Source organism: Hypanus sabinus, chromosome 2 (genome assembly GCF_030144855.1).
Source record: "Hypanus sabinus isolate sHypSab1 chromosome 2, sHypSab1.hap1, whole genome shotgun sequence".
NCBI classification, from domain to species: domain Eukaryota; kingdom Metazoa; phylum Chordata; class Chondrichthyes; order Myliobatiformes; family Dasyatidae; genus Hypanus; species Hypanus sabinus.
This window is the reverse complement of record NC_082707.1, coordinates 169967623-170039711: the sequence shown is the minus strand read 5'-3', so window position 1 is coordinate 170039711 and position 72089 is coordinate 169967623. Positions and strand designations below refer to the sequence as shown.

General features: G+C 41.3%; 2 protein-coding genes across 2 annotated transcripts; both read right to left on the bottom strand.

The window, feature by feature from the left end:
• Positions 1–14504: 14504 nt before the first annotated feature.
• On the bottom strand, positions 14505–25751 carry dnaaf2 (dynein axonemal assembly factor 2). The gene is made up of 3 exons (XM_059959419.1): positions 23799–25751; positions 18638–18784; positions 14505–15218 (listed from the first exon to the last, which is right to left on the bottom strand). Exons 1-3 carry the CDS (start codon positions 25695–25697, stop codon positions 14562–14564), a joined length of 2703 nt encoding a protein of 900 aa, XP_059815402.1. The 5' UTR covers positions 25698–25751; the 3' UTR covers positions 14505–14561.
• A 1935-nt stretch (positions 25752–27686) lies between these two features.
• pole2 (polymerase (DNA directed), epsilon 2) lies at positions 27687–70466 on the bottom strand. The gene is made up of 19 exons (XM_059959408.1): positions 70305–70466; positions 62429–62529; positions 61664–61739; positions 60228–60305; positions 55462–55555; positions 54952–55026; positions 52413–52496; positions 50653–50709; positions 48963–49011; positions 45896–45968; positions 43800–43972; positions 43287–43376; positions 43152–43206; positions 35523–35582; positions 34995–35072; positions 34770–34878; positions 30656–30832; positions 29984–30051; positions 27687–27837 (listed from the first exon to the last, which is right to left on the bottom strand). Exons 1-19 carry the CDS (start codon positions 70367–70369, stop codon positions 27819–27821), a joined length of 1581 nt encoding a protein of 526 aa, XP_059815391.1. The 5' UTR covers positions 70370–70466; the 3' UTR covers positions 27687–27818.
• Between the last annotated feature and the right edge of the window lie 1623 nt (positions 70467–72089).

The window sequence follows — 72089 nt, the reverse complement described above, 5'->3', positions numbered from 1 at the left end:
ATAAATTCTGCTCTTCTGAGGTAAATTGAATTTGTGAACTCCAAAAGACAACAGTGCACCCTAAGCTACAAAATGTTGTAAATGTTCCCTGGAAAGAGACAGAAACACTAAAGTTGGCATTATGATTCTGGTCCTGCGCAATAGTAGTGGCTGTAGCATGTGGTGTGTTTCTGTTGTGATTTTCTGAATAAATTGAAACCTTATTGTTGTAATGTGAGCATTATAAAGTAAGTAAATACTAATTAGGATAATAGTAATAAAGCAAAACTCCCGCTAGGGGAAGCTGTTTGTAAAGAGGCTGGTTCCAGGGTGGGTGTGGTTTTACTTCCGTTTTCTGTCCGGTGTGCATGTGTGTAGCTTTGCCATGCAGTACGGTTCAGTGGAAGCCTCTGCATTTTGCCGTCCCAGATAAATAGACAATAGGTGCAGGCGTAGGCCATTCGGCCCTTGGATCAGCACCGCCATTCACTGTGATCATGGCTGATCATTCACAATCCTGCCTTCTCCCTGTATCCCTTGACTCCACTATCTTTAAGAGCTCTTAAAGTTCACTGTTAAAGTTGTTCCTTTGGGCGTGAAGTTGTCGAATGGTCCTTTTTCAAAGTAGAAGTTACCACATTTTATTTGGACGTGTCGTCCCGTTTCGTTTTTGTTGTTAGCTTTAGCTCGGCTACAGTGTGCGAGCCAGTTAGGCGGCTGTGTATGAACAGCGGGGACGAGAGGCGAAGGGGGTCGGTGTCCGGACGGGAGCTGAGCGGGGACGAGAGGCGAAGGGGGTCGGTGTCCGGACGGGAGCTGAGCGGGGGCGAGAGGCGAAGGGGGTCGGTGTCCGGACGGGAGCTGAGCGGGGGCGAGAGGCGAAGGGGGTCGGTGTCCGGACGGGAGCTGAGCGGGGACGAGAGGCGAAGGGGGTCGGTGTCCGGACGGGAGCTGAGCGGGGGCGAGAGGCGAAGGGGGTCGGTGTCCGGACGGGAGCTGAGCGGGGGCGAGAGGCGAAGGGGGGTCGGTGTCCGGACGGGAGCTGAGCGGGGACGAGAGGCGAAGGGGGTCGGTGTCCGGACGGGAGCTGAGCGGGGACGAGAGGCGAAGGGGGTCGGTGTCCGGACGGGAGCTGAGCGGGGACGAGAGGCGAAGGGGGTCGGTGTCCGGACGGGAGCTGAGCGGGGACGAGAGGCGAAGGGGGTCGGTGTCCGGACGGGAGCTGAGCGGGGGCGAGAGGCGAAGGGGGTCGGTGTCCGGACGGGAGCTGAGCGGGGGCGAGAGGCGAAGGGGGTCGGTGTCCGGACGGGAGCTGAGCGGGGGCGAGAGGCGAAGGGGGGTCGGTGTCCGGACGGGAGCTGAGCGGGGACGAGAGGCGAAGGGGGGTCGGTGTCCGGACGGGAGCTGAGCGGGGGCGAGAGGCGAAGGGGGTCGGTGTCCGGACGGGAGCTGAGCGGGGGCGAGAGGCGAAGGGGGTCGGTGTCCGGACGGGAGCTGAGCGGGGACGAGAGGCGAAGGGGGTCGGTGTCCGGACGGGAGCTGAGCGGGGGCGAGAGGCGAAGGGGGTCGGTGTCCGGACGGGAGCTGCGCGGGGGCGAGAGGCGAAGGGGGGTCGGTGTCCGGACGGGAGCTGAGCGGGGACGAGAGGCCCCGATTCAGATGGATATGTTGGGGACTATCGGTGAATTTGTGGAGGGGAATGAGGAAAGGTTGGGACACTTTTTCTGTGCTAATGGAATTACTGAGGAGGCTAAGAAGCAATCTATTCTCCTGAGTGTGTGTGTGGGGCAAAGACTTACGAGCTGATAAGGAACTTAGCCACACCGCGGAAACCGGGTGAAATTCCACATGACGGACTGGTCAAGCTCGTGGGAAACCACCGCAAGCCGAAACCCTCTGAAATAGTCCAGCGGTTTAAGTTTCACAGCCATTTCAGGAAGCCAGGTCAGTTTGTGGCCGAGCTCCGGTGGCTGTCGGAGCCGGGAGGGACGGCGTGCTCCGTGATAGATTAGTATGCGGCATTAATAACACCGCTTGCTGGGGGAGCCCCCCTCCCCCCGTTGACTTTCGAGAAAGCCCTGGCCTAGAGATTGCCCAAGGCATGGAGATGGCTGAAGAGGCTCTCAAACGCACGGCTGCGATTAAAACGCGGCAAATGTGTGTTCCTGGCACCAAGTATGACTTATCTGGAACACCTGATCACAGTTGAGGGGCTCTGCCCTGTGGAGGACAAAGTGAGAGGCCCCAAGGGCGTCACTGAATTCAGATCGTTTTTGGGCATGGTGAATTATTATGGCAAGTTTCTTCCGGACCTCGCAAAGGTTTTGGCCCCACTGTATAAACTGCTTCACAATGACACTAAGTGGCGGTGGGGTGAAGAGCAGGAGGAAGCTTTCAAGGAAGTGAAAGAACTCCTGCACTCAGCGAAGCTGCTCGTTCACTATGACCCAGACAAGGAGATCGCCCTCTCATGTGACACTTTGCCCTGTGGAGTCGGGGCAGTTCTCTCACACGTAATGGAGGACCGTTCAGAGAAGCCAATTGGTTTTGCTTCACGTACCCTGACAGCTGCTGAGAAGGGATATTCACAGCTAGACAAAGAAGGCCTGGCCATTGTTTTTGCGGTCAAATGCTTTCATCAGTACCTCCATGGATGTGTATTTACAATTTGTACGGACCATAAACCACTGATGAGCCTTTTTAGGGAGACCAGATGCATCCCACCGCTAGCCTCAGCCAGGATGCAGTGTTGGGCTCTCACATTGTCAGCCTACCAGTATACTATAGTGTACAGAGCGGGTGGGGATAATGCAAACGCCGATGCGCTGAGTCGACTCCCTTTACCTGAGACGCCTGTTACTACATGGGTGCCTCCAGAGACTGTGTTTTCATTGGAGAGGCTGTCCGAGACACCTGTAAAGGTGACCCAGATCAAGCAATGACAGAGAGGGACCCAGTCCTGTCTCAAGTCAAGACTTTTCCTTTACAAGATTGGCCCAGAGTTGTGGGAGGAGAGGAACTGAGGCCTTATGCCAAATGCAAGACTAAACTGAGTCTGCAGGATGGCTGCATTTTCTGGGGGGGCGAGGGTCATCGTGCCTCCCCCTGGCCATTCACAGACTGTGGAGGAAATTCATGAGACTCACCCAGGGGTGTCTCGAATGAAAAACCTTTCAAGATCATACATCTGGTGGCCAAGAATGGATCAGGATCCGGAGAACAAGGTAAAATCATGCACACAATGTCAGACCAATCAGAACATGCCACCGCCAGCTCCATTGCGCCCATGGGAGTGGCCGGACCACCCCTGGTCTAGGCTACATTTGGACTTTGCTGGCCCCTTTATGGGGCAGATGTTTCTGGTAATGGTAGATGTGCATTCCAAATGGATCAAAGCTCACATCATGAGCAACATCACAGCCCCCTCAACCACAGACAAACTCAGGCTAGTGTTTGCAGTCCACGGGTTGCCTGACACTCTGGTCACTGACAATGGTCGGACGTTCACCAGTGAGCTGTTCGGTGAGTTCATGCGGCAGAATGGCGTTCGTCACATTCGGACGGCCCCTTTCCACCCAGCCTCAAATGGTTTGGCTGAGCGGGCTGTTCAGACAGTGAAGGAAGGCCTGAAGCGGATGACAGGGGACTCTCTTAGTACCCGGCTTTCACGTTTCCTGTTTAAATACTGCCTCATTCCACAGACTACAACTGCACGCACTCTAGCAGAGATGCTGATGGGGCGTAGGCCCAAGTCAAGATTGGACCTGCTGTGCCCGGACATGAAGGCAAAAGTGGAGAGAAAGCAGAAAAAGCAGGAGGGGCATGATCAACATGCGTGAGAGAGACAGAACAGAATGACAATGTCTATGTGAGAAACAATCAGCAGTAACTACGAGGAAATCTGCAGATGCTGGAAATTCAAACAGCAACACACACAAAATGTTGGTGGAACACAGCAGGCCAGGCAGCATCTATAGGGAGAAGCACTGTCGATGTTTCGGGCCAAGACCCTTCATCAGGACTAACCGAAAGGAAAGATAGTAAGAGATTTGAAAGTAGTGGGGGGGGAGGGGGAAATGCGAAATGTTAGGAGAAGACCGGAGGGGGTGGGATGAAGCTAAGAGCTGGAAAGGTGATTGGCGAAAGTGATACAGAGCTGGAGAAGGGAAAGGATCATAGGATGGGAGGCCTTGGGAGAAAGAAAGGGGGGAGGGAGCACCAGAGGGAGATGGAGAACAGGCAAACAACTAAATATGTCAGGGATGAAAGTAACTACCTGGTGTTATTCTTAAGCAGAGTGGTCCAGTCTCTTATGTTGTTAAGCTGACTGATGGGCACGTTTTCCGCAGACGTCAGGACCACGTGCACCTGCGTCATGATTCCGGCTCAGAGGTAGACAGTTCCATGGAGTTTTCAATGGTGAGATGGACTACTGGGGAAGCACGTCCACCAGTGACTTTGCCAGAGGGAGAGACGCTGGCAGAGGGGCAGAGTCCCCTGAAGAGGATGGGCATTCTCACGCGGATACACAGACCCCTCTCATGTCCCCAACACCAGATCCACCCAAAGCATCCTCACCAGCGGTGCCTGCTGGGTCACTGGCGGTAGTGCGTAGATCACAGAGACCTCACAAACCTCCTGACAGACTGAATCTTTGACTGGACATTTTTTTTGTGTTAGACTGAATGTTGAATCTGCCACGTTTTTCAGGTGTTTTGTATTGGTAAACTCACTGAGACACTAGTACAAGTTTCAGGGGTACGCAAGCTAATGACACCACTGGTATTGTTTCCTAGTTCTTTTACATTTGGGGAATGTTGGAATTTTAAGGGGGAGAAGTGTTGTAAGGTGAGCATTATAAAAATAAATAAATACTAATTAGGATAATGGTAATATAGCAATACTCCTGCTAGAGGAAGCTGTTTGTAAGGAGTCTGGTTCCAGGTTGGGGGGTGGGGGGGTTTAACTTCTGTTTTCTGTCCGGTGTGCATGTGTATCGCTTCTCTGCCATGCAGTACGGTTCACTGAAAGCCTCTGCATGTAAACATTGGTTTTGCCGTCCCAGATAAAGTTGTTCCTTTGAGCATGAAGTTGTCGAGTGGTCCTTTTTCAAAGTAGAAGTTACCACACTTAAGATTTCCCTTTGCTGTGGTGCATGAAAGATAACTGATTCATGAAGACCTGTTGTAAATAGGGCCTGAGGGTTCTTCTCAATATTTCCCTGATTCTGCTCAATAGGCCTTGGTCAACTGGGCTGTCATTCTGAATGCCTTTAAAAACGGTCACCAGAGGTTTAGACTGGATACACAATACTTACTTTTACGTCACTACATGTAAATACCACAAAATCAGGAAGTATTGTAATTTAATATTCTAGAAGTCGAAGAACAACAAACAAGCAATACATTGATGGTCTTTTTTAGTAGTGCAAGGAAAGAATTTTATTGTTGCTATTAATTGATCCTCTGCATGTCTTGTACATGTGCGCCTGCAGTTTTTTGGGGAAATTCTTCTCCAACACAATTATGTTTTCTTTCTGCAGTGCAGTAATCAGAATTCCAGTGGCCAAACATTTTAATTTTGATTCCCATTCCTGCCTGACGTGTCAATCCATGGCCTCCTGGTGTGCCAAGATGAGGCCTCAGCATGGAGGAACAGCTTATATTCTGTCTGAGTACCCTCCAACCTGATGGTACGAAGATTGATTTCCCCTTCCGATGAACAAGATCCTCCCCCCCCCCCCCCCAGTCCCTACTGTGACTTTTTACTTCTTCTCACCTGCCCCGGGTACCCCCTCCTTTCTCCTACAGTTTGCCCTCCTCTCCTATCAGCTTCTTACTCCTCCACCCGTTGACCTTTCTCACCCACCCATCAGTTTCCAGCTCACCTCTATCCCCACACCCACCTTTTTATTCCAGTGCTTCTCAGTCCTGAAGAAGGGTCTTGGCCTGAAACGTCGACTGTTGTTCATTTCCGTAGATGCTGCCTGACCTGCTGAGTTCCTGCAGCATTGTATGTGTGTGTGTGTTGCTTCAGAACACAACATGTTACCTTTAGTGTGCAGCTTTCCAGCTCTTGCATTCTATGATTTTTTTAAAAAAAGGAAAGCATTTTTAAACTTATTGATTTGTACTGCTACTGTTTAATGATTTATGTATGGATATATATTCAGAGGTTCTCCACCCCACACAGTATCTTACTATGTACATTGTATTCCCTCACCTTGTTGCAGTTTCTGAAATGCATTACTTAATACTTGTCTGGATTGGATTTCATTTGCCATTTTTCTGTCCACCTCACCAAACTACTTATGCCGTCCTGAAGTATTTAATGCTTTCATCGCCAGTACTACACAGCTAAAAGTTATAAAATGTGCAGACTTTTTTTAATCATGCCCCATATGTTTTAAGTCAATATCATAAATACAAGTAAGTTTGGCCCAGCTATTTGTCACTCTCCCTCTTTAAAAAATAGAATTAATACTGCATGGAAACATGTTTCTTTGGCCCAAGAGAGATGCCCATCTGAGCTTGACCTCTTTGCCAGCACTTGGCCCTTGTGCTTCGAAACCTTTCCTATTCATGTACTTTTCCAAGTATCTTTTAAATGTTGTTATTGTACCTGCCTCAATCACTTTTTCAAGCAGCTCATTCAGAGTAGAAGACATAGGAACAGAATTAGGCCACTCAGCCCATCGAGTCTGCTCCGCATTCCATCGTGACTGATCCCAGATCCTACTCAACCCCATACACCTGCCTTCTCGCTATATCTTCTGATGCCCCGACCGATCAGGGAATGATCAACTTCCGCCTTTAGTATATGCTCAGACTTGGCCTCCACCACAGTTTGTGGCAGAGCATTCCACAGATTTACTACTCTCTGCCAAAAAAAAGTTCCTCTTTACCTCTATTCTAAATAGTTTGCCCCTCAATTTTGAGGCTGTGCCCTCTAGTTTTGGTATCTTCACTACAGGAAACATCCACTCCACATTCACCCTATCTGGTCCTTTCAACATTCAGTAGGTTTCAATGAGATCCCCCTGCATTCTCCTAAATTTGGAGTACAGGCCCAAAGCTGCCAAACGGTCCTAATATATTAACCCCTTCATTCCCAGAATCATCCTTGTGAACCTCCTGTGGACCCCCTCCAATGACAACACATCCTTTCTGAAGAAGTTGCCCTTCGGGTCTCTTAAATCCTTGCCCTGTCACCTTAAACCTATGGCCTCTAATTAGAATTATGCCCTCCAATTAAAAATTGTCCTCTCGTGAAGACAAAGGAGCCTCACCCACTTCTCATAGCAAGCATTTCCTTTTTGACCTCTGATAGCACCATCTGTAATTGTCCACTTGCTTTTTACATAACTATAAACAACTTTGATTTTACTCACTAGTATTTTTGGACTTCTGTAAATAAAATCTCAAATTAAATAACCTAATATTTTAATTAGTTATTTACATGGCTTGAGATTGTGATTTTTAAAAGTCCAAATCTGTACAGGTCATTCAGTTGTCTATTGTTTATCAAGAACAACTGATCTCATATAGTTCTAGGAACGTGTCATAAACTTGGTTATTGTTGAATCCCTCATAAATAATTTTAGCTGACAGAAGCACGGCATAAAAAATGGATTTTTTATTGAAATATTTATTTGTGGCTTTTAGATGATACTTTGATTAATTTGTGATCACAATTATTTCATTGAATCACTAATTAAATGTTTTTAAAATAATTGAATGTTTACAAATTGTGACTGAGATGTAGTGATAGCTTGTCCTAATTTCTAAGCTCTGTTAAACTAGAGGTGCTATTAAAGGTGGCATTAGCTATTGTATGTGCAAGCTCTAAGTACAGCTGCCATCGGTAAAATTTACTTGAGCTACACCTTCCAGTCTTTTCCTGCAGGATTCTATGATCAGATGTAAGCACAAGGATAGATACTATGAATTGTATTTAAAGGGAAGGTTAAAGAGGAAGCTCTAAGAGGGATTATACAGCTGAAGCAGCAGGGACCAAAAAGTGTAAGTTCTAATTCTGTGGTGCAGTAGAACTTGATTGGAAAAGTAGTGGATTCAGACAAGAAGATTCCCAAGATAGGTAGGGTCACTATTTAGAGATAATTTCTAATTTTTTCAAAACTTGCGTTAAATAATAGGAAGACATAAAGCTACATAAATTTTGTCTGTGATGGCTTATTGTGGCCAGGGGATTCATAGATAAAGATAAATAGTGCAATCATGATAATGAAAATAAAAGAACTCTATTCAGATAGTGGAAAAGAGTAAACAGTCGACATTTCGAGGTGCGACCCTTCATCAGTCCTGATGAAAGGTCTCGGCCTGAAACGTCGACTGTTTACTCTTTTCCATAGATACTGCCCAGCCTGCTGAGTTCCTCCAGCATTTTGTGTGTTCCTCTAAATTGTTTACTGTTCCTCTTTTCACAGATGTTGTCTAATTGAGTTGTTTCAGCTCTTTGTTTTTATTTCATCTTAATTAATTTGTAACTTATAGTGTTACCAATGATTTTTCATATTAATTCTGAACATCTTTATTCTTTGATTTAGTGAAGAATTTTGAATCTGTAAAACTGCCATTTCCCAGCCTCACCCTTCAATCTTTTTCAGACTTCTATTTTATTTTCCACTTACCTTTGAAAACTATTAGGCCTACATTGGTTGGAAATGTTACATGACCAGATCTCTTTCAAGTCATCCTTGAGTGTAATTTGTTTGTATAATTTTATAAAGCATTTCTAACTTTACATTTATTTGCTTAAAATTTCATTTTTCACTTTTCTCATTTAAATATTTAGTCGTTCCAGAGTTGCCCCTCTAATTTATTCCACATCTTCCTCCAGAATCATTGATTTACAACACAGATATGCTGATTCAAAAATGATTCTAAATTAAGTATGAGCAATAAACTCTGGCCTTAAACATAAAAAATCCTTATTGAATATAAATAATTGATTTAAATAATACAGCATTGAAGATTCTTCTTAGTGTCTTGTTCATCATTCAGGAAGGACATGTCTTTGATTTTCACGGCTTTCCTGACTACTCGTACTTGAGGAAAGTCTTATTAAACTTTTCATCAGGTTGGCAATATTTTCCTATTTCCCCTTTTCCCTCATTGTACATTTAATATGTTCCCGTTTCCAGATTACAAGAATCTGGAAGATACTTCCAGAATCAAGAATCTGGAAGAAGATACTTAAGAAGTTTCTTGATTCATTTTGGGTTATTGAGGAATAAAAGGCTCTACATACATTAGGGCTGCTTTCAGAAAATTCCTCACAGAATCTTATCCAACCAGAACATCGAACATTTAGGGTCATCTTTTCACTTGAGATACTACTTCCAGGTATAAACATACCCTGTAAGCTGAGCATTACTATGAAGCCACAATTGAAAAGTTTCTGAGGAACCCAATACAGTGACAATTTGCTAGATGATTATGATACTAAATGTTTCACTATTTCACACAATAACAATGTTTAGCACAGAGATTAGACTGGGAAAGAGAATAGAAGTGCTGGAATTGGGATGCCTGTAATAATGTTTGGTAAAATGTTGTCTGGCTTGATTCCAAGTCAATTTAATAAGTAAGCAAACACCATTACCATTGTCCGGTCAAGTCCATTACCAAGCCAACAACATGCCTGTCTTCATGGGTGTAATCTTGATTTTGTGTAGCACTGATTATGAATCTAAAAGCTATTTTATGTCTCTTTCATTAAGATGATTGTTTAATCTCCATGACTATGATGAAATTGAAAATAAAGCCAGGAATGAGAACTAGCACCATACTTTAAATTTATTATGGTATTCTATTTCTCCTATTGAAAGTAAATTATTATGCAGTTTTGCCATTTAGTGGTAGTGTGGAGAGTAAAATACAATTATGAGAATGCATTAGGAGAAAACTATTAGACTTCTGCAGCTACAGTGAGCTAGGTAAACTAGATCCAGATTCCAGATCTGACCCGAAATCAAGAATGAGATTATGTATTCTACAACAGATCTCAGCATATCCAGGTTAGTAAATAAATATATAAGGGTTATATCTGGATGAGGACAGGATCAGGTATGTTTCAATCTCCCTCTTATTAACTGCTAAGAATAATTATTGGATCATAAACAGGAAATTTGACCACTAGGACAAGTGGTGTGGGGGCAGGGTTTCATATTTCTGGACTATTGGGATCTCTTCTGGGGAAAGGATGACCGGTACAAAAAGAACAAGTTACACCTGAACTCAAGACAGACTGATATCCTTGTGGGCAGCTTTGCTAGAACTATTGGGCAGGGCTTAAGCTAAGTTGGCCGGGAGGATGGGAACTGGAATGATAGGGCAGTTGGTACAGTTGATACAGTGTGTAGTAAGAGTAAGCAGATGATAGAGCCAAATTGCAGTCAGTGGGATGAGGTGAAGTGTAACAATTTGACAACATTGACAAGTGTAATGAATACAGGACTGCAAGTTATACTTGGATGTATACAGAATAAGACAGAGGATCTTGCAGCGCTGTTCAACATTGGCAGGTATCTTGTGGGCATTACTGAGATGTGGCTGAAAGAAGATCATAGTTGAGAGCTTAGCATCAAAGGATACCCCTTGTATCAGAAGGACAGACAAGTAGGCAGAGAAGGTGGAGTGGCTGTATTCATAAGAAAAATGAAATCAAATCCTTAGAGAGAGGTGACATAGGATCGGAAGCTGCAGAACCCTTGTGAGTATAGTTAACTGCGAGGATAAAAAGATCCTCATGGGAGATAATGTACAGGTCCCTGAAAGATAGCCACAATGTGGGATATAAATTTCAATGGGATATAGCAAAGGCATATAAAAAGGGCAATGTTATGATAGTCATAGGGGAATTTCAAAATGTGGGTAGATAGGGAAAATCAGGTTGGTGCTGGATCCCAAGAGAGGAAATTTGTAGAATGCCTAGGATATGGCTTTTCAGAGTACCTTGTGGTTGAGCTCACCAGGGGAAAGGCAATTCTCAATTGGATATGGTATAATGAACCAGATTTGATTAGGGAGTTTAAGGTAAAAGGTAATGATCATAATATGATAGATTTCATCCCGCAGTTTGAGAGGGACACTTGCAGGGATGACGGCAGGACAGCAATAGCTGAAGTTTCTGAGGGCAACTTAGAAGGATGGATACATCCCAAAGATGAAGTATTCTAAAGGGAGGATGAGACAATCATGGCTGACAAGGGAAGTCAAGACAGCATTAAAGCAAAAAAAAAAGAGGGCATATAATATAACAAAAATCAGAAGGAAGTTAGGGGATTAGGAAGCTTTTAAAAACCCAACAGAAGACAACTTGAAGGCGACATCAGATATACAACAACTCTGGCAGGTTTTGCAAGACATTACTTCCTACAAAGTGAAACCCAATAGCACGAATGGAAGCAATGCTTCACTACCAGATGAACTCAACACTTTCTATGTCCGCTTTGAAAGGGACAATATAACTATATCTGTGAAGATCCCTGCTGCACCTGATGACCCTGTGATCTCTCTCTCAGAGGCAGATGTTAAGCTGTCTTTAAAAAGAGTGAACCTTCGTGAAGTGCAAAGTCCCGATGGTGACCTGTGCCAACCAACTGGCAGGAGTATTCAAGGATATTTTCAACCTTTCACTGCTACTGTCAGAAGTTCCCACTTGCTTCAAAAAGGCAACAATTATACCTAAGAAGAATAATGTGAGCTGCCTTAATGACTCAGTAGCACATGTCGACAGTGATTAAGTGCTTTGAGAGGTTGGTCGTGACTATATGGAACTCCTGCCTCAGTAAGGACATGGACCCATTGCAATTTGCGTATTGCCACAATAGGTGACTGGCAGATGCAATCTGGCACTCAACGTCAGTAAGACGAAAGAGCAGATTGTGGACTTCAGGAAGGGTAAGACGAAGGAGAACAAACCAATTCTCATGGAGGGATCAGAAGAGAAGAGAGTGATCAGTTTCAAGTTCCTGGGTGTCAAGATTTCTGAGGATCTAACCTGGTCCCAACATATCAACGCAGTTATAAAGAAGGCAAGACAGCGACTATCAGAAGTTTGAAGAGATTTGGTATGTCAACAAATACATTCAAAACCAAGGCTGCATCATTGTCTGGTGTGGGGGGGGGGGGGAACTACTGTACAGGACAGAAAGAAGCTGCAGAGGGTTGTAAATTTATTCGGCTCCATCTTGGGTACTAGCCTACAAAGTACCCAGGACACCTTCCAGGAGTGGTGTCTCAGAAAGGCAGCGTCCATTATTAAAGACCCCCAGCACCCAGGGCATGTTCTTTTCTCACTGTTACCATCAGGTAGGAGGTCAGAAGCCTGAAGGCACACACTCAGTGATTCAGAAACAGCTTCTTCTGCTCTGCCATCCCATTCCTAAATGGACATTGAAGCCTTGAACACTACCTCACTTTTTAAAAATATATTATTTCTGTTTTTGTACAATTTTTAATCTATTCAATATACTTATACTGTAATAGATTTACTTCTTTACTTTTCTTCCATATTAAGTGTTGCATTAAACTGCTGCTGCTAACAAATTTTGCGACGCATGACAGTGATAAACCTGATTCTGATTCTAAAACATAAGAGAAAAGATGAAATATGAAGGTGAGCTAGTCAATAATATAAAAGAGGACATCAGAATTTTTTTCAGTTATGTAAAGGAGAGGTGAGTGGAGAAATGGAAGATGAACTTAATGTTTTTTTGCATCAGTCTTCACCGTGGAGGACATTATTAGTAAGCCAGAAATTCAAGAGTGTCGGGGGAGAAGTGAGTGTAGTTGTTATTACTAAGGAGAAGGTGCTTGGGAAGCTGAAAAGTCTGAAGGTAGATAAATCACCAGGACCAGATGGACAACACCCCAGGGTTCTGAAAGAAGTAGCTGAAGAGACTGCAGAGGCATTAGTAATAATATTTCAAGAATCTCTAGATTCTGGAATGGTTCCAAAGGACTGGAAAATTGCAATTTTTACTCTACTCCTTAAGGGAGGACTGCAGAAGAAAGGAAATTTTAGGCCAGTTAACTTGACTTCAGTGGTCGGGAAGATGTTGGACAACATTATTAAGGTTGGGGTTGCAGGCAACTTGGAGGCACGTGATAAAATCGGCCAAAGTCAGCATGGTTTTCGTAATGGGAAACCATGCTGAGGGTGGCACAGTAGCGTAGTGGTTAGCACAATGCTTTATAGTGCAGGTGACTCGGGTTCAATTCCTGCTGATGCCTGTAAGGAGATTCTGCATTGTCCCTTTGACCGCATGGATTTCCTCTGCATGCTCCAGGTTCTTCCCACAGTCCAAAGGTGTACCGGTAGGTAGGTTAGTTGGTCATTATAATCTTGTGATTAGGCAAGGATTAAATCAGGGGATTGCTGGGTGGCATGGCTCTTACAGCTCTATCCCGCACTGCATCTCAATACAGCAAATAAAAAAAATAAATTATAAATAATAAGGGTAAATCTTGCCTGGACAAATCTGTTGGAATTCTTTGAAGATATGACAGGCAGGAAAGACAAAAGAGAGACAGTTTACTTGGGGTTTCAAAAGCCCTTTGACAAGGTGCCACATGAGGCTGCTTAACAAAGTAAGTCTAGGGTATTACAGGAAAGATACTAACACGGATAGAAGATTGGCTGATTGGTAGGAGGCAAAGAGTTGGAATAAAGGGGCTTATTCTGTTCAGCTGCTGGTGACAAGTGGTGTTCCACAGGTCTGGGACTGCTTTTCACTTATATGTCAATGATTTGGATGATGGAATTGATGGCTTTATGGCCAAGAATGCAGATAATACAAAAATAGGTGGAGAGGCAGGTAGTGTTGAGGAAGTAGGGGATCTGCAGAAGTACCTGGACAAAGGCTGAGGAAATATTCCATTATGAGTTAAAAGGAAAGAACTATTCTCCTCAGTAAAGGCATTGTCCTACACCTAGTAAAGCCGGTTCAATCCTGATCTCTGGTTCTGTGTGTAGAGTTTGCACATTTTCCCTGTGATCACTTGGGTTTCACTCTGGTTTCCTTCTACATGGAAAGATATGTGTGTTGATAGGTTAGTTGCTTGTTATAAACCTTGGTTCTGCCTGTGTAGATGATAGAATCTGGGGTCATTGTTAGGAATGTGGGACTCGTGTAAATTGGTGATAAGGTTTAGACTCAGTGGCCCAAAGGACTCATTTTCATGCACCTAACTCTACAAACCAGTGGGCATTTGGAAAAAGATCTTTCACCATTTGTTTTTTGCTTAGACATGGTGGGGGTCTGCTAGAAGGATTTCCACTATATTAAAAAGTACTTGGATGGAGCATTACAAGTTATGACCTACAGAGCCATGGATAAGGCGCTGGAAGATGGGATTAAGCTGGGTAGTTATTTCTTGTCTGACACAGACAAGATGGGCCAAGTGGTCTCCTTTTGCATCATAAATTTTATGTGATTCAAGAAATAAATCTCTAATGCATTCTTCTGAATTTTAAAATAACACACATTACAATTCTAAACAAACTTACATTTTATTGTACAATAACACTGTACATTTATAAATAAAAGTATTTCTTTAATCTAACTGATAAAGTTCAGTATTCTGAAAGATGAATGCAGAATGTGTTGTATGGTCACAAATAACCTTAACACTTTTATCAGCATGATCAATTTCCTCCAGAACTTGGAATGAAGCTGTTTCTTTAACAAACTCTGAATGATTGTCATTCATTTGATCAGCCGGAAGGTCATCTTCATCAAGAAACTCATTATCAACAGCCTCCCTTTTTGCACACACAGAAGTGGCTGAGGACTCATTATTCAGAGATATTGGATCCTCTGCTTGCAGTACATCAAGGTCTAAGGATGATTGACTTTCAATTTCAATTTCCTTAATAAGCTCATTCCCATCAGTGGGAATGCAGCCACTTTCAGATACCTGGTCCACTCCAAGCTTCGAAATTACCCTTGTTCCTTCTGATGAATTGTGTAAATGTACAGAATCATCACAATTCTCTGACAGGATAACCAGTTCATCTTGTTGATTAGACACAAATTCAACACCATCATCTGACAATGATGTATCCTTCTCTGTCTTTTTGTCACTTGCAGTAGATTCAGTCAAGCCAATTTCCTCTCTGTGTTGCTGAAGGTTTGATGGAGCAGTGCCAGCTGTATTGTGATTCAGATCACATGCACGAGAGGTGATTTCATCCTTCTCTTGCTGCTGAAACTACAAAACCACAATATTTATCTAAATTTGTATTTTAAAATAGTAGTTAAACTTGTTTCAAATATCGCCACTGATCCATTTCAAATTTACAAGGAGCTGTTTTACTGTTTTATTGCTGATCAAAGGACAGATGTATTACATTTGAGTGTACATTCAAGATGAGGCAGTAAATTGGATTAGACATTAGCTTTGTGGGAGAAGCCAAAGAGTGGTCATAGATGGTTGCTTCTCTAACCACAAGCCTGTGTCTAGTGGAGTGCAGCAGGGATCGGTGCTGGGTGCATTGCTGTTTGTCATCTGGATGATAATGTGGCTAAATTGAACAGCAAATTGTGAATGGCACCAAGATCAGGGGTGCAGTGGACTGCAAGGAAGACTATCTAAGCTTGCAGTGAGATCTAGGCCAGCTGATAAAATGGGCTGAAAATGACAGATGGAATTTAATGCAGACAAGTATGAGGTGTTGCATTTCCATAGGACCAAGTAAGGTAGGTCTTACACAGTGAACAGTAAGGCACTGATGAGTGCTGCAGAACAAAGGCATCTGGGAATACAGCACCATAATTCAGTAAAGTGGCATCACAGGTTGAAAGGATTGTAAAGAAAGCTTTTGGCACATTGGCCTTCATAACTCAAAGTAGTAATAACAGGAGATGAGATGTTACATTATATCAAAGTTGTATAAGACATTGTCGAGGCTTTATTTGGAGTATTGTGTGTAGTTTTGGTCACCTACCTACATGATGTAAATAAAGTTGAAAGAGAGTGCAGATAAAATTTACAAGGCTGCTGGAGGCCTGAGAATGATTCAATAGGTTAGGGCTTTATTTCCTCGGAACGTAGAAGATTGAGGAGATATTTGATAGAAGTAATACAAAATTATGAGGGGTACAGAAAGGGTAAATATAAGCAGGCTTTTTCCACTGAGGTTGGGTGGGACTACAATTAGAGATCATAGGTTAAGAGTGAAAGATGAAAAGTTTAAGGGGAACATGAGGTGAAATTTCTTAACTCAGAGTTATGAGAGTGTGGAATGAGCTGCTTAAGAGAAGTCTGGATCAGTACAGGGACAGTAGGGGTATGGATGGCGATGGTTCAGATGCAGATCAACAGGACTACACAGTTTAAATGGTTCAGCATGGACTAGGTGGGCCAAAAAGCCGGTTTCTGTGCTGTATTTTTCTATGACTTCATGTGATTTGTTCCTTAGTAGCTGGTGTCATATTGCTTTTTACAACTTGTATCCTTTGGCTTTGAGGACAGTTTTAGAAATAATGCTGTTTAAAACTAACCAATGATTATAAGATGACAATTGTATTGCCAAGAATACAAACTTAATACAAATCTAGACTGCGCTATTAGAAAAGGAGCTAGAAGAAGATTCAGCTGGATCTTTGAAAATGGAACTGATCATGAACTAGAAAAGGTAACATCTGTACATAGTGGATTAAAAGCAGGGAAATGGCACTTATTTCTAAAAGGTCTTCCAACACAGGCCAAAGGTTTCTGAGAACAAGATGACACCAGCAGTACTGGAACATCTGGACAGCAAAGATGTAAACGTCAAGATGCTCTTTATTGACTACAACTCAGCATTCAATACCATCATTTCCCCCCAACAATAAATCAATAGCCTTCTAGACCTTGCACAAAGCATATTATAAGTAGCATTCAAAAGTAAAACATAAATTAAAAGATTAAATAAATCGTACACAATTTTTACAAGAAAACACAATTCCAACAAATGTCCATTTTAGTTCAAAATGGTCAAAGTGTTCATGGTGTTGCTAAATTGTCGTAACTAGGAATTTGCCAGATGGTTCAAGAACTGAATGGTTGAAGGGAAGTATTTGTTCTTTAATCTAGTGTTGTGGGGGTTAAGTTACTGAATCTACTGCTTAATGGCAACTGTAAAAAAATGGCATGGCTCAGGTAGTGGGAATCTTAGATGAAAATGTTGCCTTCTTGAGGCAGCACCTCCTATAGTTATTACCACTGGTGGGGAGGGATGTAGCCATGAGATACTGGGCAGAATACATGATTCCCTACAGCCTCTTACATTCCTGCGCATTCAAGTTGCCATACCAGACCATAATGCGAATACACTTACCCCATATACCCTTGATTACCTTAATATCTCAAAAGATATTATTCCCGGCCGTAAATACACTCAGGGACTGGGCCTCCAACACCCTCTTAGCCAATGAATTCCATAGATTCACCATCCTTTAGTTGAAGAAATTGTTTCTCATTTCTGTTTAAGTGGCCAAGCTCTCTTCTTAGGGCTGAGACATCATTGCCAAGGAGAGAATAGCTCTGTATCTACCCAGCAAAGCCCCTTAAGAATATGTTTCAAAAAATGCATGATATTTTAAGTTAATATTTCCTTTCCTGCTTCATCTGACATGAATACTCTTTTCTTTCAGTTTCCAGCGAAATAGCAGAAAACCTGAAATAAAAATAATTGCTTTTTACTTTCTAGTTTGCTAACAATAAGAACTTATCGATGTGATTGTCTTCTTGGTCTTCCTGAACACATCATTGTTGCTGGGGCCATGGAGTCCATGAACTTATTCCTGACAGTAATTGACATAAAGAAGAATGAATCCACATCACATGGATTACAAATCTTTGTGGGCTCCTGTGGCAGTGCAATCACTTCACTGTTGACCATAAATTCTGGATCATTATGTTCTTAATTAGACCTTTTGCTATTTTACAAAAATAGAAAATACTCAATTGTTAAACAATTTCACATGACCTGTTTTTATACTTTCAGTAACAATTATTTTTTTTCTACAGAAAGTCAAATTACCATGGATGACAAGGCATGAGGTTAATGTGGGTTAAATGCCAAATATTTTGAGAAAGCTTTGGTGTCCAGAAATGGAATTAGTAAGAAAAAAAATTATTAATGCAAAATCGTAAGAGCTGGGAGTTAGGTTACACTGTGCTAAATGCGATCAGCCAAGTGATAGAATACACCTGCAAACATCCTTGGTTCAAAAAAACTGGCTCGTAATCATAATCTTCTTTAAAACAATATCTGCCTGGATGTTGATGAGTTTACATCCAGGTTCAGCTGTAACAAGCTCAGCAATAAAGCTACCTAAAAATGACAGTGCAGTTACACACAAAAATAATGGGCACCTAAATGAGATATAAAGACAACCAGGAATCAACTTTGAACAAAATTGAAACAGTGTGGAAAAAGTTATTTAAGAATAGAGAGTGGAGGTAGAACAACCTCCACTGAACTTTAAAAGGAACAATCTATTTCTGCTCTGTGAAATAATTTCCAAAGGTTTTCTGTAAAGTTTCTCACAATGGATGGATAGCAAGAGTATAAATACTTTCTTGTGCTTGAGAGTATAGTTTAATAAATGCTGGTTTTCTTTCTGTAGTTCTACATAGCTTACCTTTGAGTAAATAACCAGACCAGTTTCATAGACTTCTGACACCCTCAACTCTGCCGAACATTTCTCAGTTGGATCAGCGGGGTCTGCTTCCTTTAAGGATGTACTCAGGAATTGATCAGCATTTTCTGAAGTTACAAACAACTTGTGCTGAACAAAAAGAACAATTCATGTTCACATGATTAACAGAGAACATCTGACAAAGGCAGATACTTGAATGTACATTTAATGTTACAAAATAATTCTCCTGAAACAAACGTTAATGACTTAACGAATGAACTCAGCAGGCCAAGCAGCATCAATGGAAAAGAGTAATTTGTCGATGTTTCGGGCCGAGATCCTTCATCTGCCCTGACAAAGGATCTCAGCCTGAAATGTTGACTGTTTACTCTTTTCCAGAGATTCTGCCCAGCCTGCTGAGTTTCTCCAGCATCTTGTGTGCATTACTTTGATTTCCAGCATTTGCAACCTTTCTCGTTTGTCCTCAATGACTCAAGGCCAACACAATTAGCTTCCTAGAGACTAATGGATTCATAGCACCATTATAAAGTCCACAGTGGGTCCTGTGTAACCAATGACTAAATGAAAATGTTTTTGGTCCCTTATGGCTATAGTTGATTAATACAACCATTAGATATATAATTGTACTCCATACACATAAAGGCAAACTCAATACTCTGAAACTGTTTGCTCAATATAAAGGAACCCCTAAGGAGGGAGTGATCATAATAGGACAGAATTCACCCTGCAGTTTGAGAAGGCAAAGGTAAAGTCAGATGCATCAGTATTACAGCAGAGTAAAGGAAATTATAGAAGCATGACAGGAACTTGTCAAAGTTGACTGAAAAGGGACACTAGTAGGGATGATGGCAGAACAGCAATGGCTAGAGATTCTGGGGCAATTGAGAAGGTGCAGAATAGCTACTTCCCAAAGAAGTATTTTAAAGTGAGTTTGTGAAAACCATGACTGACAAGGGAAGTAACTGACAGCATAAAAGGAAAAGAGAAAGAATATAACAAAAATTAGTGGGAAACTAGAGGATTAGGAAGCTTTTAACAACCAACAGAACACAACTAAAAAAAGCCATAAGGACAGAAAAGATGAAATATGAAGGTAAGCTAGCCAATAGGGATAGGCAAGTTGGCTGAGTTAAGTGGTTAGGAAGATGTTAGAGCCTATTATTAAGGATGAAGTTTCAGGGTACTTGGAGGTACAGGATAAAAATCGATCAAAGTCAGCATGGTTTCCTGAAGGAGAAATCTTACCTGACAAATCTGTTGGAATAACAGGCAGGATAGACAAAGGAGGGTCAGTGGATGTAGCTTACTTGGATTTTCAGAAGGCCTTTGACAAGATGCCGCACATGAAGCTGCTTCATGAACAAGAGCCCATTGTATTACAGGAAAGATACTAGAACAGAGAAATCTACAGCACCATACAGGTCTTTCGGCCCACAATGTTGTGCCAACTATGTAACCTACTCCAGAAACTGCTTAGAATTTCCCTACTGTAGAGCCCTCTATCTTTCTAAGCTCCATGTACACACCTAAGAGTCTCTTAAGAGTCTATTGAATCCACCTCCACAACCGTTGCTGGTAGTGCATTCCACACACTCACAACCGTGTGGGAAAATTTACCTTTGACATCTTCCTTGTAGCTACTTCCAAGCACCTTAAAACTATGCCCTCTCATGTTAGCTATTTTAACCCTGGGAAAAGCCTCTAGCTATCCACACGATCAATACCTCTCATATAGACCTCTACCAGGTCACCACTTATCCTCTGTCGCTCCAAGGAGAAAAGGCCGAGTTCACTCAACCTATTCTCATAAGGCATGCTCCCCAATCCAGGCAACATCCTTGTAAATCTCCTCTGCACTCTCTCTATAGTATCTACTTCCTTTCTGTTGTGAGGTGACCAGAACTGAACACAGTACTCCGTGGGGTCTAACTAAGGTCTTATATAGATTTAACATTACCTCACAGATCTTGAACTCAATCCCACGGTTAATGAAGGTCATCACACCATACGCTTTGTTAACAACATTGTCAACCTGCGCAGCAACTTTGAGCCTCCTATGGACTCGGACTCCAAGATCTCGTTGATCCTCCACACCGCCAAGAGTCTTACCATTAATATTATATCCTGTCTTCAAATTTGACCTATCAAAATGAACCACTTCACACTTAATCTGGGTTGAATTCCATCTGCCACTTCTCAGCCCAGATCTGCATCCTATCGATGTCCCGCTGTAACCTCTGACAACCCTCCAGACAATCCACAACACCTCCAACTTTTGTGTCATCAGCAAACTTATATCCCAACCTTCGGCTTCTTCATTCAGTCGTTTATAAAAATCACAAAGAGGAGGGGGTCTTAGAACAGATCCCTGAGGAACACCACTGGTCACCAACCTCCATGCAGAATACGAACCATCTAAAACCACCCTTTGCCTTCTCTGGGCAAGCCAATTCTGGGTCAACAAAGCGAGGCCTCCTTACTTTCTGAATGAGCCTTGCATAGGGAACCTTATCAAATGCCTTGATGAAATCCATATGCACTGTATCTACTGCTCTACCTTCATCAACGTGTTTTATTACATCCTCAAGGAACTCAATCAGGTTTGTAAGGCATGAACTGTCCTTGACAAAGCCATGCTGACTAATCAGATTATGTCTCCCCAAATGCTCATAAATCCTGTCTCTCAGGATCTTCTCCAACAACTTGCCCACCACTCCCTGGTCTATAAGTTTCTGGGTTATCTCTACTCCCTTTCTTGAACACCTTCCAATCCTCTGGTACTTTTCCGGTCCCTATTGAAGATGCAAAGATCATCAACGGAGGCTCAGCAAATTCTTCCCTCACTTCCCACAGTAGCTTGGGGTGCATCTCAGCCGCAGCCAGTAACTTATCTAATTTAAAAAGCTCTAGCACATCCTCTTTCTTAATGTCTATACACTCAAGCATTTCAGTCTGCTATAAGTCATCCCCACAGTCCTTTTCACTGGTGAATACTGAAGCAAAGTATTCATTAAGTACCTCCGCTACCTCCTCCAAATCGCACCTGATTGGTCCTATTCTCACACGGCTCATCCTCTTGCTCTTCACATTCTTGTAGAATGCCTTGGGGTTTTTCTCAATCCTGCTCACCAAGGCCTTTTCATGCCCCTTTCTAGCTCTCATAATTTCATTCTTGAGCTCCCGACTAGGTAGCCTCCTCCCTGCCGGCATGAACATTGAACTCACAGACCTCCGTTGATACCCCTGCCCCCCCCCCCTTACCCCATCCCTATCTATAATTTTAGTCTGGTTCTCTTTCTCTCTCTTTTCCCCCCTCACTATAATCTCCCCCCCCAGCCCTACCTTTCTTTCTTTTTTATTTCCCATAATTCTCCACCTTCCCCCAGCCCATTTCCCTCCAGCCTATCACTTCCCAGCTCTCTACTTCATCCCTCCCCCCACTTCTTATCCCCCCCTCGACCATCCCATGTTACTTCGCTCCTGATGAAGAGTTTCGGCCCGAAACGTCGTCACTACCTCCTCCCATAGATGCTACTGAGTTCTGCCAGCATTTTGTGTTTTTATACCATCTGGGAACCTCCTCTCTGTCCTCCTAATCAACAAATCCCCTATCACTACTTCCTTTCTGAGCTACAGAGCCAGAATCACTGCCAGTGATCTGACTGCTGTGGCCTTCCTCTGTTAGGTCATCCCCAAAGCAGTATACCTGCAGTTGAGGGAAACAGCCACAGGGATACTCTGTGCTAGATGCTTACCCCTTTCCCCATCCTGATGGTCACCCAGTTACCTGTGACCTGCACCCTGAGTGCATCCGTAGGATAATATAAACACATAATTTACAAAAACTGACATTGAGTTGGGGTTCACTTTAAGAGGTGGGTCTGTCGTGATGACATAGTTACTTAAGAGTTTTAAGCACGCTTTGTGTTCAGTGTTTGGTGTTCAATGAAATGTGTAAGTTTTTTCTGAAACATAAAATGCTTCACTTCATTTTATTTGTATGTCCTATCAATCCGTCAGCCTCCCAAATGATCAGGGGTTCATCCAGTGCCAGCTCCAATGTGGAGTGTTAGGAGCTGCAGCTGGTTGCACTTCACACAGGTGTAGTCATCAGGAACACTGGTTATCTCCCTGCCTTCCCACATCCTGCAAGAGCATTCCACTATCCTCCCTCGCATCCCCACCACTCTAAATGTGCAATAAGAAAGAATTATTAATCAGAAAATCTTATGGTTTACGCCTCTCCTCGCTGAGCCAAAACCTCAACTCTCCACTCTAACACTGGTCCACTCCACTTAAAATTAACCTTTTATTGGATTTTGTCAAGTGCCTAATTATGTGCAGTCCAATGTCTCCTTGGGAGCTGCGGTGTTCAAAACATATCAACTGCCCGCTTGCTTTTTTTTAAATTCTCTCTCCCACTACGCAATCTGTCTCCCCGGGAACTGTGGTGTGCAAAATGTGCCAACCAGCCCCACTCACTTTTTTTAAACTCTCTTTCGCTTGACGCAATCCAATGTCTCCCTCAATGCAATGATTATTTGAAATTGATCCAGTTATTTTAACATCTGACACAACAAATGTTGCATTGTAGCTCAGTTCAAGTTGTTCACTGTTTTGTGATTGCTCCCAAGTGAAATCGTCATAAGTTATATAAGCAACACTATTTTCTCATTCCAATGTTGACTTCTCCGTCTTTGGATTCTTCTACAATACTATGAAAGCAATGCTGAATCCTAGCTATTCGGTCTAGACTCTAAAAGGTAACTTTAATATCCGGGGGATCTATTTTCGTAAATACTAATTATCAATTAGATATGTCATAATAACTGCAAGAATAAAGTTATCAAATAACACGTCCAAAACACATTTCTTTAAAAGTAAATATACTATTCCACTGTGCATTATTTCTACCAAGTCATTCTTTAAATATTTTATGTTTAGGTACTTGAAAGCAAAATTCATCTTTTAATAACCCAACTACTAGCTTGTCCCCAAAAATACCCAACTCAAGCTGAATTATAATGTTTTCAGTAAATATTCTAAGAAAAAAGTCAGATCACTTTAAAGATTAAAGAGGGAAAGCAAACGAATGTAAAGCCATGTTTTCATGACAGATGACATTTTGGGTTGGCAAGGTTACCTGCAATGAGTTGTGTGTACTTCCAGCACAAAAGCTTTGCCACAAACCTCGGCTTTCCGATGACTTCATTAATACCACTGTGGCATTGTCTTTTGATAGGTACAGTCTGCTCTCTCTGGTGTCCAACTGATGTTCAGATGGAAATTGAATAATCAACGAATATAAGGTATCGGAGTGTGTTGTTCCAAAAGTTATGTTATAATTGTGGGTATGAAGAACAGATTTCAAACTATTTTCATTGATGTTTTTCACTTGCAGTATAAATGTAACCGAGTTTTCATTTTGATGGTAATGGAAATCTGGACACACAGCTTCATTTCCCTTTAAAGAGTCTTCTGAGCAGGATTTGGTATTTTCAGATGAATTTACTTGTGGGTGCTCAGTCATTTGCCCATCTATTGTACTTTTGCAATGCTTTTCCACATAACTTTTATCATTATAAGTTACTGCAACTTCCTCAGGGAGGTTCTTCTGTCCTGAATCCACTTCTGAGACATTTTGGGGAGGAACAATCACATCATTTGTCTTCAGAAAATGGTTACTTGTACTAGAAGTAGTTACTTTCACATTTGATGTGATGGATGCTGTAATGTGGCTGAATCCAAGGTGTTCATTAGTTTGAGATTGCTCCCGATTAAAATCCTTACACCCATCTTTGTAATTTATACAAGCTGTATCACTTTCTCCATTTTTCTCTTGGGAAGCTCCTTCACATTTATTCATTTCTGGTATCAGTACTGACTGCTCATTCTCCACGGATTCACTGTCCTTCCCTGCTGGCTCAAAGTCACTATCGTGGGATTTTCCCAGTTCTAGGACTTGCTTTGCAGGAACAACAGGTAAAGTAACTACAAGCTGTCTCTTGGATTTGTTAAATTTAGCTGACCCCTGATTTTCATCTACCGGGTATGGGAGGGTCAAATCAAGTTTGTAAGCTGGTTTCTGCGTCTCCAAGCATAACAATTTTTCGGTCACATCCAAACTAGCATTCTCGACAGAATTAAGCAGAGGAAGGTCAATAGTCACCACAAGCTCTTTAGGTCTGGTACTCGGGACAGCATCGCGGGCATATCGATAATCTTGCAAGTCAAAAGGTGATCGGTAAACAATGGAGTATTTAGGTTGAGTAAATTTGTTGTCCTGCATTTCCTTATTCTGATCCTTCCCAAAGGCGTTTGATCTCTCAGTCGTACTTTTATTCTTGATATCGCTTCGAGTGGCCTTTTCTGATTTTGGAAGCTCGTAGGGATAAGGGAACCGGAAAGGACTGTCTTCTGGAATTTCCTTAGGGCCACCAGGAAATGGTTTGCGGATAACAGCAGAGTGGGGCAACCCCTTATATTTTAGTTTCAAAGTTTTAACATTTCTCAAATCCAGCTTTGCATTTAATTGCTTCTCTATCGCGTCCAGTGAAATCTCATCCACCATTTTTCTAAACTTCTTATTCCTGTCTGCCATATACAGAGTGTCTGGGTGAAACACCACATCATAAATCAGATATTTTTTACCCTCTGCACCCAGATCTTCCCTCCCAGGCGTGAGGCTGTAGGGCAGAGACCACTGCTGCCCCAGTGCCCCGTCATTGCCCTTTGCCGGTTCGCAAGCGGGTTTATTTATCAGATCGTTGCTGCAGACGTTAATGAAACATTTTTTGTCACCGTTAACGCTGGTCTTCAGGACATGGCCCGGGTTGGGGTGCACAAACTTCACATCCACTCCTCTTTCCCTCTCCAGCTGGGTTATTTCCTCCTCGTATTTCTTCTTATTTTCTGGTTTAGAGATTTCCTCCGCATAATCCGAGAGCAGTTTTCTGAACTTTTCATCTTTCAGCGCTTTAGAGAAGCGGTCCACCTCCTCGCGGGTTAACTCCAGCTCCTCCAGTTTGGACGAGGCCGCCATGCTTCAACGCGAGCCCGGCGTCCTCCGCCGGTCACGGCGCACGCCGATGACGTCAAGGACAGGGTGGACCACAAACCTTCAACGAAACCACTTTCTCCAACTTCTCAGTAATTATCAGGTCATCTGAAACATTCCATTAAGCTATTTAAGGCTCACAGAATCGTACTTTAGGCCTTCAATATATATTACGCCTCAGGGATTAATTTGTTACTGCGGAAGACGACAGGAACACGACGCTGTGCTCCATTGTGGTTGCCATGGAGAAAATGCCAAACAAAACCTGACTGGGAACAGGCGGCCTTACAATATGCAATTGGTGCCTGCAATAGGAAACCTCTGTATCCTAGGAGGTTCAGATCAGGTTTAGCTTTGGTATTTATATTATACAGTTAGAAAGTGTATAACTGGCTCTGCACCACAATGATATGGAAACAAGATCACTGATTCTGGCTGGAAATCAAGCTCTAAGCAACAACTTCTCCCTTCAAGTCGTTTACTGCAGGTACTATGGGTTGGTTAGACCCTGGCTCATCTCCTGGGAGGTAAAATCTGACAGAGCCTAGCACAAAGTAACTCAAGTTACGGAAAGGAAAATGATCTACATGCAGATTAGCATATACTAAGCATTCAGCAGTTGGGCTCAATCTATAAAATTATTCAAACATTCATTTATCCCTTAGACTAAAAAAAGATCATGTAACAACCTTACAGCTATTGTGGTCCTTTTTTGGACATCTGTTCAAAGTATCTTTATTATCAAAGTACAAATCTGTCACCATCTAAGTCTCTACTTATTCAGCAGGTTACCATCAGTTTCCTGAAACTTTATCAAATCAACAAGTTTTAAGTTGCTGATATATACTTTGGAATCAAATTCAATATTATAATACTTATTTTCAGTTTAATAGTTACTTTTGGAATTTAATTTAGCACAAAATATTTTTAAATTTTCAGTGCATTTTGACTTATCAAGATTTAGCTTAGAAAATATTGCACCAGGAACAAAATCCACCTTTAGAATTAGCTTCTGTCCAAGTGAACTAATCTTTATACAGTTTCTACAATTTCATTCATTTGTAGATCTTCAGTAAGGCCTCCAAATTAGGATGCATCTTTTGGGTAGAAGTATACATGTTGAAAAGCCATAAATCTTATTATTGTACTGGCACCTAATTATAAAACTGTTTTGTATGTTTAAGGAACTAATTTAAAATCCATCTAACAATATGTTGAACTGCCTGTAATAAATAGCTTCCTAAATAAATAGCACTTACCTATGATTGGTTATGAAATAGTGATGGCCATTTATTGAAATTGTATTGTTTGATTGAATGAAGCTGATATTTGAGACAAGTTAATTTTCATAGAGAAATCTAGCATCTTTAGTGTCAAGAAAAATTCAACTACAAAACTTCTTTTAAAGCAGAAAAGGCTGCAAATATTACTTCTTTAAAAAATCTTTAGTTCAGAATAGAGCACTTTAATTGGTCAAGTGAAACCTATATTATGAACACAGCGTATTTGTGCCATTTACAAGTTTCAGTGTTTTTTTACTCATTAATCAGTATTTTTAACTATTTTAAGTGTAATTATAGGAAATATAGTTTATGGATTACAGACAACACACACAAAATGCTGGAGGAACTCAGCAGGCCAAGCAGCATCTATGGAAAACAGTACAGTCGACACTTCAGGCCAAAGTGTCAAGTGTACTCTCTTCATAGAATCTGCCTGGCCTGCTGAGTTTCTCCAGCATTTTGTGTGTGTTGCTTGGATTTCCAGCATCTGCAGATTTTCTCTTTGTGCATTACAGAGTTTTTAAAAACTAAAACCACAACAAACGGGCAAAATATTTATATAATTTAAATAAGAAAAATGTTCACAATTAAAATAAAATGAAATTTTAAAGGAAAATGATTACACCAAGCTCACAAAAGTAAAGAGAGTTCTCAATAATCCACAAAAAAAACTTAGGCACAAATTCTAATATTTAATTTATTTAAAAAGCATCAATATAAATATATACAAATAAACATGAAATCATCAATATTATCTCCAGATGCTGATGTGCAAACATAGTTCTGCAATGTCCATACTTTTCCAATCTCTTGAAATTCACACTCAAAGATTCTGAAGTTTACTGAAAAGAAAGGAAAATCTAGTCAGTGAAGTGTTTTGAAAAAAAAACCAATAAAATCGTAGACACAAATTTCTGCTATGTTGCAAAATGTTGGAGGAACTCAGATTAGTCAGCATCCATGGAAATTAACGAACAGTCTTCTTCATGAAGATGGGTCTCAGCCTGAAATGTTTGTTCATTTCTATGGAGCTGCCTGAACCTGCTGAATAAAATCACAAGGTATAACAAGAGTATCATGATCTATTCTTTGTTAGATCTAAGGCTGTAGCTAAATTGCAGCAACTGCAAAAATATTGTTGTTGAATTGCGGACAGAGCAAAAATTGCAGAAAATGCATACTTTCTGTTACTTGTGGTAATTTGCAGGTCAATAGGGAGGAAAATCCCCGAGAAGTGTGTGGGGGGGGGGGGGGAACAGAGAAAACAGAAAGACACGGGAAGCAGTTATGAGAAGGGCTAGAGTCTCCTGGAGAGTGACTGCCGGTCATCCTCTAAAGTGTGGGGTCAGAGAGATGGACCGTATACTTTTTGACAGTTGTGGAAACCTGATATTGTATGCTCCAGAATTTCATATACTAATTATAGAATAATCAATAGTCACAAATATAATTACAGTTAGTTACTTCAGATAACCACTTCCAATTACACAGAATTTTTCCCCCCATCCCCATTTCCCCAGTGTGACACAGGTTCCTCCATGTTGTTTCAAAGGTTTGTAGCCAGAGGTCTTTATCACCTGGACATGCGTCTTCCCAGATGATACATGAAACTTGAGCATCAATACTGCATGTAAAGAAGTAATTAGATGTGGAGCTTATATTCCTAGCATAAAATATCATTATCAGATTTTTTTTATATAAAGTTGGCAGGAAAAGTCTGCAACAGAAGAGATTGTAATCCCAGGAGAACAGACAGACAGACAGACATACTTTATTGATCCCGAGGGAAATTGGGTTTCGTTACAGCCGTACCAACCAAGAATAGTGAAGAAATAAAGCAATATAAAAACATAAATAATTAAATAATAAGTAAATAATGCCAAGTGGAAATTAGTCCAGGACCAGCCTATTGGCTCAGGGTGTCTGACACTCCAAGGGAGGAGTTGTAAAGTTCGATGGCCACAGGCAGGAATGACTTCCTATGACGCTCAGTGTTACACCTTGGTGGAATGAGTCTCTGGCTGAATGTACTCCTGTGCCTAACCAGTGGATGGGAGACATTGTCCAAGATGACATGCAACTTGGACAGCATCCTCTTTTCAGACACCACCGTCAGAGAGTCCAGCTCCACCCCCACAACATCACTGGTCTTACAAATGAGTTTGTTGATTCTGTTGGTGTCTGCTACCCTCAGCCTGCTGCCATTTAGGAGTAGTCAGTAGAAGTAAATGGGTCAGCCCTTTAGGAGTAGGTGATAGCTATTTCCTAACTCCAAGTTGGGAATGGTCAATCAATGATATGTTTAAGACTAACAAATGTTTGCACATTATTGCTCATTCTGTGTGGAATGAGCTTCCAGTAGAAGTGGTAGAGGCATGTTCGGTATTGTCATTTAAAGTAAAATTGGATAGGTATATGGACAGGAAAGGAATGGAGGGTTATGGGCTGAGTGCGGGTCAGTGGGACTATGTGAGTGTAAACGTCGGCACGGACTAGAAGGGCCGAACTTACCTGTTTCTGTGCTGTAATTGTTATATGGTTATATGGGAGAGCACTGGATTATGGATACTATGCAGGGCTCAGAAGTTAAGTTACAATGAAGGTCAGGCACAATAATAAAACGATGAAGACGGTTTATGAGGCCACGGACTAGTCCTCTGGTTGATTACGTAATAGTTGTTTTTGACAATAGCACATCACCTATCACAGCTGGGGATTACTGGGATAGGAGACAAGACAATATCTTTCAAGGCAACAGCAGACCTGCCTTTGGAGAGGTACAAGGGCAGGAAGGGATGATGTCAAGTGCACTTTCTCTTAAAATCCAGCAGCTGAATCCAAAGCAGACTTGACTTTCATTTGTATTAAGCAAAATAATTTACAGGTTTACGTTACATATTCACAAATTCTTTTACATTAACTTTAAAAACCTTCTTGCACTATGTCCAATGCCACTAGGAAGAATATATTTAACAGTTTCTCTATTACCTGTCCTCCACAGTTTTACTTGAGGGATAGTACACCTTGAAGCAGAAACCACTGCGTGGAAATGAGCCCTTAAAATAAATAAACTTGCATGAAAGATGTACAGTTATAAGTAAAACAATTGTCATTTAAGTGTGATTTTAAACACACACTTAAAAAGAGGAAAAGATCGAGGAAATGTTTAATTTAAAACATTAAAAACTGTTTACTTGGGTTTTCATTATCCTCCTTTCCAATCCTTTCCTTTGTTTTACGTCTTTCCTCAAATTTACTTCCAGACAACTCAATGTAAACAAAATGGTATGTGAATGACTCAACCTTTCATTTCCCAAAAGTTCTAAGCTCCTAACCCCCACAAGCTAACTGCTCAAATTATGCTGTTGTGATTGAAAATCTCACTGAAAAGAATGTTATCATTATGAACTAAGGATAAGCATAAATAAGGGGGAAGGAAAATTAAGGAAGGAAACATGCATTATAAATGTGGACAAAATAGCTTTCTTTAAAATATTCATGCTCAACAATCATCAAGATATTTTGCCAGTTATATTGAAACAAATTTTCACCTCATTAGAAAGAAATTTTAACATTTTTAAACAATTCTTCTGACCAGTTAGACTTCCAGAATTTAATTCTGTGTAAAACATGGCAAGAATGTTACATAATAGTGCTTACAGGATTGACAGAGATGCAGTCTGTATGGACAATGTTGAATGGATCATATTTGTCAGCAAATACAAGCAGGTCTGGTACTGGGTACACACAAAGAGCATAATCATATGCCCAGTAGACTGGACTAACATACAGTGGCAGTGGTGTCAGATGGCTTTGTGCAACGATGGTCTTCACAAACTATAAAGATAACAATAAAGAGAGGGGTTACTTTTGTACTGTCCCAGAAAACTATTTTTTGTTATACTTTGACACAACTGCAGACCAAATTTTTTACAACTACAGTAGTACCAATTTTGTCCCTACAAACCAGAAATAAAATTGCAAAATGTTGAATGTATTCAGCAGGGGGAAAGCAAAACTAAGGCTAAGGTCTGAGGAAATGAACTGGGGTAGACGTGTACAGTGTGTGTACAGGAAAAGGCTGTTTATATGTCGCAATGTGCCTGTGATGCTGCTGTAAGTTAAGCTTTCCTCTGTACTTGTACATACTCAGACGTGTGCACATGACAATAAACTCGACTGGAGGAATCCTGCAGCAAGCAAATCACCTCTTAACTCCCCAAAGCCTGTCCACCATCTACAAGATTCATCAGGGGTATGATGGAATACACCCTATCCTCGTTATATGCGGGGGATAAGTTCCTTGCAGTCGATGCATAGTATGGGAACCGCATAATGTGAACAATTATTTAAATGGAGAAAATAGGGATGTATTCTGGACGGCTTCCTAAATATGTTTTATCTGTAATTAATTCACATTTTCATAACAATACGACACAAAAGCAGAACCACAAGGCAACATTCATATTATATTTCATCAATTTAAAGTAATATTCAACGTAATAAACCATAAAATGTTAACCTGACGCCGTCTTTTCATCCTTACTTATTTAAGTGTGTTTCGGCATACGCTTCCAAAAAAGCCCGGTCTCATCTGCATTAAACACCTGCTTTGGTGTGATGCCTAACTCAGCTATCATAGCCCACAACTGCAAAGGGTAGCGTTAAGCAGTTTCGTGGTCAGCACTAGCTTACTCACCATGCACACCTAAGTTGTGAAGCCTGTGACAATTAACAAACTTCTCCTACTTGCATTAGAGCTAACGATATCACTTGACACTTCCTCACTCCCCTCTGAACAAAGACAACCATTAAATTTCCAAAGCTTTCACACGAAGATGATCGGAACTGAGTGTTGTTTTTCTTCGTTTCATGCTCAATGTGCAAACTCAACATTTTCTCCGTTTCTGTCATAATCGGGTTACACACTTTGGTAACAATCTTTGAAGACACTTGTGATGAATCAATCACTGCACTTTTTATTTCCTCAGCATTTTTCTTTATGTTTCTGATTGTGGACTCACCCAGGCCGAAGTAGCATCCCAGAGCTGTGTTACCTTCACCTGACGCCGCCCTGTTTATAATTTCCAACTTTTTTTCAAGTGTTAAAGCAGTTCTCTGTCGCTTAGCTGATGGCCCAGGACTTGACATAAGACGCTTTAATGCGCTAGATCGCATATCCACACACTGCCAAAACCAATGCGAGACTGGCGGGAGTGAAACTGTGAGGCGTGTACACATGACTTGTATTGGCGGAACAGCGGTGCTTCTCATCCCAGCAGCCTCGCATAACTGAGAGTTTTGGACGCATATAAGGAGAAGTTGGTAGAAATAGGTTCAACGCATAACTCTGAATCTGCATTGTCTGAAGACACATATAACGAGGATAGGGTGTACTGTCCACTTGGATGTAGGACACGGCAGTCCGTTTGATAGGCATCCATTCTCAAACACTAGCAATTTGTACCATCTTCAGCGTGCACTTCAGCAACTCGTCAAGACAGATTAGCACCTTCCAAATCCATAACTTCTTCCACGAGAAGGACAAGGGCAACAAAAAGCACTGGAACACCACCAGCTAGAAGGTGCCCTCCAAGCCATACAGCTTCATGACTTGGAAATATATTGCTCCTCCTTCACAGTCACAGGGTCAAAATCCTGGAATTCTATCCATTGTCCACCTCAAAGATTGCAGTTCGCCATCACCTTCTCAAGAATAGCCACGGATGGACAATTAGATGCTGGCTTAGCCTGCACAGCCCACATACCTTGAATGACTATTTTTGAAAAACTAATGGCTTTTCAATGGAACTTGACAGAGGTACAATGACTAACCATAAGGATCAAGGGAGAATAGAGGATGCAAGAAAACATCATAAATACAAAAATAGGAAATGTGCTGATGCAAAGATGAAATTAGTTTTCTGCTCCAATGAATAAATTGATTTCATTTAATACTTAAAACACCAGAAATTAAAACAAAAATTACATTGGGTTTCCCCATGTCTCTACTAGAGAAATCTTAACTAAAGAACCAAATACTCATTTCCTGATCTAGTATTCTCGTATATCTTCTTTGGAACTTCTCCATTTTCTTAATTTCCTTTCACAATGCAGTCACCAAGGTTTACATTACACCAAGTTGTCTAAGCAATTTCACTGACAAAGTTCATGTGTTTCAATTGTAGATGAGAGGGCATACAGGAGGAGGCCATGGACCAACATGTTAGAATGGGAATGGGGACTGGAATTAAAATGTTTGGCCACCAGGAAATCCTGCTTGTTTGCAGATGGAGCAAAGGTGCTTGACAAAGCAGTCCCCCAATCTATGTCGGGTCTCATTAATGTAGAGGAGGCCACCTCAGGAGCACCAGACACAGAAGACAACCTCAACAGATTGGTAGTGAAGCACTGTCTCACCTGGAATGACTATTTGGGGCCGCAAATGGAGATGAGGGAGGAGGTGAATGGGCAGGAGTAGCACTTCTTCTGCTTGTGGTCCTAAGTGCCAGGAGGAACAAATTAGACAAGGGAATCACTGAGAGGGCAACCCCCATAAAAAGCGGAAAGTGTGGTGGGGGATAAGGAAGGATGTATTGGATGTGGAGGCTTATGATGGGATGGTGGGCAAGGACAAGAGGAACTCTATCCCTGTTAAGGCGACAGGAAGATGGGGTGAGGGTAATTGTCTGGAAAATGGTGGAGATGTGTGTGAGGGCAGCATCAAAGGTGGGGGAAGGGAAACGCTGTTCTTTGAATAAGGAGGAGAGATGTTCTGGAAAGCCTCATCCTGGTAACAGATGCAGCAGAAGCCAAGGAACTGAGAAAAGGGAATGGCACCAGGTTATTTCCATGAACACTGTCTGCACAGTGGTTTTCAATAATTAAGCATCCTGTCACATATATATTGGAACATCAAAGCGTACAATGAAATGTGTCGTTTACGTCACAACCATAGTCCGACTGTGCTGGAGGCAGCCTGCAAGTGTCAGCGTAGTTGCCTCACTACAGGAAGGATGCGGAAGCCATAGAAAGGGTGCAGAGGAGATTTACAAGGATGTTGCCTGGATTGGGGAGCATGCCTTATGAGAATAGGTTCAGTGAACTCGGCCTTTTCTCCTTGGAGCGATGGGGGATGAGAGGTGACCTGATAGAGGTGTATAAGATGATGAGGGGCATTGATCATGTGGATAGTCAGAGGCTTTTTCCCCCAGGGTTGAAATGGTTGCCTCAAGAGGACACAGGTTTAAGGTGCTGGGCAGTAGGTACAGAGGAGATGTCAGGAGTAAGTTTTTTTTTACTCAGAGAGTGGTGAGTGCGTGGAATGGACTGCCGGCAACTGTGGTGGAGGCGGATATGATATGGTCTTTTAAGAGACTTTTGGATAGGTACATAGAGCTTAGAAAAATAGAGGGCTATGGATAAGCCTAGCAATTTCTACGGTAGAGACATGTTCAGCACAACTTTGTGGGCCGAAAGGCTTGTATTGTGCTGTAGGCTTTCTATGTTTCAATAGCATGCCCAAAACTTATGTCTTTGGAATGTGAAGGAAACTGGAGCACACAGAAGATACCCACTTGGTCACAGCAAGAACATACGAAAATGCTGACAGACAGCAGCATGAATTGAACGCCAATCAGTGGTGCTGTAAAGTGTTAAGCTAACACCTACACCACTGTGCTTTGGATCATGGGATTGAAAGGTCTGATTACAGTCATAACCAAAGATAATAAATACAATAAGCATTAACTCCATTAGAAAAGGATTAACTCACATGGTTTGGAATATCCAAATTACTGTTAGGAAATCGGATGCAATTTCTACACATCTTGTTAACCAGATCCTCACGAAAAATTATAATCTCCTGTGTGCAGTACTGAATCCTAAAAATGATGAACACATAGTAAGTCTGATTTTTCCTGTGAAAAGCTATTGAACAAAAAGGCAAACACACTGTAAAATTCTGATATATATGTATATATATATAGAGAAAGTTTACCTGCAGGGATTTGTAGTAAATACAGAATATGGAACTCTCTTACTGAACTCTTCTGTAATGTAGTTAGCTAGTGGAGGTCTTAAAGAAATGAAGAGAAGCTATTAAAATAATCCTTCATTGAGGGACTGAAGGCAATCATGTTTTACTGTACATTCAATTCAACACCTTCAAGAGCATTTTAGAGATTAAGTGGAAAGGTCAAAATATAAAAAGACTATCTGGGCTATTTCAAGAATGGGAATAAAAAAAGGTAGAATGCCTTTCATGACTCTGCATACAAAACAGAACAAGAAATGAAGGAAAGCCGAGGCAATACTGGAAAGGCAAGAATAAGAATGAATTGTCACAGGAAAGTATACAGATGACTGAAGCAATAATGCTGTTTGAGAACAGACAGCAATGCTGTGAATTCATTCAGTCCCATCATCACTGCTGAGCTAATGGATGGGTATTAAAAGCAGTAGCAAAACTGGGAACACCAAGAACTGTGGTGTCAGACTGAAAAAAATGTGAAAAACCAGTGATTACCTGGGTAAGATAGAACTTGGACCTGGATCTTCCGGACCAGGAACGAAAACAAAGCGGCTGCTGCAAATTGATAGAAGAAAAATACTTAGATTTATTGTTAACTATAATATAAAAAACAATATGAATAATGTTTTTAGAGATCTTCTAAAATATCCTTAATATACAAATTGACGTGAAGTAAAATATTCTACATTTTGAAGAACGATGAAGAGCCCCAAACTAAAAATTTTCATTAAAAATGTCAAGAGTTTCATTATAATAAAAACAGAAAATGCTACAAACAATTAGCAGGCAGTATCTACAGTACAAGATACAGTGTAAGTATAATAGTTCAGGCAGAGGACCTTTTTTCAGAACCACATCTGAAATGTTACCATTTTTTAATGTTTTCACAGCATTGAGGCCTAAAGGAAGACCTGACAGAGGTTTTCGAAATTCTGAGAGGGATAGATAGGGTAAACTCTTATACACCACAACAAATACTTTTGAGGTTAGAGGGGGTAAGTTTAAAGGTCAGAATCAGGTTTAAGTAGTGCAAAAATAGGATACAAAGAAGTAGTGAGATAGTCCTCATGAGTTCAATTACCTTTCAGGAATTGGATAGCAGAAGGAAAGAAGTGGTTCCTACATCACTGAGTGTGTGCCTTCAGGCTTCTGTACCTCCTACCTGACAGCTTGTCCTATGTGGTGAGGTGTCAGCATTTAAAACAAAAACTGTTTACAACTGGTTACTCAGGACAGCAGTGACAGCAGGTAGTTTGTAGAGTTTAACAAGCTTTTGGATTGGCACACAAATATAAACAGAATGGAGGGATATGGATAACACACACGACAAAGGCACTTAGTATAAACCGACAGCAGGATTGGCACAATATTGAGGACAAATGCTCTATTCCAGTGTTGTATTTTTCTATGCTCTATTGAAGAACCAGAAGTCTGACACAACATCTCAATGAGTTTAAATTTATTTTCCTTAATGCTGTCAAGATCCAAATCATGCTATTCCACAAATACTTTACATTTGAACAAATAACTGCCACATTGCAACTATTCATTCAGACTGAAACTCAAAACGTTGCACAAGTTAGCTGCCCTTGACATCAAAACACTTCTCTTTTTAATCCCAATCCTACTGTTGCTGTTACATCAACTTTCTTGTATTGTCAAGTGATTTCAGACCCAAACCCCATCCAAAAAATCTGCAACTTAGAATCCTATCCTATGCATCATCCATTTCATGGTCTTTCACTGGCTTGCCCACATGCCAAATTTAAAATTTTTCTTTTCTCTTTATGAAGACTGGCCTCATTCCGACCTTTGCCCTAGTCCCAGATCAGATCCCATTCATCAATTTGGAAACATTTCGCATCCTTTTCTGTCTCACAATCCAACCCAAGAAATAAACTCAGAAGTTGGCCATTAGACTTTTAGTGTAAGTGCAGTCATTTCATAAGATTGTGGCTGATCTTTTACCTCATTATGACTTTCCTATACTGACTCTTAATCCCTTCAATATCTGAAAAGATCAGTTAATCTCTGTCTGGAATATAGGAGCAATGAGCTTCCAGATCTCAAGAGAATTCCCAAAATTCACTATTCCGAGTGAAGAAATTTCTTCTTTCCCGCAACCTGAATGGTTGGCTCCTTGTTTTGAACCTGTAACCTCTGATTCTAGACACATGTTCCTATTCGGGTGAAGGAGAGACCTTGCACATTTAGGGAACCTTGACTGACGAGAGGTATTGAGGCCCTGGTCACAAAAGAAAAACAAGTATATGTTGGGTTTAGGAGGTCAGGATTGAATGAAAAAGATTAAGAATACTCCTAACAGAGAAATGTAATGGGAAATGGATCTGGCAGGTAAGGTTAAGGAAAATCTCAAGACTTCTATAGCTACATTAAAAAAGATGGCTCAGGAAAGAGTTAGTCCCCCTTAAAGATCAGCAGGGCTGCATTCGTCCTTGTGGAGATGTTTGCTTAATCTTTAGCTACTGGTGATATTCCCGAAGACTGAGAGGTAGATAACGTTGTTCCATCGTTTATTGAAGGTAACGACGACGAGTTAGGGAACAGGCCGGTCAGCCTGACATTAGTAGTGGGGAAGTTACTGGAGGGAATTCTGAAGGACAGGATCTATCAGTATTTAGATAGATAGTCTGATTAGGAGCCAACATGGCTTTGTACATGGAAAGTGCTTTTGATGAACCTTTTGAAGGCTTTTGAAGTGGTGGTTGAAAGTCGTTTCTCAGAATGAAGGCCAGTGAATAGGGGTGTGTTGGAACACTTGTTATTCGTATAAATGATTTGGATGCAAATTCACAAGGCTTGATCAGCAAGTCCACAAAATTAGGTGTTGTTGATAGAGAAGAAGGCTATTGTAGTTTTACAAGGGAATCTTGATCAGTCAGGGAAGTGGGCGAGGAGTGGCATATGGATTTCAATACAGAAAAACACACAAAATGCTAAAGGAACAGCAAGTCAAGCAACATCTATGGAGGGGAATAAACTGTTGACATGTTGGGCCAAGACAGTTCATCAGTACTGAAAAAGAAGGGGGCAGAACCAGAATAAGAAGGTGTGGGGGGGGGGGGGGAAAGGAGTACAAATTGAAGGTGATAGGTGAGACCAGGTGAGGGGGAAGGTAGGTGGGTAGGGAAGGAGGGGGGAATGAAGTAAGAAGCTCAGAGATGATAGGTGGAAGAGGTATGTAAAGGGGTAAAGAAGGAATCTAATAGGAGAAACATGAACCATGGAAGAAAGGGAAGGAAGAGGGGAAGCGGAGGGAGGTGAGGAGAAGGAGTAAGAGAGCTACCAGAATGGAGAATGAACAAAGAGAGAGAAGGGGGAAGGCGGAGTAATTACTGTACCATCAATGTTCATGCCATCAGGTTGCAGGCTACCTAGACAGAATACAAGGTGTTGCTCTTCCAACTTTAGTTTGACCTCATTGTGGAAGTACAGAAGGTCATAGACAGACATGTCAGAATGGGAATGGGAAGTCAAATTAAAGCTGGTTGCCATTGGGAGATCCTACCTTTTACGATGGACAGAAGGTCTCACCAACATGGAAGAGACCACACGAAGAGTACCGTATACAGTAAATAATTCCAACAGACTCGCAAGTGTGTTGCCTCATCCGGATGGACTGTTGATGACCCTGAATGCTGGTGAGGGAGGTGTAATTTGTGTCACAGAAAGCAGAGGGGCAGTGGGCGGGAGGGAAGATGTCCATAGTAATGGGATCACACTGGAGACAGCAGAAGTTATGGAGAATGAAGTGCTGAATTGGGCACCAACAATGGTGGAAGGGAAAACTCACTCTTGGGAAAACAAAGGACATCTCAGATATTGTAGAATGGAAAGCCTCAACCTGGGAACAGATGCAGCGGAGATGGAGGAACTGAGAGAAGGGAAGAGCAATTTCACAAGTGAGAGGATGAGAAGAAATATCCAGATTAAGTGTGGGGTGTTTCATTCTGGAAAGTCAAACCAGCATAGGAGCGCTTGTTTGATAAGGCATGAGGGAGTATAATAGAACAGAGGGGCTCAGCAGTACAAGCGTATAGTTCATTGAAACTCACAGCCGAAGTGGTAATGGCTGTGGCAGAGCTTTGCTGCCACAAGCTCAATCACTTCTATGCTCACTTTGACCATCAAAACATGGAGGAACCTTCATGAACTCCCACAGCCCCCAATAACCATGTGACTTCAGTCTGAGGTCAACATGATAGCATCCTTCAGGTGGGTGAACACACAAAATCGTCTGGTCCAAATAGTGTACCTGGCCGAGTACTAAAGACCTGACTTTTGCTGGTGAACTGGCTAGGGTGTTCACTGATATCTTTAACCCCTTGCTTAGGCAGTATGAGGTCTCCACCTGCTTCAACTTTACCAGTGCCTAAGAACATGATACTCTGCCTCAATGACTATCATCCAGTAGCACTTACATCCAATGTAGTGAAGTGCTTTGAGAGGTTGGTGCTGAAACATATATCAATTCCTGCTTGAGGAGCGACTTGGATCTGCTCCAAATTGTCTTCAGGTCCACAGCAAATGCCATTTCATTGGCTCTTCACTCAACCATAGTACGTCTAGATTGGAAAGGTGCATAGATCTGGATGCTCTTTACTGACTACAGCTCAGCATCCAATACTATCAAGCACTCAAAACTAATCAATAAGCTCCAAGACCTTCACCTCAATACCTTCTTGTGCCAGTAGATCCTCAATCTCCTCACTCACAGACCCCAGTCAGTTCAGATTGGCAACAACATCTCCATCAGTACAGGTGCATCATAATGTCATCCACTCTGCTGACTTTATTCTCATGCCTGTGAGGTTATGCACAATTCCACTGAACTATCTAAGTTTGCCAATGACACCACCGTTATGGACTGAATCAGTACATAGGAAGATGAAAACGCAGCTGAGTGGTTCCACAACAACAACCTCAGCGTTAGCAAGACCGCTGAGCTGATTATTGAATTCAGGAGGAAGGAATTGGAGGTCCGTGAGCCAGTCCTCACCAGGTGAATCAGGTGAAAAGGCTCAGCAACTTTAAATTTCTCAGTGTTATAGGATCAGCACTGGGCCCAGAACATACAGTTACAAGAAAAAGTTTGTGAACCCTTTGCAATTATACCTGGTTTTCTGCAATAATTACTCATAACATGTGGTCTCATCTTCACTCAAGTCACAAAATAGACAAACACAATCTGCCTAAACTAATAACACAAAAACAATTGTACTTCTTCTCATCGATACTGAGTACACCATTTAAACAATCAGTCTAGGTTGAAAATAGTATGTGAACCTCTGGGGTAATGCCTTTTACAAAAGCAATTTGGAATCAGGTGTTCCAACCAGAGATGAGATGGAGGCGTGGGTTGTAGAGGTGCCCTGCTCAATATTAAAAAAGACACACAAAGTCAGGTTACTGACAGAGCCTGCTCTTCTCAAGAGAGTTTGGTTTATGTGCACCATTGCTTGATCAAAACAACTTTCAGAAGATCTTAGAAGAATTGTAGAGATGCATGAAGCTGGAAAAGGCTACAAAAGCATTTCTAGAGACCCAAGTGTTCATCAGTCCAGAGTGAGAGAAATTGCCTACAAATGGAGGAAACTCAGTACTGTTGCTACTCTCCCTAGGAGTGGGCATCCTGCAAAGGTCACATCAAGAGCACAACATGAAAAGCTGAAGGAGGTGAAAAAGAACCCAAGGGTAACAGCAAAATCTCTAGAACTTTCTAGAGTCTCTGTTCATGTGTCCACTATAAGAAAAACAATGAACAAGAATAGTGTTCATGGAAGGACACCACGGAAGAAACCATTGCTCTCTAAAAACATTGCTGCATGTCTCAAGTTTGCAAAAGACAACCTGGGTGTTCTACAATGATTCTAGGACAACATTCTGTCAACAGGTGACACAGAAGTTGAACTTCTTGGCAAAAATGCACACTGATATGTTTGGAGGAAAAAGGGCACTGCACGCCAACACCAAAACCTCATCCCAGCTGTGAAGTATGGTGGAAGGAGCATCGTGGTTTGGGCTGCTTTACTGCCTCAGGGCCAGAACAGCTTGCAATCATTGAAGGAACAATGAATTCAAAATAATATCAATACATCTTTGAGGAGAATGTCAAGGTAGCGGACTGTTACCTGAAGCTTAATGGAAGTTGCATGATGCAACAAAACAATGATCTGAAACACAAAAGTAAATCAACAACAGAAAAGGTTTAAAAAGAAAATTCATGTTTTGGAACGGCCAAGTCGGGGTCCAGACCTTAACCCAATTGAGATGCAGTGGCGTAACCCGAGAGAGCTGTTCACATAAGGTATCACAGAAATATTGATGAACTGAAATGGCTTTGGATGGAGAAATGGTCTAAAATTCCTCCTTGCTGTTGTGCAAGTCTGATCAGCAGCTACAGGAAATATTTGGTGGAGGTTATTACTGCTAAAAGTTATACCAGTTATTAAGTAAAAGGGATTGCATACTTTTTCCAGCCTGGACTGTGAATGATTAAACAACGTGTTCAACAAAGACATGAAAAGTACAATTGTTTATGTGTTATTGGTTCAGGTAGATTGTGTTTTTCTATTATTGTGACTCAGATGAATATCAGACCAAATTTTTTGTGTAATTAATGCAGAAAACCAGATAACCGCAAAGGGTTCACAAACCTGTTCTTGCACTTGTAGTTGCAATCATGAAGAAGGCATGTCAGTGCCTCCCTCTACTTCCTCAGCAGTTTGCGAAGATTCAGCATGACATCTAAAACTTGAACAAACTTCTATATATATGTGGTGGAGAGTACATTGACTGGTTGCCTGGTATAGAAAAACAATGCCCTTGAACAGAAAATCCTACAAAAAGTAGTGGATACGGCCCAGTGTCTGGTGAGTAAAGCCCTCCCCATCACTGAGCAGATCTACACTGAGCGCTGTAGTAGGAAAGCAGCATCCATCATCAAGGACTCCACCACCCCTATCCATGCTCTTCTTACTGCTGTCATCAGGAAGGTGGTACAGGAACTGTTCCACAACTCATGGACTCATTTTCAAGGACTCTTCATCTCATGTTCTCGATATTTGTTTGTTTATCTATTACTATTTCCTTTTTTTTGTCTTCTGCACATTGATTATTAATCTGTCCTGTTGGATGTGGTCTTTTATTGATTCTGTTAAGTTTCTTGGATTTACTGCAAGAAAAAGAATCTCAGATGACATACATATACTTTGGTAATAAATTTACTTTGAACTTTAAAAGCAGCACCACAAATAGACAGGGTGGTGAAAAAGGCATTTACCACGCTGGCCTTCATCAGTCTTGGCTCTGAGTAAAGGAGTTGGGACATGATGTTGTAGTTATACTAGTCACCAGTGATACAATATGTGGAGTACAGTGTTCATTTTGGTCTCCCTGTTATAGGAAAGCTGTGGTAAAATCGGAAAGAGTGCAGAAAAGATTTAAAAGGGTGTTGCCAGGACTCAAGAGCCTGAGTTATATGGAGAGCCCGAATGCTGCAGCCAAAATCATTAAGTAGAACTTTTTAACTTCTCCTTTTGATTATTCCAGTGCTCTGTGCATACTACCCCTTTATTGTTCACCTTATTGAAGACTGGGCTGCATATAACACAATCTGCATGAAGTTATGATCATCTACCTCTGCTGTTTTCACTAAACTACAATGGATCTGGTCTTCCAGTTCTTCAAATTCCTTCATACTTTCAACTCTGCATATAGTCTCCTCCAACCGTTCACCATAAATGGAATGGTTGAGTATAATGGTTTTCATTTGTCAGTAGTTTCCCCAATTCCCCATCTCATTGTAAGTGAGAAGTGTAATATGGAATAGGCAGTCATTAATGGGGAGCATGCTCTCGGGTTACTGAAACTGAATGCTCACGTGCAAATACAATCTGGCAATCACTGTAGTCTGAGTAAGCAGCACTGTCAGTTTATTACATTTATACAAATGCTAAAAAGCAAGTGAAAGTGCATAAGAAGTCGTCTTCACATCAACCTCTTTTGAAGATTAAATTAGTTCCTCTGTCCACTGTGGTATTTTCACTGTCAACAATAATTTTGATGATTAAACAGAAGTCAGGTCAAGCCTGGAGCACTTACTTTTTATGGATATTGGGGTATTCACAGATAATATCTGAAAGGGTTTTCAGTGATTCTGAAAATGTAAGGAAATAAATAATCAAGACAGTGTTCAAAGTAAGAATTCAAGTAATAGATTTACTGATTGTTCTTTACCTGTTAGAGCTTTGATCTGATTTTTTCCGTATGGAGCAGAGGAAAAATTACCACAGAAGATGAAACAAGTGGGTGGCATGGATGAGTAACCTGCAAAGCAGAGTACAAGTGTCTGTTTCATTTATACTACAGCCCAAAGTATAATGCCTTACAAAGCATGTTCTTTTTTATATCATTGTTAACAGTACTAATAACTAAATGGTAGAAATGCCTAAGCTAACTTTTTTTAAATAGTTAATATTTTTTTATTTCTAAGCATCCAATCAATAAATATTCATATTACATTACTATTGGTAAATGTAGGGTTTAGTTTGGAACCTAAAGATTACATCGACAAGCCTGTTTTCTTAAAAGATCTCCGTAAGCCAAATTACAAATGGATTACAGGATTGACATCAACCAAGACGTTTCTACTCAAAAGAAAGTTACATAAACTCAGCACCTATGCCCAACAAATCCATGAATATATACATTATCAGCCCCAGTTAAACAGAGGAGGTTAAATTAAAAAACCTGAAAACATCATGTGAAGTTTTTCAAGAACTTCCGCCTGATCCAGCCACAAATCAGATACAAAAACAAACATGGCATCTTCATTTTCTTCCTCCAATTGCTTTAATTTCGCAGAAGATTTCACTGATGTAGCAGAAGGACCACCAAAAAAATTGATGTTGCCATAATAAGCTCTGTAATTTAGAACATGACAAGTCATCAGTAATATTGCACTGTAACTGCCTGGATAATTGTAATGAAGGCCAGCCATGAATGCTCATTTTCTTAAACTTAGTTTCAAATAGCATGAATTTGCAAATAGGGAGAATGAGGATTATTTTCACCCTAAGCGAATCACTTTTCAACAAAATCAACTTCCATTGTTGCAGAGCTCAAGTACAATTGCCAGGATAGAGGAGAAATAGAGGACAGTCATGACTCTGAGACAAGAAGTTTCACCTCATGTTCCCCTTAAGCATTTCTCTTTTCACCCTTAACCCGTGACCTCAGTAGAAAAAGCAGGCTTGCATTTATTCTATCTATATCCCTCATAATTTTGTATACCTCTATTGAATTGCCCCTCAGTCTTCGACTTTCCAGGGAATAAAGTCCTAACCTATTCAACCTTCCTCTATAAATCAGGTCCTCAAGTCCCAGCAACTTCCTCATAAATTTTCTCTGCACTCTTTCAATCTTATTTACATCTTTCCTATAGGTAAGAAACCAAAACTGTACACATACTTCAAATTAGGCCTCACCGACATCTTATATGACTTCAACATAACATCCCGACTCCTGTAGTCAATACTTTGATTTATGAAGGCCAATGTGCCAAAAGCTTTATGACCCTCTCTACCTGTGATGCTACTTTCAAGGATTATGGATCCGTATTCCCAGATCCCTCTGTTCCATAGCATTCCTCAGAATGCCCGACCGCTCACCATGTAAGATCTACCCTGGTTGGTCCTCCCAAAGTGCAACACCTCAAACTTGTCACATTAAATTCCATCTGCCAATTTTCCAGCTGGTCCAGATCCTACTGCAAGCTTTGATGGTCTTCCTTGATGTCCACTGCACTTTCAATCTGGCCATCAATCGCAAATTTGCTGATCCAGTTAACCATATTATTATCCAGATCGTTGATAGAGATGACAAACAATAACGGGCTCAACACCAGCTCTTGTGGCACACAACTAGTCACAGTCATCTAGTCAGAGTGGCAACCATCTACTACCCCTCTGCCTTCTCCTGCAAAGCCAAAGTCTCACCTAATTTACTATCTTATCATGAATTCCAAGTGACTATCCTTCTTGAACAACCTCTCCTGTGGGACTTTGTCAAAGGACTTGCTAAAAGTCCACGTGGACAACATCCACTGCATTGCCTTCATCAACTTTCCTGGTAACTTCCTCAAAAAACTTTATAAGATTGGTTAGATACAACCTACCATGCACAAAGCCACGTTGACTGTCCTTAATCAGTCCCCGCCAATCCAAATACTTATATATCCAGTTCCTTAGAATACATTCAAATAACTTACCCACTACTGATGACAGGCACACTGGCCTATAATTACCTGGCTTATTCTTAGAACCTTTCTTAAACAATGGAACAATATCAGCTATTCTCCAATCATATGGCACCTCACCTGTGGCTGAGGATGTTTTAAATATCCTTAAATGTTTTAAATATCTGCTAGGGCTCCCGCGATTTCTGTACTAGCCTCCACTAGGTTCGAGGGAACACTTGTCAAGCCCTGGGGATTTATCCACCCTAATTTGCCTCAGGACAGCAAATAACCCCTCCTCTGTAATCTATAGGGTCCATCACCTCACTGCTGATTTGCCTCACCTATAGGTTCCATGTCCATCTCCTGAGTTAATACAGAAGCAAAGCAAATCCATTAAGATCTTTCCCATCTTTCTCAGCATAGATTACCTCTCTGATCTTCCAGAGCACCAATTTTGATGTGCTGCTCTTAATATATGCATTACTGGTATGAGCTCATCAATAGTTAATATCTTAGAAATTATGTTAAGTTTTATTCAATTAAGAGATTGAAATTCAGTAAATACCTTGAAGCAATTACTTTCTGGAAAATATGTGACAAAACTTACCTTGTAACAGCGGAAGGTTCAGTAGGTGGAAATCCAAATCCATTTACATGAAAAACTCCATCTTCATACGACCCTACAAAAATACTTTGAATAATTATCATTTGCAGAGTTCATGCTGATTATGAAATTATAAATTAACTTTTTAAAGTAGTAAGCTATGTATTTGTTAATTGGATTTCATCTTTTTATACATCACATTTGACAAAATGTTCCTTTGATACATTAATATATCCTTTCATTTAGATCAAGTTCTCCCAAAGTTTTACTCAGGATTTTAATAACTAACTATAACATTGGACAAAGATATACAATCTTGCAATATTTAAAAATGAACAACCAAGTGCACTGTAATTCTGCACATACAAGGGGAATTTCTGTGGAAACTAAAGTCACACACTATAACTAGAACTAGATGAATTACAAAGGGCCATCAAGAATACTATGACTCCTCCTAATCATAAACAAGAGAAATCTGCCGATGCTGGGAATCAAGCAACACACACAAAATGCTGCAGAAACTCAGCAGGTCAGGCAGCTTCTATGGAAAAGAGTAAACAGTTGATGTTTCAGGCTAAGACCCTTCAGCAGGACTGGAGAAAAAAAACGATGAGGAGTCTGAGTTAGAAGGTGAGGGAGGGGTGCAGTAAAGAGCTGGGAAGTTGATTGATCAAAGAGACACAGGGCTGGAGAAGGGCAAATATGATAGGAGAGGACAAAAGGACATGGAAGATAAAAACGGGGAGGAGCACCATAGGGAGGCAGTGGGCAGACAAGAAGATAGAGAGGGAAAAAGGGATGAGGAATGGTGAAGGAGGTGGGGGGGACATTGCCCCCTTTTCTTTCTTTCTGTCCTCTCCGATTAGATTTCCTCTTCTTCAGCCCTGTAGCTCTTTCACAAATCAACTTCCCAGCTCTTCTCCCCACCTCCCGGTTTTACCTGTCAGCTGGTGTTTCTCTCCTCCCCACCCCCCAACCCCCCACTTTCCAACTCTGACTCCTCATCTTTCTTTCTCCAGTCCTGTTGAAGGGTCTCGGCCTGAAACATCGACTGTACTCTTCCACAGAAGCTGCCTGGCCTGCTGAGCTCCTCCAGCATTTTGTGTGTGTTGCCACGCGAGAACGTCAGCTTTTGCAAACAGGTCACTAGACTAGCTAGTTGATCCATTGATGAAGAGTGGTGTGATTTTAGATTCACCTCTGAGACAAGTGAATTCAGCACTCTGGACAGAATGGACTCTATCACATCTCACAATTATCAAATCTCTCTCTTGCAAAAATGCAATGACTTCTGTTATGCAGGTAAAAAATGCCATTTTTCACCTGTGATTTCAGAACGCACAATGGTTTGAATCACAATCCTGTTTTAATGATTACATGATTTTTGCAGCAAAATAACATTAATGTGCACAGTCACAAAAGGAGCACGGTATAGGAGGGAACAAACACCTGACCTAATAGGTGGGTATTAAGAAGAGGTGTATGCAAAGTAGTTCAGAATTCCAGAATGTGTGGCCTGTTAGACAATATTATTAGGCTTCCAACATTATCTGTATTACATTATAGACAATATTATCAACCTTTCCAAAGCAAAAGGGAATTCAATCAGAATTGGATGTTTGACAAGCAGTTTAACAGAGGCAATGGAAGGAAACGGGAGAGAATCTGTAATCCCTCAGTTACACTTGGTCCCACATTTCTGCCGGAGAGCTGGGTGTAGGCAAGGAGAGAGCTCAGTCAGAAATAGTACATGACATCCTGGAAGAGCAGTACATTTATGAAGCTACTGCTGCAGACACCCTAGATATGATTGGAATTGAGAATGGAAACAAATTTCAGCAGCTGCCCTGAACTGAACAACAATAGACTAATGCTGTAGAAAGAGAGTAAAATGGACAGTGCCAAAGACTCCAGCTGGGTAAAAGAGAATCAAGGGGACTTAAGAAACTAACACACTATTAGAGAAGGTAGTTAAGCAGTAAGCTTCCAAGTAAACTAACAAATTGATGTCAGCCCCCTCTCAGTTTAAGCCTTTGGTCGAGGTCAACCATGGTGCAGGCCAGGGCAGTACAACATGGAGAGCAAGCTGTGCCCATGCAGCAGGCTTCCCTTCTCCACACAGCTGATGAATCCAAAGGAACGGCAGACACTGATACAGTGTGGCACCAGTGACATCGCAGGAGTTGCCAGTCAGCGTTGAACTCAATGTAGGACTGCCTTAGGGACTCCTGCTCCGGAGTCCTCCTCTGAGTTTACTCCCGAAGCCTGCCCCATGAGTGGGTATAGACGCAAGGCAGCGGAGGTTTGAGATTAGCGTTCCTTCTCCTAGACGAGCTGTCAACCACGGCTGACAAGCCTCTTCTGTCTACAGCAACTGGTTTTAAGGCGCTGGTTACCCGCCCTTGCCCCTGCACCTGTCAGTGGAAAACGGTTCGGCCGGGCTTGGTAGCCGAGCCACACGTGAAAGCCGGAAGCTGGACTTGGTTGTCAGAGACTATTTGAGGCGCGCACCGTTAGGAGCATTTAATAAGTAGTGGGAGCTTTTCTCCACTGCACCGCCACCCCACTCCCTTGGCTATAACAACCTTAAGGAACGCCCGTCTCAGTGTTATCATTCTCACTCTCACCTACATCTGACTGTCCTGCTCTGAGATTAGTGTGTGCAATTGAGGCCGAGTCTCCAGAGGAAAGCTAAGCAGCGCACTGTTGGAAGCCTCTTGGTGTTTTACCCAGTATTTACGCTTTAACCTGCACTGGCCCCACTATCATTCACTTACTGGTTTGTAAAAAACTAGTCATGAATTGAGTCACAATCGTATTTCTCCACACAGCAACAGTGAGTACACTTCAGAAACAATTCGATGTTTGCAATGCACCCGTGGCAGCAAGTTCCCTCTTTATTGTAGTACTTTGTTGAAATATGGTCACAATTAACTTAAAGATTTTGTTAATGCTGTCAGGAGGGAATTGGTAAACAGCTTTTCACAAACTGACCAATTCTTGTGCCACAACTTTTAGATCAAGAATTCAAGATTGTTTCTCACTTGCCAAAGAATAAATTCTCCCTTACCTTCTGCAAGAACAAAGCAGGATTCAGTATATAAACCACTATGAAACTGGTGCTTTGTAGTTAAAGAAAACTATTAAGGGAAAATGGAATTTCAATATCACACTATAAAGTAAAAAAACAAGAATAATGTTTGATATACATCAAATTTGTTGGAAGCTCCTGTCATGATTGACCAAATTGCATACCCTCACACTTTGGTCATTTGAAAAGGCTACAAAACAAAGATTAGACACTTTTTCTTAGCTGAGGGAAAACAAATTTAAATTTTTAAAAAACTTAGCCAGTTGCATCTGTGGAGGCAAAGGTTGTGACTTAGCATCAGGCTCAATGTAAAGGGAAGATAGCTAGATTATACAGGAGGGAGAGTGAGGGCTGACATCGACTCCATCTGCCTGTGAGACAGACACTACCATCACATTCTCTCTCACTTCCATATACTGGCTATCATCCCTTTACATAGCCCCAATGCAGAGTCTCAAACCATCCCTTTGTCTGCACAGATGCTGCTTGACCTGCTGGAGATCTTCCAGCAGTTTGTTCTTCTTTGGCTCCTGATAACCATATCCGTAGTCTCTTACATTTCAAATATAAAGGAAATCTGCACATTGTGAGCTCACAGCTGGCACTGGAACCATGAGGGAACAATTCTCCAAAGGCTGGAATTTAGCTCATTTGCTTCAAAGTCCTTACAATAAAATAGAATGAAGCTTTTCAAATCATTTGAGGAAAGGAAAAATATAACAAAACAGAAATCTATCATTGTTGTGATAGTACAGGATACTTTAAAGATCAAAAATGGCTATTACTTTTGCTACAACACTTTTCCAAACAAGTTACCCTTCCAGTATCACCCCTCTTGGATAAATCGCTTCAGTCATAGAAAAGTACAACACAGAAACAGGCCAATCAGAAAACCAAGTCTGAGCTGAGGCATTTAAACTGGCTATTCCCAAGAACTTGAACTGGGACCAGACCATAGCCCTCCATACCCCCACCATCCATGTACCTATCCACACTTCTCTTAAACGTTGAAATCGAACTCACGTGCACCACTTGTGCTGGCAGCTTGTCCATAATCTCACAACCCTCTGAGTGAAAAATGTTCCCCTCAAACTTTTTAACTTTCACCCTTAACCCACAACCTGCTTGCATTAACCCTATCTATATCCCTAATGATTTTGTATACATTTATCAAATTTCCTCTCATGTAGAACTAAAGATACTAACTGACTTCTCAAAACTGCAACGTATCACTTCCTGACTCAACTGATATCAAAATATGTGTAACTTCCAGTGGGAGCCAATGAACAGCAGTAAGTGACAGAATACTTAGCTTTTCCTTCTTGGCTCAGAGCTTTGAGGTTAAATGCAGCATGTCAATTATTACCTTAGCACATTCTGACTAGCTATGATTGGATGCTACCATATTTAGTGACTTTACCAATTAGCTGTAATTTCTGAAGTTCTATATTTTAAACAAATCAATTCCATTTCTTTCTTTCTTCAGTTAATTGCCTCTGGAATTTTGGAGGAAATCAATATTTTTGAACATAATGGTAACCAATGGAAATCAATATTGTTTGCGTTAAAATGTAAGCTTTCTCTACAACATTTCAAAACTCCTGAAAATATCACACACAATATTTACACAAGTTTTAAACTCTATGATTAAGAGCAGATAAAAGGATATAGCTTTGCTGAGGTCAAGCTGGACTGTTCCAGTTGGATCTTCAAGGAAGAACTTGCCCTGAAATAGTAAATACAATTAATAATATTGTATTTCAACAATAACAACAGCATACTTTGCTGTTTTCAGTTTATAAAAGACACAAGAGTAGCGGCAGTATTATTACATCTTTATGATGATGATGGCTGGTTCTTCACTTGTGAAGATCAGGAAGAAGAAAAGTCCTCAGAGCAACAGCATGACTGTCGGTGACAGTAGAGACTAATTCTGGATCTGCAGACTCTGGAGCAGTGGGGACACAGGAACTGCTAGGATGAGAGCACTTGGGTAGTAGAACCTTTCCTAAGTTTCGTCTTCTCTTCAGGATTCCTCAAACTTCTTGGCTGGTCCATGGATCAGTGTTCTCCAGCGGTCTCTGTCACAAGCCAGCTGCTGTCAATCCTTGACCTTGATATTTCCCTGAGCGAGCTGCTACTTAAGTTTGTCTTTGTACCACTTGCACAGGGCACCACGATCTCCCTTGCCCTGAGAGAGTTCTCTGTAGAACTCGGCTTTTGATAATCTGGAGTTGTCCATGCGAGACAGGTGGCCTGACCAGCTTGAACAGCAAAGTGGCTTCAGTGCTTGGAAGTTGACCCTTCTCCAGGACCTTGGTGTTGGAGACACGATCCTGCAGCTGATACCCATGATGGAGCCAAGGCAGCACTGGTGGAAGTGCTTGAGCAATGAGATTTTCTCGTTGTACAAGACCCGGGCTTCGGAGCCATATAGCAGTGTTGTGACAACAGCAGCTCTGCACACCTGGATTTTTCCTTCCGCACACATTTCTGGAGGCGGCCGAAGGCTCTGGTGAGTCGATTATCAATGTCCCATACTACTGTAGCATTGTTAGAGATGACGTTGCCCAGGTAGGTGAACTGCCCAACCCCGGTGAAAGGGTGGTTGTCAATGGTGATCTGAGGCAGGTTCTAAATGCCACAAGGCAGCTTCTGATTGAGAATCATTGTTTTCTTCAGACTGACCATTAACCCAAAAGCCCCTGCAGCCTACTGTAGTGTGTGAGAAGAGCACGGTCGTCCCCATATAGTAGCTCAAGAATGGGCTCTTGCATGGTTTTTGTTTGGGCAAGAAGGCGTAATAAATTTTACTTAGTCAAATTTCTAACTTCTTCTTATTCCTTTTCTTCTACAAAAGTGTACCGTACCACCAACCATAGTGCCAAGTCCATGTTGCACCCCACCCTCTCTGAACCTACTTTAACTGGATAGTTAAAGCTTTTATGCTTTTATTGTGACAGCATGTGCACTCACACTCACTGAAAGTCACTTCAGACAATTGTGTCATACAATTCCAAGCCAAAGCTACTTCTTAAGCAAAGGACAATTCCGGCAGAGGTTACTAAACTTCAAACACCTGCAGCAACCTTATTCAAGCTTTTCAGGCTGCAGCAGTGTTTCTGCCAACATCAAAGTTCTGACAGATGGCTCAATACTGATCTGGTATTAAAATTGGGACAGTCCAAGGTTGCATGACATGATGGTACATTATGTTGGATATTGAACATCTTCCATCAGCAGAAGCTTAAAATTCAAAGAGTGGGGAAATACATGTCAGCTCGGATATCCAATTATTCCATCTGCTCCATAATGGGTGTAGCTATCGCTATACATCTTCCAGTGATTTCAGAATCCAACAGGGAAACTCAGCTAATTTCAATGCAAAACACATTACTGGAAATATAAATGCTGCATATTTCATCCTACCTCTTTAAGCTGTGTTATCATTCCCAGAACAATGACTTCTCCAACTTTTGATATGCTGCCAAGGAGGGTTTCTATGGTTTTTAGCTAAAGATAAAACAAAATGTTTTAAATAATGCACCACATGACTCTAGATAATTTCCTTCTTTGTCCTTTTGAATTTGTCAATGCAAATTTTATTTCTTCCTTCTGACATTTTTCCCCCACTGGTTTCAAATAAGTTAGCAGAACTTGCACCTATTGTTTTACTGTGTGTAAACAGGTGGAGGAAAGCCAACTTTCCTCCAAGGAGCTGCCCAGCAACCATTCACCACTTCCCTATACACCACGGTCAAAATTCTTCAAATATCTATTCTGATATTTCATAGAGGAACATTCAAATTTACAAAAACAAAATTCAGAAGTTCACAACACATCTTTTATTGTAAAAGAAAAAAGGAGGAGACTATGAAAAGGAACACGGGAATGCAAATGAAGATAGAAACAACATGGAAAGTTCAAAGTACATTTATAATCAAATTATGTATACTACATACAACCTTGTAATTCTTCTTACAGACAGCCACAAAGCAAAGAAACCCAATAGAACCCTTTAAAAATGACTATCAAACACCCAATGTGCAGCAAAAAATCATGCTAATAATAAAAGTAAACAAATAACATTCCAAACTGAAGTTCACGCAAGTGAAATAGAATATCAAGCTAGATCATTAAAGCTCCAAATCATCTGGAGATTATTTTAGTCAGTGAATGCTATTGACAGAGCCTGCATTAATTGCCCATCCTTTTGCCATTAATTGTGGGTGATGTTTAGCCAACTTCTGGGAACAGGAGCTTTCATACTGCTGTTTATAGAATTCCAGGATTTACACCCAGGGAGATTAAGAAAGGATGAGATACATCCAAGTCAGAATAGTGTACAATTTGGAAGGGAGCATGCAGGTGACGACGTTCTCATGCACCTGAGGCTCTTTGTTTTTCTCTGTGACAGATGTTGAGGGTTCAGAAGGCAAGTAATTCCGGTGCATTTTGTTAAACTTTAGACATTGCAACCACTGTGCAAGAGTGCTGGAGAGACTGAATGCTTAGTGATGGATGGAAAATGTGGAAACATATTCAAAACTTTGTGATTTTTTAATGTATTGAATCTTGTGGTGTGACAAAATGGAACCTGTATAATCCCAGAGTGCTTAGCTACATGTTACGTGCATACGTGACTGAAGGCATGTAAAGTTCTGATTATTGTGTAACGAAGGGGGAAGATTGATATATTGCGTGGGCTTGAATAGAGAGTGAATAGAGAGAAACAAGACTGCTGCTGAATGGGGGGAGGGGGCTGACTTAGCCAATAGATAAGCCAAAATAATTGTATAAAAACAAAATTTGTAAGCTATGAAGCCAGAAGCTGCCTGCCATCCATTCTGAGAAGTGGAGGTGGACTTCCCCTTGCAAGTATGTAATAAATGTGCTTTAATAGATCCACTCCTGAGTTTACTGTGCTTTGTTATAAAACGTAGTAAAATGTACTCGAGAAATTCCAGTCACGTGGATGTTAGAAACAAAGAGGAGTTGCAGTTTTGTATACAAGCAGGAGTTTGTAACTACCAGTTATCAAATTTATTTGCAACATCCTGCTCACATAGTAAAATCAATTGAGGGTTTCTTTTATACAGAGGAAGCCAGATGTCGTGCTTTGCAGTACCTTAAAGTACTGTCAAAGCAAAAGTGATCAACTTTCAAACGAGAATTGAATCCATGCCATCAAAAAGGACATTAAATACAACAGAACAAGCGTGAAGGAATAACACTAACCAGATGGCCTTTGAAAAAACTAGCACAATGGGCTGATTTACCTTCTTCCGTGATTATGAACTAATTTAATTGCCTAGCTATTTCAACGATTAGCCTAGTTTATCTGCTGGTTTCCAACAACCATCTCCAGCAATTTAAATTAGTTCTTTAGATTTACTGCAGATGGCTGTTTCATTTTGCTAGCTGTCTCACATAAAACACTATCCAGCTTGATGTATTGCGACAGGTGGAAAAAACATTCAACAAATTTCAAATTAGTTTATCCAATTACCCTAGAAAGGACTGACTAAATAACATATTATTTTGTGTTGTACCCTGTGCAAATCACTGGCCTTGACAAAGATATGCATTGTGAATCACACTTTGGCTGAGTGCTTATCTGACTGGAAGCTGATCTGCATATTTGAGACAGTCTTTGGCTTGAAGCACGCCAGATTTCTGGTAAAGGACTTCAATTTAGGATGACAGCAACCAGAGATGGAAAATAAATCATGCAGTAGGTGATGCAACATTGTGATTAGAATATTGGAGTTTTAATACGTGCCAAACGGAAGATATTAATATTTTCTCCCAAACTGAGAAAAAGACAGCAGAAAGGATTAACGAGAGTAAACAGGGAAATAGTAAAACGCACAAATGCATCTGATTGCTATTTAGGAGCAACTCAATTTATCTTGCAAAGACAATTAATGTTTATATCAGAATTGTTGAGGCACACTTAATCTCTTACTTGAAACTTATTCCTGTTCTCATCGGGGTGGGACCCTGTCACAGGAGGCGTAAATAATTCATGCCTATGAGTTCGCTGTAAAAATAAGCATAAGCACAAACATTTCAACAAATCTTTCATCAATGCTAGTTTGATTAATATTTCACAAAAATTCAACCTTTGTTGATGTATCATGCTTATTTCAATTCTGAACATCATTTGCTTCTTCATAGTATCTAGCTTTGATAAATAACATTCAATGAAATGATTGAAGTATTCAAAGATTTTGACTCAATTCTACTTTGAATATAGTGAATAAATCCTTTGTGAGATTAAGGAATTTGATTGTCTATTGAATCAATCCAAAATGGGCTACATTTGAAATGGTGACTTAAGTATATAAAATACATTAAAAAATGCACTGATCCTAAAATTGAAATCTTTCAGCAAATGGTACATTGTATGATGTAGTTTATTTTATGTATTTTCTCATTAAAGACATGTAACCTTTATATTTTCTTTCTTCCTTACCTGTTGCATAATGGCATAGCGCTCACAAAAAAGTTCAGCTTTGTTCCTGGCAGTTCCAAACAGACAAGGTTCACTATGATCTGTCATTGAAAGCCTAGTACAAAAATAAGATTTCATTTGAAAAAAATGAATGACTTTTCTTTGTAACTTTGGTGTTGTATCCAAAATATTTTCCAAACTCACAAAGAAAATGACATTTTAGTACACGTACAACCAGTCTGAGACAAATGGTTGGATTGAGTTGTTCTCCCATCCTGGCAATTTACTTGCAAGCATTTTGTCACCATACGAGGAGACACCTTCAGTGCACTGCTGACCACCTGAGCTGAGCATTTTTCGAAGTTGAGACGAATGTTAATGCTTTAATGTACATTATTTGCCTGCTTGCTCTTTACCATTTTTGAGAGAGTGTTTTGAAATAATTTTCTCTTTTTAATTATTTCAGCATCCACTTAGCTGTTAGGGACATTTGTCCACCTAACAAGGAACATTCTAAGTAACTAATTAGATACTGAGTTTTCCTGACTTTTACGTAGGCAGTCAGTATTTAATTGTACTCAAAATATGCCATAACATGCTAAAATTTGTCAGGAACGCCGCATATGCAGGGGCCTTAGTATTATCAAGGATCCCACCCATCCATCCAGCATCCTCTTGACTTTCTACCATCAGGCAGCAGATTCCAATGCATAAAGACAAGAACGGTCAGCATGGGAAACACCTTCTTCCCTCAAGCCATTAGGCTCCTGAACTCCCTGTTGCATTGCATATGAGTGTCACCAGTTAATTTTGTTCTGTACCCTACAATATTTAGTGTACAGTCAGCCCTCCTTATCCGCGAATTCCGCATGCGCGAATTCAACCAACTGCAAATCGCAAAAACCCGGAAGTGCTCTTCCAGCACTTGTTGTTCGAGCATGTACAGACTTTTTTTTTCTTGTCATTCCATAAACAATGCAGTATAACAACTATTTTACATAGAGTTTATATTGTGTTAGGTATAAGTAATCTAGAGATGATTTAAAGTGTACGGGAGGATGTACGTGAGTTATCATGGATCGGGATCGACAAACATCAGAAGTTCTCTTACTCAGTAAGTCGGAACAGGTACATCCGGTATTATTTAGCGTCAGTTAGTCAAACGTTTGTCTTAGTATATAGTATATATTTTACCTTTCTATGCATATAAAACACTTAAGAACGTATGTTTCAGCGCCGGGCTTGGGAACTTCTTCCTGAGTTCGATCCAGTGACAGACCGCTATAGAGTGCGCTCTCCACCATGCCGGGTTGATGTGAGGATCAAAAACCCAAAACCCAATAATTAAACCTCTGCGTTGCTTAGTAATAATTCTAGCTTTCATCCGGGCAGAGCCTTTCTCACTTTATTCTTTAAAATCATTCCGATCGTTGACTGATTGTAGCTTAACGCTTTTCTAATGACCGATGGCGTTTCACCTCTTTCCGATCGCTTTATTATTTCCACTTCATTTTCAAACGCGATTATTTTCGTGAACAGAAACACTGCGGATTCAGATCTCTGCCGCTGGGTCCTAATGTCCACTGCACTGAGACAGGTTAAATAAGGTCTAGGGTTCTGCTGGGTCCTAAGATCCACCTCATTGAGACTTGAGCATCCACAAATTTTGGTATCCGCAAGGGATCGCGGAACCAATCCCTCGCGGATAAGGAAGGCTGACTGTATAAACTTTTACTTTGTTTATTTATGCATAATTCAATTATAGATGTAATTCTTATTTTTCTAAGTTATTGTCTGTTATGCATGTTATGCATACCACTGTGCTTCACACCCTGGTCCAGAGAAACATTGTCCCATCTGATTGTATACATGTATACAGTTAAATGGTACAAAACCACAGAAGACCATTTCAAATAATGCTCAAACTTCACAGGAGAAAATAAACTTTAACTATTGACCATAAATGCATTATACAAGTTCCATAGAGAAACAGAAATTTAGGGAACTGTCCAAAAAACATATTAGAAAGGATGTATTCATTTAGGATACATTACACACTAGAAGTTCCATCACAGATTATCAACCAATAGCAAAAAAAAACACCCATTAGGATTTATTCTAAGAGGTACAAAATTAAAAAGCTGGGAAATTATGCAAGATTTGTTATAAAATCTTGGTTTGACTCTACAGTCCTGTGAATGTTTCTGGCAGGATGAAATGATACACATAAAATATTCATGAGGAACATGTCAGAAATATGAAGGGATTTATTTTGAAAAGGATGTGCAGGCTGGAAAAATGACTGGGCATTTTTCTTTCATAAAAAGACAAAGGCAGAACTAAAATCATGAAAGGGTTTGACAAGAATAGATACGGGAAGGATGTTTCCACTTGTGGGGAAAAGCTTACCTACAGGTTACCCATACAAAATAGAGGCCAGGCAATCCAACAGGGAACTCAGAAGAAACTTTTTTTACTCAAAGAGGAACTCACAGCCAAGGTGAGTGTTCAAATTAGATAGCACAGATTGTATTTAAGGGGTACCTAGACAAGCAATGAGGAGAAACAAGCTGAGAATTATGCTAATAGATTTAGATGCAGAGAGAAAGGAGGAACCACGATTAGAACATAATCACCAATTTTGTTTGATTGTGCCGAAGAAGAAAAGGACTTATGAAAAGTTCAAAAAAACTAGCAACAATAGAGATCTAGAAGATTATAAGGATAGCAGGAAGGAGCTTAAGAATTAAATTAGGAGAGCCAGAAGGGGCCATGAGAAGGCCTTGGCAGACAGGATTAAGGAAAACCCCAAGGCATTCTACAAGTAAGTGAAGAGCAAGAGGATAAAACATGAGAGACTGGGACCAATCAAGTGTGACAGTGGAAAAGTATGTACGGAATCAGAGGAGATGACAGAGTTACTTCCTGACTACTTTGCTTCAGTATTTACCATGGAAAAGGATCTTGGCGATTGTAGGGATGACTTGCAGCAGACTGAAAAGCTTGAGCATGTAGATATTAAGGAAGAGGATGTGCAGGAGCTTTTGGAAAGCATACAGTTGGATAAGTCACCAAGACCAGATGGGATGTAACCCAGGTATTGTGGGAAGTAAGGGATGAGATTGCTGAGCCTCTGGCAATGATCTTTGCATCATCAATGAGGATGAGAGAGGTTCTGGAGGATTGGAGGTTTGTGGATGTTGTTCCCTTATTCAAGAAAGAGATTAGGGATAGCCCAGGAAATTATAGGCCAGTGAGTTTTACTTCAGTGGTTGGTAGGTCGATGGAGAAGATCTGAGAGGCAGGATTTATGAACATTTGGAGAGGCATAATATGATTAGGAATAGTCAGCATGGCTTTGTCAAAGGCAGGTCATGCCTTACAAGCCTGATTGAATTTTTTGAGGACGTGACTAAACACATTGATGAAGGAAGAGCTGTGGATGTAGTGTATATGGATTTTAGCAAGGCATTTGATAACGTACCCCATGCAAGGCTTATTGAGAAAGTAAGGAGGCATGGGATCCAGGGGAACATTACTTTGTGGAACCAGAACTGGCTTGCCCACAGAAGGCAAAGAGTGGTTGTAGACAGGTCATATTCTGCATGGAGACTGGTGACAAGTGTTGTGCATCAGGGATCTGTTCTGGGACCCCTACTCTTTGTGATTTTTACAAATGATCTGGATGAGGAAGTGGAGGGATAGGTTAGTAAATTTGCTGATGACACAAAGGTTGGGGCTGTTGTGGATAGTGTGGAGGGCTGTCAGAGGTTACAGCGAGACATTGATAGGATGCAAAACTGGGCCGAGAAGTGGCAGATGGAGTTCAAACCAGATAAGTGTGAAATGGTTCATTTTGGTAGGTCAAATATGATGACAGAATATAGCATTAATGGTAAGACTCTTGGCAGTGTGGAGGATCAGAGGGATCTTGGGGTCTGAATCCATAAGACACTCAAAGCAGCTGCACAGGTTGACTCTGTGGTTAAGAAGGCATACTGTGCATTGGCCTTCATCAATTGTGGGATTGAGTTTAAGAGCCAAGAGGTAATGTTGCAGCTATATAGGACCCTGGTCAGACCCCACTTGGAATACTGTGCTCAGTTCTGGTCGCCTGACTACAGGAAGGATGAGGAAACCTTAGAAAGGGTGCAGAGGAGATTTACAAGGATGTTGCCTGGATTGGGGAGCATGCCTTATGAGAATAGGTTGAGTGAACTCGGCCTTTTCTCCTTGGAGTGATAGAGGATGAGAGGTGACCTGATAGAGGTGTATAAGATGATGAGGGGCATTGATCGTGCGGATAGTCAGAGGCTTCTTCCCAGGGCTGAAATGGCTAGCGCAAGAGGGCACAGTTTTAAGGTGCCTGGAAGCAGGTTCATGAGAGGAGATCATCAGAGGAGATGTCGGGGTAAGTTTTTTTATGCAGAGAGTTGTGAGTGCATGGAATGGGCTGCTGGTGCTGGCGCAAACAATAGGGTCTTTTAAGTGACTCCTGGATAGGTACGTGGAGCTTGTAAAAATAGAGGGCTATAGGTAACCCTAGGTAATTTCTAAAGTAAGGACATGTTTGGCACAGCTTTGTGGGATGAAGGGCCTGTATTGTGCTGTACGTTTACTATGTTTCTATAAATGCCCTGTTTCTTTACCATACATTCTATCTAAATCAGAAGTTGACTCCAAATCTTATCTATTCTTGAAAGATAAAATCGCTATCTTGCAAACTACACTACTCATATAAAATTATTTAGAAGACTGGGCAGAGCATAAAAATAACCAACACTCACGGTAAAAACTTCTTCTTTTCCGAATTGTAGATATAACGAGGGATATCAAATGCACCAATTATATTGAAAACATGTTCTCTGCAAACATAATTGCGAATTTGCTTATTAAAATTAAAGATACACACTGATGTTATATTTAGTTGAACAGACAAAAATGACATTATGAGAACTAATCCTCAATGATGTAAAAGCCAACTTGTTCGCTCCCATTACAATTTGCTTTTTACAACATTGCACACATTTCTATTTATCCTCGACCCTGTTATAGTCATTTGGCATTTTGAGGTATACGGCAGCAACTAAGGGATTGAGATCAATACTAAAATGGAATGAGAAGCAAGGACCAAAAATGAGAGACAATCCGTACTCTAAAATACATCTTATCTTAAATTATAATCCCTGAATGAGGTAAATGAGAAAGCGATATAGGGAACAGTTCTGTTTGCTTCATATAGAGTTCCAATACTTTCACAAATCTCATCTCACTGAAAGAAGCTTCATGCACCCCTGGGTTTACATGACTAATACTGGACGACCCTAACCATTTGAATGCTGGCTCCTATGATAACATGGAATTTTATCACCAGTTACTGTTCTGTCTTTCCAGGTTGGATCAGTAAATTGGACTGTGGAATACCACAGCCATACTGAACTCAATTCATAGTCAGGAGACACGTCATTGATTCTAACATTTAGCGTCACTCGATCCCACATTTTCACTACCATTTCAGTGTTTGCAAACTGCAGCTTCTTTGCTTTAATTCTTTGCGTCATTGTTTCTTTTACCAATCACCTAAAATTGTTATCTGTTGGTTGCTGACACATATCCCAGTAGAACTGGTTTTACTTTGTTTACTCAACCATACTATATGGATAGTTTTGGTAATGTAGAAAATTTACTCTTTATCATCTCTGCTCAAAAAGAAAAGCTTAATTATTTCCATTGCAAAATGACTCAGCATGAAAGACACTGGAATTGAAAAGCTTTATCAGAAAATGAAAATGACTCTGGAACTAAACTTAAGTAGTCCCTCAAAACAGGAGAGCAGGAAGTTTCAGCTTTTACAAGTCCCAAATGAGAACAAGTTGAACAGACTTTGTGCCATACAAATTTAACCTGCAGTGGACCTTCGCTGTTATTGAGGATTCAAATCATCAAAGTGGGTTTGCTTCCTATCCCTTTCAACACTTTCACCTTGAACACCCAAAATTCCCAACCATCTTACTTATGGAATGCAAATACCCCAATTTTAAAAAACCTAAACCCTTGAACCATTTTAGCAAAACTTTGGTTCCCAAACTTTTACGACTTTGCCTGAAGGAGGTTAAAGTTTCTGTCAGCATATACTTGCATGATGTTGATAATTAGAAAACTACTGAGAATGTTATGCACATTTCTTGTCACGAATAACAAGCAAATTTTCCAGTTGGCGTACATTGTTTCGTCACATGTCTGACTGCATTCCTGGACTGCTGCTTCCACCATTGATTGCTCTATCATGTTACAACTCACTGAAAAACAGAAAAGTACAAATCAAAGGGATGGCTTTTCTTCCTTTACCTACAATGTTTTGTTTTACAGAATAGGTGGATTTACCAGACCCAAGATCTTGGCGCTCAACCTGTTCTGAGCCCCCAAACATCCATGATTTTAAATAGCACTTTGTTTTCATCCACCATCAGCGACTGTCACATCTTACCACCACTCCCTCTCACCCGCATCACCAAACGTCTCTGCTCCCTCTCCTCCTTCATGATGCCAAGCAGTTCTTCCTGGCCCTGACATTTGTTGATGTGGCAATGTAAAATTTTGTTTTACAATGCTTCATTGAAACTTGTCAGCATATTTACTTTATTAAAAGCAACTTCACGCTATTGGTATTGTTTATATTTCTGCTTACAATAGTGTGCACACAACTTCCTGGTTGACATACATTTAACTCAAAGGTAAAGGAAGTCACTGTGCAGATCGTGAATTTTGGAATTTCTAGATGTATCCAAGGCTAACACATACACAAATTTTCACACAGATTTACAGATCCAAAAGCAACTCTGGGTCAAATGCACCAAATTCCAGAATTACTATTGCAATCAATGCAAACTTATTTCCATGCTAAAAGATTATAAGAAATCTGAGCCTCACATTTCACTCCACATCAAACTTAGTCCATAAATGTTCAGTACTTTCAAGAACAACTTACATGGCTGCTTTTCTACTGCATCAATAATACGTTCGATTGTATCTTCAAGCTCTGACTCACTGACTGATTCCAGGACATCCACGAGAAATTTGGCAGCGTTACTGATCAGAGAAAAAAAAGCAGAAAATTATGAAGGTTTTTACTAATTGCTAACTATCACAGTTTATTACTGGAGGAATGCAGACATAATCTGTTCAGCATTATTAAGATTAGGGCCTTTAGGGATCAAAATGTGGCCTTTGAATGGAGAAAGAGTGTGAAATATTAGGTGGGGCAAACAATAAGATGAACACACACGCTACTCATGCACTGTTTGCCCCACACCCATCAGGCGGAGGCTGCGTAGCATCCACACCAGGACCTTACTTACTGTCCATTGTGCTGCTTGCATTTAGGACATCAATGAAGGTCCTCTATTCCTGATGATGCTCAGGACTTCCTTCATCACGTCAGTAGCTTTCACCACAGTCAGTCATGCAGACTCAGGAACAGTACTGCACTCAGATGTAGAAGGAATCTTCATTGCTGTTTCCGTAATGATTTATTTTACCAGTTAGGGTTGTTATCTCTGGGCTGAACCTGGAGGACCGATGGACCACTCTTAGTCTGGCCTCTACCTTTTGACCCCTTTGGCATGGGTGACCCTACCAAGAGTCAAAGCATAAAGCCCTGACTCCAGCCAACAGAGCTCTCTGGGTCATTGAGACACGCAACCCTCCAAACCCTACGACAAGGATGTGGTCCTCTAGGATAACACCAGGACCACCAGACTCAAAATCAATTAGATTTCACCAAGCAGTAAGGCTGAAAACCTTCAACCACTAACCCACCCCTCCATGCCCTCAAACACCACTTTGTCAGTCACCATATGTACAGACACTCCTCTGTCCTGGCATCACTTTATGGGCACACAATCAATCTATTTATACAAGCGATATATCTATTGATATTTATTGCATTTTTAATTAGTATTATTGTGTTCCTTATCTATTATGTTTTTTTTGGTACTGCAACAATCATTTTGTCCTCTGTACAGAAAATGACATTAAAACATTTTGAATCTTGAAGGTTGCTTCATCTTGAAAACAGATGAAGAACCAGGCCCATAGTAAATATACTGTCATCTGATAAGTGATGCAAAGGAAGAAATTTTAGAAACTGACCATCATTTTCTAATCCTTCTAAGCTACAGGAATGATCCCAGTGCTACTAATGTACCTTTTTATTTAAAATGGAAGAGAGGAACCAAGTCATTAGCTTAAGGGTGAAGGGCAAATTATTGCAATCAATCATTAAGGTATAGACATTTATCTAGAAGGGACATCGAATGTGAATGTCAAGGGAAAGTTTTGCTCAACTAACTTGAAACAGCTTTTTTTGAGGAAGTAACAAAGCAAGTCAATGAGATCAATGCACTTAATGTAAACTACATGGATTTTACCAAAACTCACAAGTCCAAGATGGCAAACTTGTGTAAAAGGTAAAGTTCCTGGATTTCCATAGAAGAGTGGCAAACCAGGTGGTGTGATGGTCCAGGGACCAGGATCCGATCACGACCTCTGGGGCTGTAAATACAAAGCTTGCATATCCCTTCTATGATATACAAGAAAGGATATCTTGCATATCATAGAAAGGACCTGGTCACAACATATCGATGCAGTTATTAAGAAGGCAAGACAGCGGCTATACTTCATTAGGCATTTGAAGAGATTTGGTATGTCAACAAATATACTCAGAAACCGTGATGAGCATTCTGACAGGCTTCATCACTATCAGGTATACTGCACAGGACAGAAAGAAGTTGCAGAGGGTTGTAATTTTAGTCAGTTCCATCTTGGGCGCTGGACTACAAGTACCCAGGACATGTTCAGGGGGTGGTGTCTCAGAAAGGCAGTGTCCATTATTAGAGACCCCCAGAAGCCAGGGCATGCCCTTTTCTCACTGTTATCATTAGCTAAGAGGTACAGAAGCCTGAAGACACACACTCAGCGATTCAGGAACAGCTTCTTCCCCTCTGCCATCAGATTCCTAAATGGACATTGAACCCTTGAACACTACCTCACTTTTTAAATACATATTATTTATTTTTGCACAATTTTTAATCTATTCAATATACATATACTGTAATTGATGTACTTATTTATTATTATTATATATATTTTTTCTATTTTATATATTGCATTGAACTGCTGCTGCTAAGTTAACAAATTTCATGACAAATGCCAGTGATAATAAACCTGATTCCGACCACATGGATTTCCACTAGCGGCTGCCCTTTCCTCCCGCATCCCAAAAGATGTTCGAGTACGCAAGTTACCCTTCAGTGTAGGTTAATGGCAAAAAGAATCACAGGAGAATTTATGAGCATGTAGAAGAACAAGCTGTGGGGCCTTGGGGAAATTGGAGAGGAGGAATGGGACTTTGCACCCCAGGATCCTGCACATGCTCGATGCTTTCTTCTTTGGTTATGAACAAGCCGAAGATAAGAAACAGGACCTAAAATTGCCTCAGCAGAAAGGTACAGCAATTGTAATTGTCGATGGGCTGTTACCAGTGTGATTTCACTGTGCACAGTACCCAGTTCCTTGCTTACATTGTATACCACTGATACAGACTTGTCTAAAAGCACCACAAAGAGGCTCACAGCAAAATGGCTATGTTAATTAAAACGAGACAGACTTTGAATTAGAGAAATGTATAGTAAAGTGGCATGTGGAACTCAGTCCAGGTGAAGTGTGAGGCAATGTCAAATAAGTACCAGGATAACGATCGCTAAGGAGAAACAGAGAGACCTTGTATGTGTCCAGATCCTTAAGGATAGCGAGGTGGATCAATAAGGTGGTTAAAACAGGGTACTGAGTGCTTTCTCATATGAGGTAAGGGGCAAAGACATGAGTGGGGGGGGGGATTTTACAGAACCGTATACAGTACAGTGTTAGCTAGGCCACACTACTGAAAGGTTATACTGGGGAGAGTATAGAGGATGATTAAAAAGACATTGCCAGGACTGGTCAAGGAAAGTAAGGCCTATGAAATTATGGGGAGCCTAGGTGGATTACTACCCTTTACCCATTATCACTGATTTTGTAACACCATCAGGCCCAAGTTGGCCAGTTGTACAGGATACAATTGCCAGACTCTGCCTGCAGCAAGAGTGAACCACACAGGGGATACTTGTCCTTGTCTATCTACCGCTGACAGATACATCAATCCATGACAACACTGGTAGGAGAGATCACTGCACAAATGTTGAGGAGGCAAAAAGTCCCATTATGTGTCCTAACATCAAAATGAGATGAACTCAAACCATATTCCAACTCAAAAGGAGGCAGTCATGGTTTGCTCTGGGACATCAGTAACTCCAGCATTGTATCCGGCAGTGTACCAGTCAGTGGAGAGTATATTAGCTATTGCATCATGGCTGGTATGGGAACTCCAATGCCCAGGAACGGAAATGGCTGCCGAAAGTGGTGGGTTCAGCCCAGTCCATCACAGGCAAATCTCTCCCCACCACTGAGAGCGCTGCCACGAGAAAGCAGTGTCCATCAAAGACCCACATCATCTGCGCCATGCTCCCTTCCCACTAATATCATTCAGCAGGAGATACGGAAGTCTTAAGTCCCACACAACTAGATCCAAGAACAGTTATTACTCTATAACCATCAGGCTCCCGAAGCAGCGTGGATAACTTTGTTCACCACTACTCTGAACCTGCACACTCACTTTCAAGGACTCGTGTTGTTGGTATTACTTTATTTATTTGTACAGTTTGTCTTCTTTTGCACATTGTGTTTGACTGTATAGCTTTTCTACATAGCTTATCTACATCTATAGCTTTTCATGAAACTCTATTGTATTCCCCCCCCCGTAAATGCCTGCAAGAAAGTGAATCGCAAAGCAGTATATATGGTAACATGCAGAATATGTTCTTTGATAATCAATTTGCTTTGAATGTTTGAACTTTGAACTCTGGGTCCACTGTTACCATGGAGCCAAAACATCCATCCTTGGTCAATGGAGTTTTGTAGTGAGGCACGGAAGGAGCTGCAGCAGGTATGAAGTCTCAAAGAGAAGCTGCATGTGCAGATGTACAAGAAACAGAACAAAACGATCCCATAACCAACAGACCAGCTGAAAGCTCTGCAGTCCTGCCCCATAGAGTTATGACTTTGTGATCAGTCAAACAAAAGCCAACTTGTAAAACATTTAAATCCCGAATGATGGTGGGATCCAGCACGCAAGTACATCAGACATGGCTGAAACAGTTGTGGCCAAGTTGTGAAATGATTGTGGACTTCAGAAAGAGCAAGACAAGGGAACACACACCAGTCCTCATAGAGGGAACAGAAGTGGAAAGGGTGAGCAATTTCAAGTTCCTGTGTGTCAACATCTCTGAGGATCTATCCTGGGCCCAAAATATTGATGCAGCTACAAAGAAGGAATGACAGTAACTATACTTCATTAAGAGTTTGAGGAATCAGAATCAGGTTTATTATCACCGGCATGTGACACGGAATTTGTTAACTCAGCAGCAGCGGTTCAATGCAATACATAATCTAGCAGAGAGAGAGAAATAATAAATAAAACAAGTAAATAAATTACGTATATTGAATATTTTAAAAAGTACAAAAACAGTAATATTAAAGAAGTGAGGTAGTGTCCAAAGCTTCAATGTCCATTCAGGAATCAGATGGCAGAGGGGAAGAAGCTGTTCCTGAATCACTGAGTGTGTGTCTTCGGCTTCTGTACCTCCTACCTGATGGTAACAGTGAGAAAAGTGTCTTGCCTTCTTTACATCAATATGCTGGGACCAGGTTGGATCCTCAGAGATCTTGACACCCAGGAACTTGAAGCTGTTCACTCTTTCCACTTCTGAACCCTCTGAGGACTGGTATGTGTTCCTTCATCTTACCCTTCCTGAAGTCCACAATCAGCTCTTTTGTCTTACTGACGTTGAGTGCCAGGTTGTTGCTGTGGCACCATTCCACTAGTTGGCATATCTCACTCCTGTATGCCCTCTCGTCACCACCTGAGATTCTACCAACAATGACTGTATCATCAGCAAATTTATAGATGGTATTTGAGCTATGCCTAGCCACATAGTCATGAGTATACAGAGAGTAGAGCAGTGGGCTAAGTGGTGTGCCAGTGTTGATTGTCAGCGAATATATTATCACCAAACCGCACAGACTGTGATCTTCTGTTTAGGAAGTTGAGGATTCAATTACAGAGGGAGGCACAGAGGCCCAGGTTCTGCAACTTCGCAATTTGGTATGTCATCAAAGACACTTGCAAATTTCTACTGTTGTACCATGGAGAGCATTCTAACTGGCTGCACCACCATCTGTTATGACAGGATACTGCACAGGATCAAAATAAACTGCAGAGAGTTGTAAACTTAATCAACTACATCATGAGCACTCGCCTCTGTGGCACTCAGAACATCTTCAAGGAGCGATGCCTCAAAAAGGCAGTATCCATCATGAAGGACCCCCATCACATGCTCTGTTTTCATTGCTACCACGAGGGAGGAGGTACAAGAATCCAAAGGCACACCCTCAGCGATTCTGGAACAGCTTCTTCCCTTCTGCCATCCAATTTCAGAATGGGCATTAAATCCATAAACACCACCTCACTTATTTTTATACTATTTTAGTATTTATTATATATTTCTCAAGCTTTATGGATGGTGTGTATGTGCATAGAACATAGAGTAGTACAGCACAATACAGGCCCTTCAGCCCACAATGTTGTGCCGACCCTTAAACCCTGCCTCCCATATATCTCTCCACCTTAAATTCCTCCATATACCTGTCTAGTAGTCCTTAAATTTCACTCGTGTATCTGCCTCCACCACGGACTCAGGCAGTGCATTCCAAGCACCAACCACTCTCTGAGTAAAAAACCTTCCTCTAATATCCCCCTTGAACTTCCCTCCCCTTACCTTAAAGCCATGTCCTCTTGTACTGAGCAGTGGTGCCCAGGGGAAGAGGTGCTGGCTGTCCACTCTATATAACCATATAACGATTACAGCATGGAAACAGGCCATCTCAGCCCTTCTAGTCCGTGCCGAACGCTTACTCTCACCTAGTCCCACTGGCCCGCACTCAACCCATAACTTTCCATTCCTTTCCTGTCCATATACTTATCCAATTTTACTTTAAATGACAATACCGAACCTGCCTCTACCACTTCTACTGGAAGCTCATTCCACACAGCTACCACTCTCTGAGTAAAGAAATTCCCCCTTGTGTTACCCTTAAACTTTTGCCCCTTAACTCTCAATTCATGTCCTCTTGTTTGAATCTCTCCTACTCTCAATGGAAAAAGGCTATCCACGTCAACTCTATCTATCCCCCTCATAATTTTAAATACCTCTATCAAGTCCCCCCTCAACCTTCTACACTCCAAAGAATAAAGACCTAACTTGTTCAACCTTTCCCTGTAACTTAGGTGCTGAAACCCAGGCAACATTCTAGTAAATCTTCTCTGTACTCTCTCTATTTTGTTGACATCTTTCCTATAATTCGGTGACCAGAACTGTACACAATACTCCAAATTCGGCCTTACCAATGCCTTGTACAATTTACTCTATCTATTCCTCTTAATATCTTGTATACCTCTGTCACGTCTCCTCTCATCCTCCTTCTTCCCAAAGAGTAAAGCCCTAACTCCCTTAATCTCTGATCATAATCCATACTCTCTAAATCAGGCAACACCCTGGTAAATCTCCTCTGTACCCTTTCCAATGCTTCCACATCCTCCCTAAAGTGAGGCGACCAGAACTGGACACACCCCAAGTGTGGCCTAACCAGAGTTTTATAGAGCTGCATCATTACCTCGCGACTTTATCCCACGACTTATGAAAGCTAACACCCCATAAGCTTTCTTAATTACCCTATCTACCTGTGAGGCAACTTTCTGGGGTCTGTGGACATGTACCCCCACCAGATCCCTCTGCTCCTCCACACTACCTAGTATCCTGCCATTTTTCCCTCAATCCAGGATCCTCTAACGGAGGCCGGGGAGCTTGAGGATTTGGTGCAGTATCCTTGCTGTTCCTAATAGCTCTTTTGGACTGAGATCTCAGCTGTTGTTTCCGGGATTTGTTGGAGCCACTGGGAGAGTGTGCCTATCACCACCAGGATTACTCTGCCTTTAACCTTCCACATCCTTTCTCTGGGCTCTTTCAAGCCCTGGTATTTCTCCAGCTTCTCATATTCTTCCTTCCTGATGTAACTGTCATTCGGGATTGCCACATATTGCTGTCTTCTGCTCCTTGTCTAGTATAACTATGCAATATAGACACACATACCCACACACACTCTATTGTTTACTCCCCCCCCCCATTACTATGTACTGCCTTGCACTGCTGCCGCAAAAGACAACACATTTTACGACATATGCTAGTGATAGCAAACCCGCTGTAGACGGCACCATCTCAACGACAATTCCGGCAATAAATCCTTGACAGCAATGATCGGACTCTGGAAAACTAACTAAACATTTGAAGTAATGTAGTCCGATGACTCTGCCACCAAGAGTCACTTGTGTTATATTTTCGTTGACTTCCCACTGATTTATTGTAATCACCACACATACACAAGGAGAGAGTACGGCAGTCGCCTCGCAATATAAAAACAGCAATGTGTTCTACAATGAATATGTCGTCTGAGAGCTCGCTTACATTTCAACAAAGACAAAACTCTTTGCAATTAATTATGTTTGTACGGACTCGAGTATTTCATTACATTCGGGAGCGAGTCCCAATAAGTAAACATAAACCGCTTTATCGCCTACTGAAAAGTCTTTGCTAATACGGATGAATAATCTATGACAGTTACAGATATTGCACTCTGGAATGTTTTCCACTTACGATCTCAGAATTAATCCGTGCATTTTAAAAACAGCCGAAACTTTACTCTTCACTTGGGACGCCATCCTGCAGCTTTGGCGCCAAACTGCAACTCCGTCACAAACAGAGAGCGTACTGGGAAAGAGCGCCACCCCCGTTCATTCATAAACTTCACACTGGGCCCGCTCGCCTCTCATTGATGCCATACAGGAGATTTTATGTCCTCCCCTCTCCGAGTTTCAGTCCAACCTTCATGGAATTCCCATCCCCTTGATGTTTGGCCACTTCTACAGGTATTTAGGGATTTAGTTATTTTAGTTAAATACCATATGAGTAAGATAAAATGTGGTTCTTAGTTGTGTAAGAAATTAAACATATTTGATAATTGAATTGACTTTATTACTTATATCCTTAATAAATTTGCAGTAAAAATCTTTATGTTATGTCTCCACCTAAATGTGCAATCTATAGTAATTTATAATAAATATTATGTACAACAGGACAGTCAATATAGCTTAGAAATATAATCGTATCAGTGTGAATTAAGCAGTCTGATGGCCTGGTGGAAGAAGCTGTCCCAGAGACTGCTGGTCCTGGCTTTTACGCTGTGGTACCGTTTCCCGGATGGTAGCAGCTGGAAAAGGCTGTGGTTGGAGTGACTGGGGTCCCCAATAATCTTTCTACACTCCTGTCTTTGTAAATGTCCTAAATAGTAGGAAGTTCACATCTGTAGATGTGCTGGGCTGTCTGCACCACTCTCTGCAGAGTCCTGCAATTGAGGGAAGTACCAGGCAGTGATGCAGCCAGTCAGGATGCTCTCAATTGTGCCCCTGTAGAAAGTTCTTAGAATTTGCGTCCATACCAAACCTCTTCAACTGTCTGAGGTGAAAGAGGCGTTGTGCCTTTTTCACCCCACAGCCGGTATGTACAGACCACATGAGATCCTCGGTGATGTTTATGCTGAGGAACTTAAAACTGTTCACCCTCTCAACCCTAGATCCATTTGTCAATAGGGATTAGCCAGTCTCCATTCCTCCTGGAGTCCACAACCAGCTCCTTTGTTTTTGCGACATTGAGGGAGAGGTTGTTCTCTTGACACCACTGTGTAAGGGTGATGACTTCCTCTCTGTAGGCTGCCTCATTTTCATTTGAGACTAGGCCAATCAGTGTAGTATTGTCAATTAATTTAATTAGCAGATTGGAGCTGTGGGTGGCGACACAGTCATGGGTATACAGAGATTAAAGGAGGAGGCTCAGGACACAGCCTTGAGGGGCACCTGAATTGAGGGGCAGAGATGAGGGAACCCACTCTTACCACCTGCCAGGGAGCTGACAGGAAGTCCAGGATCCTGTTACACAAGGCAGGGTGAAGGCCAAGGTCTCTGAGTTTCTTGTCGAGCCTGGAGGGAATTATGGTGTTAAATACTGAACTGTAGTCCAAGAACAGCATTCTCACTTGAGCATCCTTCTTCTCCGTAAGGACGGTGTGTAGCGCAGTGGCTATTGCGCCATCTGTCAATTGGTTGTGTCAGTAGGTGAATTGTAGGGGGTCCAGTGTGGGTCTGCATGCTGCAGATGAAGTCCTTAACCAGCGTCTCAAAGCATTTGCTTTTTATTGAGGTGAATAGGATAGGACGCCAGTCATTCAGACATGTTACCTTGCTCTTTTTAGGTACAGGAACAATGGTGGATGTTTTGAAGCAGGAGGGCACTCTACACTGGGAGAGGGAGAGATTAAAAATGTCCGAAAACACACCTGCCAGTTATGCCACGCACGCCCTGGAATGTCGTCCGGTCCCACAGCCT

Excerpts from the sequence above, each read along its gene's own strand:
- dnaaf2 (XM_059959419.1), bottom strand. The coding sequence starts at position 25,697 with ATGGCGGCCTCGTCCAAACTGGAGGAGCTGGAGTTAACCCGCGAGGAG. Across the intron at positions 18,785-23,798 it reads GTACACACAACTCATTGCAG|CACAAGTTGTTTGTAACTTC; the intron begins GTAACCTTGCCA and ends CTTTTTGTTCAG. Across the intron at positions 15,219-18,637 it reads GTCTGGTTATTTACTCAAAG|TTTCAGCAGCAAGAGAAGGA; the intron begins GTAAGCTATGTA and ends GTGGTTTTGTAG.
- pole2 (XM_059959408.1), bottom strand. The coding sequence starts at position 70,369 with ATGGCGTCCCAAGTGAAGAGTAAAGTTTCGGCTGTTTTTAAAATGCAC. Across the intron at positions 43,973-45,895 it reads GAACCTTCCGCTGTTACAAG|AGCTTATTATGGCAACATCA; the intron begins GTAAGTTTTGTC and ends TCTAAATTACAG. Across the intron at positions 35,583-43,151 it reads TACCCCAATATCCATAAAAA|CAGCCGCTTTGTTTTCGTTC; the intron begins GTAAGTGCTCCA and ends ATCAATTTGCAG.